The sequence below is a fragment of the Triticum aestivum genome, chromosome 7A (genome assembly GCF_018294505.1).
Source record: "Triticum aestivum cultivar Chinese Spring chromosome 7A, IWGSC CS RefSeq v2.1, whole genome shotgun sequence".
Taxonomy (NCBI): Eukaryota; Viridiplantae; Streptophyta; class Magnoliopsida; order Poales; family Poaceae; genus Triticum; species Triticum aestivum.
In genome coordinates, this window is record NC_057812.1 from 74,017,670 (window position 1) to 74,089,758 (window position 72,089).

At 43.9% G+C, this 72,089-nt stretch overlaps 3 protein-coding genes across 3 annotated transcripts; all 3 read right to left on the minus strand.

Moving 5' to 3' along the window:
• Nucleotides 1–7,471: 7,471 nt before the first annotated feature.
• Nucleotides 7,472–9,268, minus strand: LOC123154183 (uncharacterized). The gene is made up of 3 exons (XM_044572967.1): nt 8,955–9,268; nt 8,510–8,786; nt 7,472–7,860 (listed from the first exon to the last, which is right to left on the minus strand). Exons 1-3 carry the CDS (start codon nt 9,018–9,020, stop codon nt 7,820–7,822), a joined length of 384 nt encoding a protein of 127 aa, XP_044428902.1. The 5' UTR covers nt 9,021–9,268; the 3' UTR covers nt 7,472–7,819.
• A 28,747-nt stretch (nt 9,269–38,015) lies between these two features.
• Nucleotides 38,016–40,413, minus strand: LOC123152190 (uncharacterized). Its single transcript, XM_044571802.1, has 3 exons — nt 39,780–40,413; nt 39,388–39,664; nt 38,016–38,411 (listed from the first exon to the last, which is right to left on the minus strand). The coding sequence occupies exons 1-3, from the start codon at nt 40,275–40,277 to the stop codon at nt 38,374–38,376; spliced, it is 813 nt and encodes a 270-aa protein (XP_044427737.1). The 5' UTR covers nt 40,278–40,413; the 3' UTR covers nt 38,016–38,373.
• Nucleotides 40,414–48,980: 8,567 nt separating this feature from the next.
• On the minus strand, nt 48,981–50,100 carry LOC123153047 (uncharacterized). The gene is made up of 3 exons (XM_044572364.1): nt 49,497–50,100; nt 49,217–49,307; nt 48,981–49,033 (listed from the first exon to the last, which is right to left on the minus strand). Exons 1-3 carry the CDS (start codon nt 49,980–49,982, stop codon nt 48,981–48,983), a joined length of 630 nt encoding a protein of 209 aa, XP_044428299.1. The 5' UTR covers nt 49,983–50,100.
• Nucleotides 50,101–72,089: the final 21,989 nt, after the last annotated feature.

A 72,089-nucleotide genomic window follows, 5' to 3' on the forward strand; every position in this document is an offset into this window, starting at 1 on the left:
GCTCATGTATTGCGTGAAAGTTGAAAAGGTTTGAGAATGTCAAAAGTATGAAACAATTGCTTGGCTTGTCATCGGGGTTGTGCATGATGTGAATATTTTGTGTGGTGAAGATGGAGCATAGCCAGACTATATGATTTTGTAGGGATAACTTTCTTTGGCCATGTTATTTTGAAAAGACATGATTGCTTTATTAGTAGGCTTGAAGTATTATTTTTTTTATGTCAAATGAGAGAATATTTCTTGGAATAACTCGTATCTTAATATTCATACCATGATTAGATATGTGATCAAGATTATGCTAGGTAGCATTCCACATCAAAAGTTATCTTTTTATCATTTACCTACTCGAGGACGAGCAGGAATTAAGCTTGGGGATGTTGATACGTCTCCATCGTATCTATAATTTTTTATTGTTCCATGCCAATATTCTACAACTTTCATATACTTTTGGCAGCTTTTTATACTATTTTTGGGACTAACATATTGATCCAGTGCCCAGTGCCAGTTCCTGTTTGTTGCATGTTTTTTGTTTCGCAGAATATCCATATCAAACGGAGTCCAAACGGGATAAAAACTAACGTAGATTGTTTTTGGAATATATGTGATTTTTGGAAATAAAAATCAACGCGAGATGATGCTCGAGGGGCCCACGAGGCAGGGGGTGCGCCCCTGACCCTCGTGGCCACCCCGTATGGCGGTTGATGCCCTTCTTTCACTGCAAGAAAGCCAATATCCGGATAGAGATCGTGTTAAAATTTCAGCCCAATCGGAGTTACGGATCTCCAGGATATAAGAAACGGTGAAAGGGAAGAATCTGAGAACGCAGAAACAGAGAGAGACAGAGAGACAGATCCAATCTCGGAGGAGCTCTCGCCCCTCCCGTGCCATGGAGGCCATGGACCAGAGGGGAAACCCTTCTCCCATCTAGGGAGAAGGTCAAGGAAGAAGAAGAAGGAGGGGGCTCTCTCTCCCTCGCTTCCGGTGGCGCCGGAGTGCCACCGGGGGCCATCATCATCACCGCAATCTTCACCAACAACTTCACCACCATCATCACCAACTCTTCCCCTCTCTATGCAGCGGTGTAACCTCTCTCTTACCCACTGTAATCTCTACTTAAACATGATGCTCAACGCTATATATTATTTCCCAATGATGTATGGCTATCCTATGATGTTTGAGTAGATCCGTTTTGTCCTATAGGCTATTTGATGATCAAGATTGGTTTGAGTTGCATGTTTTATTATTGGTGTTGTCCTATGGTGCTCTCTGTGTCACGCAAGCGTGAGGGATCCCTGTTGTAGGGTGTTGCAATACGTTCATGATTCGCTTATAGTGGGTTGCGTGAGTGACTGAAACACAAACCCGAGTAAGGAGGTTGTTGCGTATGGGATAAAGAGGACTTGATACTTTAATGCTATGGTTGGGTTTTACCTTAATGATCTTTAGTAGTTGCGGATGCTTGCAAGAGGTCCAATCATAAGTGCATATGATCCAAGTAGAGAAAGTATGTTAGCTTATGCCTCTCCCTCATATAAAATTGCAATAATGATTACCGGTCTAGTTATCTATTGCCTAGGGACAAATAGCTTTCTCGTAACAAAAAGCTCTACTAAAACTAACTTAGTTATGTCTTTATCTAAAAGCCCCTACATTTTATTTGCATGCTCTTTATTACCTTGCAAACCTATCCAACAACACCTACAAAGTACTTCTAGCTTCATACTTGTTCTAGGTAAAGTGAACGTCAAGCGTGCGTAGAGTTGTGTCGGTGGTCGATAGAACTTGAGGGAATATTTGTTCTGCCTTTAGCTCCTCGTTGGGTTCGACACTCTTACTTATCGAAAACTGTTGCGATCCCCTATACTTGTGGGTTATCAGTTCCCGAAGCAATTCACTCAAGATTACCTCGCTAAGTACATGATTGGTGGACATGCAATGAAGGTTAAAGTGTTTCATCCAGACTACAATGAGCATTGAGAAGTCCTAATGAAGACAGTGAAGGATGGACGGGCGGCCATCACAAGGGGTTGGCCTAGAGTCATGCGCGCATTACGCATGGAGGAAGGCACCATATGGGCATTCCGCTTCACCTTCTCCGGCAACCAGAATGTCTTTCGCCTCTCTCTTTACAGTCTTTAGTACAACTGTGGTTCATCATTCTTTACTTGGTGATTCTGTACTTCTTTAGTATATTTACCTGTGCATCGAATTATGCATTCGTGGTTGAACCTATATTTGTAATAAACATGGTTGGATATGAAATAAGTGATTGCCTACTTTCAAATTCAAAACATGTGATTTTTCAATTAGGGATTAATTGGGGATTACACTGCACACGGTTTGCGAAAGCGAAACGCCTGCGATATACGTGGAGGTCAGAAACGTTTCTAAGATCCACTACGTGTGCGATCAATCTCTAGTGCACACATGAATTTCTCTTCAAAACTGTTTGTGCTAGGCCACCTTGCGCAAAGGTTTACCACATAAAAACTTTGTGTGATGGACAGTCTTTGCCACACAGTTTCTTCTACGCACCGTGTGTGATGTATTCAGTAATGCAAACAATAAAATTATTAATATCGTGTGCAATGGCAATGCTATCACAAACGATTTAACGGGAAAAATTGCGTGTGATGTACCTGTGAACGGAAACGTTTTCCTTGGAGCGACTGTGTGGGATGTACATACGAACGGAAACGTTTAGTAGGGACTGACTGTGTGGGATGTACTTGCGACCAGAAACAATTTCGCCTGTATAATTGTATTTTTTTAGCTCTACTGTACGCATTTCTGTATTTAAGCGCTCGCCGGTTGCACATGACCTCATTTTGCCGAGCGTGTGTGCGAGGAGGGCATATCCCTGATGGTTTCTGGGTTGTGTGGGAAGGACCCCCCTATCGCCCACACTCACTTGGCAACGGTTCCAAATGCCGTCGCGGAAAGGAGTTAAGCACCGTCTATATAGCACCGACGTGTACCAGTGAAGGGTCTACACTACTTTAAAATCTAGCATCTTTTGACTCCTGAGATACGAAATATGCTACATTACAAAGGATTTTTCTATGAGAGATACAGAAAACACTTCTAGAAAGGAATCTGATGAGACTCCTGAACCTGTCATTCCGATGGAGTATTATGAACGAACACATGATGAAAATCCTATGGAGGAAGATAATTAATGAAGCTCCTATCATATCAACAGACAAGGACGGTAAAGTCCTTTGGTGGTGATTTCATTGTGTACCTAGTGGATGATACTCCCAATTTCATTTCAGAAACTTATGCATCTCCAGATGTTGATTATTGGAAGGAAGTGGTCCATAGTGAGATGGATTCCATCATAGCTAATGAGACATGGGAGATCATTGATCATCCCTATGGTTGTAAACCTGTGGTATGTAAGTGGGTGTTCAAAAAGAAGATTATGTTAAACAATAAAATGGAGAAGTATAAGTATAAGCTTGTGGCCAAGAGTTATACCCATAAGGAATATGAAGACTTCTTCGATACTTAATCACCTATGGCAAGACTGGCCAACATTTGAATGTTACCCTCTCGACTGCCTTACATGGTCTTATTTTTCATCACATGGACGTCAAGACGTTTTTCCTGGATGGAGAGCTAGATGAGGAAATTTACATGCAACAACCAGATGGCTTTGTAGTAGATGGTCAGGATGGAAATGTGTGCAAGTTATTGAAATATTTGTATGACCTGAAACATGCACCTAAGGAAGGGCATGAGAAGTTTGATAAAAACTTTGACATCTTTTGGCTTTGTTGTTAATGAAGCTGGCAAATATGTATACTATCACGATGGTGGGCGTTAAGGAGTTATTTGTGCTTGTTTGTCGATGAAATACTGACATTGGAACAAACCTGAAGTCATCGAGGAGATTAAGACTTTTCTATCTCATAACTTTGAGATGAAGTTCTTGGCGTGGCTGATGTTTTCTTGAACATCAAATGCCGAGAGATAATGAGAGTGTGATTACACTTCTACAATTTCTCTATGTTGAGAAGATTCTGAGCTTCTTTGGCTATTTAATTGTAAATCTTCTCTCGTGCCATATGATCCTAGTGAGCGGATTGGAAAATTCGAAGGAAGAACTATGGATCAATTGAGATACTCTTAAGTGATTGGCTCACTTATGTACCTAGCTTGTGCTACGAGGTCTGACATCGCGTTTTCTATGAGCAAGAGTGAGCCGGTTTGTTTCCAATTTGGGAGATGTACAACATGCTCTTGAAAGAGCTATCTATCTGAAAGGTACTATGAGTCATGGACTTCACTACACCCGATACCCTATGGTAGTTGAATGGTATAGGGATGCTAATTGGATCTCTGGTGCTAGTGAGATCAAGGCCATAAGTGGATGTGTGTTTACAATTGGAGGAGGCATTGTTTCATGAAAGGCTTGCAAGAAGATTATCTGAACAAAGTCAACAATGGAAGCATAACTCACAACAAAAAAGGGTAGCTTGATGCATGTAGCTCCCACTTGCGCAGGGTTTGGGGAAGGGTCCGACCACTTTGAGTCTATTGTACGCAACATTTTCCCTGCATTTCTACAAGAGGCTATTTCTAGGACTTGAACCCGTGACCTCATGGTCACAAGGTAGCAGCTTTACCAGTGCGCCAAGGCTCCCCTTCCGGAAGCATAACTCACAACAATAGATAAATATTGTACTAAAGTAGAATGACTTTGAGAGATTTTTTATGGACTTGCCAGTTATTGAAAATTTAATTTCATCTATCCACATGAACTGTGACAATCAGACAGTGCTTGTCAAAGCAAGCAGTTCAAAGGACAACATGCAATTCACAAAGAAGATAATGAGAAGATTGAGGTTTGTCAAACATTTAAGAAACTTCAGAGTGATAGCTTGGATTACATCCAATTGTCTAAGAATTTGACATGGTCCTTCACAAAAGTACTATCAAATGTTGTGATAGAAATGCATCGAGGGAGATGGGTATAAGATGTCAGTAGTGACCCCACCTATGTGATCGAAGTCCCATTAAGTAGGACGTGGAAAAATAAGCTATTGGTTACTAGAGGAGAGTAACTTTACTAACCCACTATGGGAGATGCACTACTCTCCAAAATTGCATGTATGCTAGGTTGACTTTTTCCTTAATGTATTTTGAGGCTTTATTAAGCAAGATGCTATCATACATAACAATATTTGAAAGAACACACATATATTAACCCAACTATTGGTCACAGTCTATGAGATAGGGTAATCTCTAGTAAGCTCGTGAATAGGCGAGGAGTGTGGCTAATATGCTCCACCGCGTGGTTAGCCTTCGGAAACCTAGTACCGGCAAGAGAACCGGTGAAATTCCGTTAAAATTCCGTTACGCCAAACTGACAATTTTAGGCATATTCCATTGTTCGGCTTTGAAGAAGTGTATCTTCTTTGCTCTAGGTGGATGTTCAAATTTAATCGGTCTTCACTAAATATTGCATATCAAAACATTGTTTGGAACATAGGACAACAAAATGATCCTCCGAGGTCTGGTGGAGATTGTTGAATTATAGATGAGCCCAGGGTCCATATATGAAATAATTCCTGAAAAATCTCAAAGGCCCATGCTGGGTTCCATGACATGGTGAGAAGTTTAGTACCACCCGGATTTGGAGGAGAGTTACGACCAACATATAAGGTAGGTATTCTCTTTCACATGCTATTAGAGCTTGAGAAGAGAAGTGGTACACACACGCTCCTCCTCTGTCGTGTGTCTCGTCATGCCTCGCCCGCACGTTGTGTTTCATGAATGAGCTGAACCGAACCGATCTCAGACCTATGTCATGTATGCACTTTATTATTGCCTTTTAGGAACAAATAATTAATTGGCAATTATTTACAAGTCAATAACAGGCGCACTATGATCCAAACCATCGGATCGTGAGATGTTACCGAGTCGGTTGTGGGCCTCAACCCACGTCTCCCTGCCTAACCGCCTATATATTGGAGGCGTTGGCAACGGTAGCCACCACCCTGATTAGACCACTTTTGCTCTACCTCCTCACAGACAACCCGTCATTCTTCCTCTCGCTGCTACTGCTTGGCGATCCATCCCGTCTAAGTGCACGACTATACAGGAGAGGAGACGTCTAGAATCCCGTCTTTGTGACTCTAAACAAGGAGAAGGGCGATTAGGTTTTCGCGGAGCGTCTAAAGCGCAGCTGCTCGATGTTGTTCCTCTACTTCAACTGCATCCTCAACCTCACCGACATCGCCATGGGTGACAACTTCGATGCTCCAAAGAAGAAGACCAAGGGAAACGCTACCACCATGGCCGCGGCCTTTTCCTGGTCAACTGGAGGGTATGATCTGTTAGTCCATGTCTTACTGGTTGATGCGTTTGCTGTACTTAGCACGTTGATAGATATGTCAGTTATATGCCTAGTACGCACTAGCTTGTTTACATATCTGTATCAAATTAATATTGATGTTGCTATCAACATGGTTTATTTATGGATTAAATTAATCGAAGAAAAACTTAATTACCCAACAATTTGTTGGCCAACAAACAGAAGCATCGAGTGAAGCATCATTGAACGACTCTTATGAGTATGTTGGGAGATCTCCACCCAGCACAACTCTACTCCACCTCTAGAGCGGTAAAAGGATATTTGGCTAACAAGTTAGTTGTAGATTCGGAACAGAGAGAGGTGGTTGTGAAATATCTGAAGTACTCTTTTATTCATTTCATTTCTTTATTTTTCCTTCTTGATAATGATTTTGTCTTCCTCTGCTTCACACATTCTGAGATAGTGTCCGACCTTCCAATGTATCTCATTCCTTGATCACCGGTAATTGACAAACAGAAGTGAGTACCACTTTGTGGCAGGTTGATGACTTGGAGTAGTTTAATGAGATTGATGGGTGAATTCACATCAACTGCAAAATCGGATGGGTATATGGACAGCATAGAAGATTATGTGAATCTAACAGGTGAAGAGTCGAACCCGCAAAAAAAAAGGGGGTGAAGAGTCTTATTAGTACTCCATAAGATTGCAGAGTCAAGTCTTATTTTACTCAATCTAAAATATGGAGTTGAAGTATTTGGGTCAACTTTACATGCCGCAGACTCATAATAAAGAAAAAGAGAAAAAAAAAGCAAAACATACATTTTTACTGACCTTCAAACGTTTCAGTAGTCACTGAAACAAGAAAGACAGAGACAGAGAGAGAAAGAGACAGAAACAGAGAAGGAAGCATAAAATGTCTGAAGTTGTTGTCATGCTCATGAACAATGTAATGTGCAGAAACTAGCATTCTTACAGTATCGTGGGATACAACCTGAATTTTTGTTCAAAAAAACTACCATAGGCTAACACGCATGCACGCAGCAAAATGCAGCAAGTCGTGTACAGGTGCATTAACCTCACCATGTTCAGAACTCTGGTCTCCATGAAAACACAAATTCATTTAAGAGAATAACAAAACTTTAAGCGGAATAACAAAACTCAAGTGCTCAACTCACTGCAAGAACCACCACATCTGCTCTTCATCTAAGAGAAACGCGGCTAACAACAATTAAGTAGTAGCCATTGTCAACGCATTACAGACCAATGCCACTGCATCATTGTACAAACAGTTTCAGAATTTTAGAACCGTGATGGCAAAGCAAATAGGTTTCCTACTGTCAGGAGAACAAACCAAGTTTAAGTAGCAGGAACACATGAACTGCTGGGTTTTCCTGAACCCATATCTCTATGAAAGGAACTGGGTTCTTATGACGTCGTGTCCGAGGCAGCGACACTTCTGAAGAGGTGGACAGGAAGGCGACTTCTAGGGGCATCTCTCTACTCTGCATCGACATCCGCGTACCGCAGCGCCGCGTGGGCTGAATTAGAAGGAAAATAGTTAAACTGTTAGGCATTTTCTGTCACAGGTATTGCAACAGCTTTAAATAAGAAGATAAAAAAAGAAAGCTGATGTACAAAACCTCAAAACAATGTAAAGTGCTGTGGGCTAAAAAACAATTACAGTAGGCTAAAAACAGAAATCATTATGAACGATTGGCTCCACCTCAGGGTGGTCGTAGGCAGACTGAACTGATTTTGGTTTTCAAGTTCCAAAATCTACTAGCTGAATCATCTGAGTCAAAGAACAGTACCATCAAAACCATTGGTTTACCTATCAAGGTTCAGTGTGGATATTTTTACTTATGAAATGATTCCCAACCCCCAACAAACAACTATCTTCAGACAACCTTCTAGCATCTGTCCATAAACCCAACAAGCACAATGTCATGGCTGTTGACCAATTACTGATTTAATTCAGCAACTTTTACTGATGTCTACAGTATAATCCTACAGCAGTTCAGACTATTTCCATATCTTAACTCCTAACTGAAAGTCTGAAACAGATTATCAAAAGTTTCAGACTACACCGGTTTCAGTAAACTTGTTTTTCAGAATTCAGACTAGTAGTTCAAGACTACTGCGAATACGAGTTTCTTGCCAAAGGAGAAGAGTAGGAAGGTTTCTCACCAGGCGTCCCGACGATGACGACGAAGATGTGGAGGGTCTCGCCGCTGCTGGCCAGGTCGACGACGAGTGGAAACATCCGGCCATCACGTGTGGGGAGGCCCATGACGAGTTCAGAGTCGTCCAAGATTGCCATGGCGCCCAGCCGCCTGGCTAGCCGCTTCCTCAGGCGGAACACGGACCTCCCACTGAACACGAACGAGCCGCGGGTGATGAGTTCCCCGTGGATGTTCCGCCACACGTACATGATCATCCGCGACCGCAACATGGGGTGGGGAAGCTGCAGTTGAGTCGCAAAGAACCATCGTCAAATCAAAGAAGCCAAAGAAACCACAGTCGCAACCAAGAAGCGCAAATTTGGCAAGAACAGAGCATGCGAATGAAAGAAAATCCAAGACCCAATTCATCAATTTGGGGAAGAATCAAGGAACGGGCGTGGCTGGCTCACCCCAATCGGACGTGGAAGGGGAGGCATGACCTCCCTGGCGGGGATTTGCTCCACGACCCAGAGCATCTTCGAGGGTGGACGGCACGAGCGGTCTTTTGGACCGGCTCGTGGCCCGCTCGGTCCGGGCTGGCTCGGTCCTGGCCCGACAAAAAAATCGGCCGGTCCGGTCCCTCAAAACAAGACCGAAAATCGGCCGGTCCGGTCCGGTTAAAGCTCGGGCCGACCGAGCGGACCGAAGAAGCAGCCGGCGGCATGGCGGGGGCATGGCCAGAGCAGGGCGGGGGCATGGCTGGGGGCTTGCCGGGGGCATGGCGGGGGCTTGACGGGGGCATGGCGGGGGCTTGACGGGGGCTTGGCCAGTGCGTGGCGGCCAAGGCGTGACAGGGCCACGCACCTGTGCCGCGGCCGCCGCTGTCCAACGCACAAGCAGAGCACCACCGCATAACACCATGGCCACCAGCCTTCCTGCGACGAACCATCATGTCTAGGAGTTCCTCCGTCGTGAGATCTATCATCTCCGTCAAAAAAATCGACGAGGGAGGTCCTACGTAGCCGCATCAGCCATCGTTCCTTTCATCTCTGTCCACCGGCCGTCGTGTCAGATTCGTCACCGATGAGCTCCCTCCGGTGTTCTTCTTGGTCACGTAGCTTCCTCTGATGCTTCTCAAGCTCCCAGACATCTTCTCGATGATCTGCGCTTCCTCTAGCAAGATATCTCTCCGATGAGCCGTCGCCGGAGCTCCAGAGCGCGCTCTGCCCATGTCTTGGCCGGTCCTCACGGTCCTCACGGTCCTCTCGGTCCGGCCCGAGCTCGGCCATTGCCGGTCCGGTCCCTGAAAACAGGACCGCGACGTTGCTCGGTCCGGTCCGGACCGGACCGCCGGCGGCCGGTCCAAACGCCGGCTCGGACAGGGACCGGACCGGCTCGGTCCTGCTGATGTTGTCGAGGTCGTCGACGAAGTCGACGCTGGCGTCGGTGTTCCAGTACCTCCCGTTGGCGCGGAGGCAGACGCCGCCGATGTTGCGGAGGTAGACCTCTTCCTCGGATTCTGACAGGATGGCCTGCCAGACGACTGGCTGCACCTCAGGATGGCCGTAGTCGCGCTGCTCGACGCGGAGCCCGCGGTGGCCTAGCGGCGCCGGTCCGTCCGTGGCGGCGAGGTAGTGGCCGTAGGCGGCGCTGTGGAGGAGCAGGTACTGTCCGTTCTCGCCCGGGTACCGGTGCACCGCCCAAGCCGCGTTCATAGACGCCCGGCGGACGCGGAGGTTGACGCCATAGCCGTCCTCGTCGGCGTGCAGGTACGTGCCGTGCACGCGGCTGCGCAGCCGCACGTGCTGGCCGTGATGGAACTGCTCCATCTGTCACCGGTGAAGATGGAGAGCAGAGGCGCGCGGGGGAAGGAGAGGTGGGTTCTTCCGTTGGTTTCTTGGCGCTGCGGCGAGGCGGAGAAGAGAAGAATCGGGAGCCGTTGGTTGAGACGGTTGCGTTGGGCGCCAAGACCAGATCATTTCAAGGCTTGGCTTTCGGCACTAGGTGGGCTGTTGGGAATACGTCCCGAGGCCCGCGCAATTTTGATCCAGCACGCCTAATCGTCCACAAGCACAGTAAAAAACCGAATTCTCAAAAAAAAAAAGCACAGTAAAAAGCCGTCCACAAGCACAACACTGCTCTGTTTCTACTAAAAAAAATTCTTTTTGGCTCAAGAAAAACGAAAATACATAGGTGCACACGATACCACGTGAGGATAGTATCATGCCCGTCTGCTTATATAAATCATATGTAATTTCTGTCGCAACTACAAAAACATATTCGTGTGCACTAGCACTCAGAACATATTTTAATAGAAAGGAGTCTATCCAATGAGGCATCAGAAATCCGCTCACAACGGAAGTCGAGCTCTGGGTGCAGAGTGCGCCACAATGACCTTTGGCACTAGGCTACTGCTTAGTTTTCAGTAAGTGCACGGGAAAGATGGTATTGAGAAGCACCACAAGAATAAGTGCATCGGATTCACATGTTTGACGAATCAAGCCGATTTTTACACTTATGTTAGACAGGCTAGCCAAGGGCAAGACCCGGCCGAAACAGCTCTCTCTTTTCTCTCTCTCAGAGTTTAATTATCTCTTTGCACTTTGCTCATGTGCTGTCGTGTTATCATATAGTAACCTGCCCCGAAATCCTCACCTCCTCACAACCCTGCAACTTCTTTCATCTCATCCAAGGTTGTCAAAATCACGATTATAGTGTAGAATTCAACGACTTTATGATCCAAACGTACCCCGGTGATTCTATAATTTTGATTGGTAGAATCTACGTTCTACCATCCTAATAGTTATGATTCTACGACTTTTTATCCTACGAACTCCAATCTAATTTAAAATTATGAATCTAACTACTTTGATCTCATCTACTCATTATCATAAGCCCGACCCCTTTCCCATTTGTTTGTACTATCTTTCTCCTTCACACTCTCTGTAATCTTGGGCCCACTTACCATGTCCACATGCTCCTCAGTGTTATATAGCAGGCCGTCCGCTTGTACCCAAATATCATCGAGTATGGGCATGCAACATGTCCATAATCAGGTGGTGGACATTGCAACATCTTGCTCTGTAATGGATAAGCAGTAACAATAACTGACCTAAGCACATAGAGTAAATTTCCAAAACTCACCACAATTGCGCCCAATAATGCTAAAAACCACCGTTTGTTGGGGAACGTAGTAATTTCAAAAAAATTCCTACGCACACGCAAGATCATGGTGATGCATAGCAACAAGAGGGGAGAGTGTTGTCCACGTACCCTCGTAGACCGAAAGCGGAAGCGTTAGCACAACGTGGTTGATGTAGTCGTACGTCTTCACGGCCCGACTGGTCAAGCACCGAAACTACGGCACCTCCGAGTTCTAGCACACGTTCAGCTCGATGACGATCCCCGGACTCCGATCCAGCAAAGTGTCGGGGAAGAGTTCCGTCAGCACGACGGCGTGGTGACGATCTTGATGTTCTATCGTCGCAGGGCTTCGCCTAAGCACCGCTACAATATTATCGAGGATTATGGTGGAGGGGGGCACCGCACACGGCTAAGAGAACGATCACGAAGATCAACTTGTGTGTCTAGAGGTGCCCCCTGCCCATGTATATAAAGGAGCAAGGGGGGAGGCCGGCCGGCCCTTGAGGCGCGCCAAGGAGGGGGGAGTCCTCCTCCTAGTAGGAGTAGGACTCGCCTTTCCTAGTCCAACTAGGAAGAGGGAAGGGGGAAGGAAAGAGAGGGAGAGGGAAAAGGAAAGACGGGCCGCGCCCCCCTCCCCTAGTCCAATTCGGACTCCCCATGGGAGGGGGCGTGCCACCTCATGGGCTGCTGCCCTCTCTCTCCCCTCAGGCCCACTAAGGCCCAATACTTCCCTGGGGGGTTCCGGTAACCCTTCCGGCACTCCGGTTTTCTTCGAAATCATCCGAAACACTTCCGGTGTCCGAATATAGCCGTCCAATATATCGATCTTTATGTCTCGACCATTTCGAGACTCCTCGTCATGTCCGTGATCATATCCGGGACTCCGAACAACCTTCGGTACATCAAAATATATAAACTCATAATAAAATTGTCATCGTAACGTTAAGCGTGCGGAATCTACGGGTTCGAGAACAATGTAGACATGACCGAGACACGTCTCCGGTCAATAACCAATAGCGGAACCTGGATGCTCATATTGGCTCCCACATATTCTACGAAGATCTTTTATCGGTCAGACCGCATAACAACATATGTTGTTCCCTTTGTCATCGGTATGTTACTTGCCCGAGATTTGATCGTCGGTATCTCAATACCTAGTTCAATCTCGTTACCGGCAAGTCTCTTTACTCGTTCCATAATACATCATCCCGCAACTAACTTATTAGTTGCAATGCTTGCAAGTCTTATGTGATGTGCATTACCGAGAGGGCCCAGAGATACCTCTCCGCCAATCGGAGTGACAAATCCTAATCTCGAAATACGCCAACCCAACAAGTACCTTCGGAGACACCTGTAGAGCACCTTTATAATCACCCAGTTATCTTGTGACGTTTGGTAGCACACAAAGTGTTCCTCCGGTAAACGGGAGTTGCATAATCTCATAGTCATAGGAACATGTATAAGTCATGAAGAAAGCAATAGCAACAAACTAAACGATCAAGTGCTAAGCTAATGAAATGGGTCAAGTCAATCACATCATTCTCCTAATGATGTGATCCCGTTAATCAAATGACAACTCATGTCTATGGTTAGAAAACATAACCATCTTTGATCAACGAGCTAGTCAAGTAGAGGCATACTAGTGACACTCTGCTTGTCTATATATTCAAACATGTATCATGTTTCCGGTTACTAGAATTCTAGCATGAATAATAAACATTTATCATGATATAAGGAGATAAATAATAACTTTATTATTGCCTCTAGGGCATATTTCCTTCAGTCTCCCACTTGCACTAGAGTTAATAATCTAGTTCACATCGCCATGTGATTTAACATCAATAGTTCACATCACCATGTGATTAACACCCATAGTTCACATCATCATGTGACCAACACCCAAAGGGTTTACTAGAGTCAATAATCTAGTTCACATCGCTATGTGATTAATACCCAAAGAGTACCAAGGTGTGATCATGTTTTGCTTGTGAGGGAAGTTTAGTCAACGGGTCTGCCACATTCATATCCATATGTATTTTTGCAAATTTCTATGTCAACAATGCTCTGCACGGAGCTACTCTAGCTAATTGCTCCCACTTTCAATATGTATCCAGATTGAGACTTTGAGTCATCTGGATCAGTGTCAAAACTTGCATCGAAGTAACCCTTTACGATGAACCTTTTGTCACCTCATAATCGAGAAACACATCCTTATTCCACTAAGGATAATTTTGACCAATGTCCAGTGATCTACTCCTAGATCACTATTGTACTCCCTTGCCAAACACAGGGCAGGGTATATAATAGGTCTGGTACACAGCATGGCATACTTTATAGAACCTATGGCTGAGGCATAGGGAATGACTTTCATTCTCTTTCTATTTTCTGCCGTGGTCGGATTTTGAGTCTTACTCAGTTTCAAACCTTGTAACACAAGCAGGAACTCTTTCTTTGACTGTTCCATTTTGAACTACTTCAAAATCTTGTCAAGGTATGTACTCATTGAAAAACTTATCAAGCGTCTTGATCTATCTCTATAGATCTTGATGCTCAATATGTAAGCAGCTTCACCGAGGTCTTTCTTTGAAAAACTCCTTTCAAACATTCCTTTGTGCTTTGCAGAATAATTATACAGTATCTCCGATCAATAATATGTCGTTCACATATACTTATCAAAAATGTTGTAGTGCTCCCACTCACTTTCTTGAAAATACAGCCTTCACCGCAAGTCTGTATAAAACTATATGCTTTGGTCAACTTATCAAAGCATATATTCCAACTCTGAGATGCTTGCACCAGTCCATAGATGGATCGCTGGAGCTTGCATATTTTTGTTAGTACCTTTAGGATTGACAAAACCTTCTGGTTGCATCATATACAACTCTTCTTTAATAAATCCATTAAGGAATGTAGTTTTGTTTATCCATTTGCCAGATTTCATAAAATGTGGCAATTGCTAACATGATTCGGACAGACTTAAGCATAGATACGAGTGAGAAACTCTCATCGTAGTCAACACCTTGAACTTGTCGAAAACCTTTTTGCGACAATTCTAGCTTTGTAGATAGTAACACTACTATCAGCGTCTGTCTTCCTCTTGAAGATCCATTTAATCTCAATGGCTCGCCGATCAATGGGCAAGTCAATCAAAGTCCATATACATGGATCTCATCTCAGATTTCATGGCCTCAAGCCATTTCGCGAAATCTGGGCTCATCGTCGCTTCCTCATAGTTCGTAGGATCGTCATGGTCAAGTAACATGACCTCCAGAACAGGATTACCGTACCACTCTGGTGCGGATCTCACTCTGGTTTACCTACGAGGTTTGGTAGCAACTTGATCTGAAGTTACATGATCATCATCATTAGCTTCCTCACTAATTGGTGTAGTAGTCACAGGAACATATTTCTGTGATGAACTACTTTCCAATAAGGGAGCAGGTATAGTTACCTCATCAAGTTCTACTTTCCTCCCACTCACTTCTTTCGAGAGAAACTCCTTCTCTAGAAAGGATCCATTCTCAGCAACGAATATCTTGCCTTCGGATCTGTGATAGAAGGTGTACCCAACATTTTCTTTTGGGTATCCTATGAAGACGCACTTCTCCGATTTGGGTTTGAGCTTATCAGGTTGAAACTTTTTCACATAAGCATTGCAACCTCAAACTTTAAGAAACGACAGCTTAGGTTTCTTGCCAAACCATAGTTCATACGGTGTCGTCTCAACGGATTTAGATGGTGCCCTATTTAACGTGAATGCAGTTGTCTCTAATGCATAACCCCAAAACGATAGTGGTAGATCGGTAAGAGACGTCATAGATCGCACCATATCTATTAAAGTATGGTTACGATGTTCAGACACACCATTACACTGTGGTGTTCCAGGTGGCGTGAGTAGTGAAACTATTTCACATTGTTTTAACTGAAGGCCAAACTTGTAACTCAAATATTTTACATTTGCGATCATATCGTAGAAACTTTTATTTTTGTTACGATGATTCTTCACTTCACTCTGAAATTCTTTGAACTTTTCAAATGTTTCAGACTTGTGTTTCATCAAGTAGATATACTCATATCTGCTCAAATCATCTGTGAAGATCAGAAAATAATGATACCTGCCACGAGCCTCAATATTCATCGGACCACATACATCAGTATGTATGATTTCCAACAAATCTTTTGCTCGCTCCTTTGTTCCGGAGAACGGAGTCTTAGTCATCTTGCCCATGACTCATGGTCCGCAAGCATCAACTGATTCATAATCAAGTGATTCCAAAAGCCCATCAGCATGGATTTTCTTTATGCGCTTTACACCAATATGACCTAAACGGCATTGCCACAAATAAGTTGCACTATCATTATTAACTTTGCATCTTTTGGATTCAATATTATGAAAATGTGTATCACCATGATCGAGATCCAACAAACCATTTTCATTGGGTGTATGACCATAGAAGGTTTTATTCATGTAAACAGAACAACAATTATCCCCTAACTTACATGAATAACCGTATTGCAATAAACATGATCCAATCATATTCATGCTCAACGCAAACACTAAATAACATTTATTTTAGGTTTAACACTAATCCCGAAAGTTTAGAGAGTGTGCGATGATGATCATATCAATCTTGAAACCATTTCCAATGCACATCGTCACTTCACCCTTAACTAGTCTTTGTTCATTCTGCAACTCCCGTTTTGAGTTACTATTCTTATCAACTGAACTAGTATCAAATACTGAGGGGTTGCTATAAACACTAGTAAAGTACACATCAATAATATGTATATCAAATATACCTATCTTCACTTTGCCATCCTTCTTATCTGCCAATTACTTGGGGTACTTCCGCTTCCAGTGACCAGTCCCTTTGCAGTAGAAGCACTCAGTTTCACGCTTAGGTCCAGACTTGGGTTTTTCACTTGAGCAGCAACTTGCTTGTCGTTCTTCTTGAAGTTCCCCCTTTCTTCTCTTTGTCCCTGTACTTGAAACTAGTGGTTTGTGTTTACCATCAACACTTGATGCTTTTCTTGATTTCTACCTTCGTCGATTTCAGCATCACGAAGAGCTTGGGAATCGTTACCGTTATCCCTTGCATATTATAGTTCATCACGAAGTTCTACTAACTCGATGATGGTGACTAGAGAATTCTGTCAATCACTATATTATCTGGAAGATTAACTCCCACTTGATTCAAGTGATTGTAGTACCCAGACAATCTAAGCAAATGCTCACTACTTGAGCTATTCTCCTCCATCTTTTAGCTATAGAACTTGTTGGAGACTTCATATCTCTCAACTCGGATATTTGCTTAAAATATTAACTTCAACTCCTGGAACATCCATATGATCCATGAGGTTCAAAACGTCTTTGAAGTCCCGATTCTAAGCTGTTAAGCATGGTGCACTAAACTATCAAGTAGTCATCATATTGAGCTAGCCAAACGTTCATGACGTCTGCATCTGCTCCTGCAATAGGTCTGTCACCTAGCGGTGCATTAAGGACATAATTCTTCTGTGCAGCAATGAGGATAAACCTCAGATCACGGATCCAATCCGCATCATTGCTACTAACATCTTTCAACTTAATTTTCTCTAGGAACATATCAAAAATAAAACAGGGGAGCTAAACGCGAGCTATTGATCTACAACATAGATATGCTAATGCTATCAGGACTAAGTTCATGATAAATTTAAGTTTAATTAATCATATTACTTAAGAACTCCCACTTAGAAAGACATCCCTCTAATCTTCTAAGTGATCACGTGATCCAAATCAACTAAACCATAATCGATCATCACGTGAAATAGAGTAGCTTTCAATGGAGAACATCAATATGTTGATCATATCTACTATATGATTCACACTCGACCTTTCGGTCTCAGTGTTCCGAGGCCATATCTGCATATGCTAGGCTCGTCAAGTTTAACCTGAGTATTCTGTGTGTGCAAAACTGGCTTGCACCCGTTGTAGATGGACGTAGAGCTTATCACACCCGATCATCACGTGGTGTCTGGGCACGACGAACTTTGGCAACGGTGCATACTCAGGGAGAATACTTTTATCTTGAAATTTAGTGAGAGATCATCTTATAATGCTACCGTCAATCAAAGCAAGATAAGATGCATAAAAGATAAACATCACATGCAATCAATATAAGTGATATGATATGGCCATCATCATCTTGTGCTTGTGATCTCCATCTCCGAAGCATCGTCATGATCACCATCGTCACCGGCGCGACACCTTGATCACCATCGTAGCATCGTTGTCGTCTCGTCAATCTTATGCTTCCACGACTATCGCTGCCGCTTAGTGATAAAGTAATGCATTACAGCGCAATTGCATTGCATACAATAAAGCGACAACCATATGGCTCCTGCCAGTTGCCGATAACTCGGTTACAAAACATGATCATCTTATACAATAAAATTTAGCATCATGTCTTGACCATATCACATCACAACATGCCCTGCAAAAACAAGTTATATGTCCTCTACTTTGTTGTTGCAAGTTTTACGTGGCTGCTACGGGCTTAGCAAGAACCGTTCTTACCTACGCATCAAAACCACAACGATAGTTTGTCAAGTTGGTGCTATTTTAACCTTCACAAGGACCGGGCGTAGCCACACTCGGTTCAACTAAAGTTGGAGAAACTGACACCCGCCAGCCACCTGTGTGCAAAGCACGTCGGTAGAACCAGTCTCGCGTAAGCGTACGCGTAATGTCGGTCCGGGCCGCTTCATCCAACAATACCGCCGAACCAAAGTATGACATGCTGGTAAGCAGTATGACTTATATCGCCCACAACTCACTTGTGTTCTACTCGTGCATAACATCAACACATAAAACCTAGGCTCGGATGCCACTGTTGGGGAACGTAGTAATTTCAAAAAATTCCCTACGCACACGCAAGATCATGGTGATGCATAGCAACGAGAGGGGAGAGTGTTGTCCACGTACCCTCGTAGACCGAAAGCGGAAGCGTTAGCACAACGTAGTTGATGTAGTCGTACGTCTTCATAGCCCGACTGATCAAGCACCGAAACTACGGCACCTCCGAGTTCTAGCACACGTTCAGCTCGATGACGATCCCCGGACTCCGATCCAGCAAAGTGTCGGGGAAGAGTTCCGTCAGCACGACGGCGTGGTGACGATCTTGATGTTCTACTGTTGCAGGGCTTCGCCTAAGCACCACTACAATATTATCGAGGATTATGGTGGAGGGGGGGCACCGCACACGACTAAGAGAATGATCACGAAGATCAACTTGTGTGTCTAGAGGTGCCCCCTGCCCCTTTATATAAAGGAGCAAGGGGGGAGGTCGGCCGGCCCTTGAGGCGCGCCAAGGAGGGGGGAGTCCTCCTCCTAGTAGGAGTAGGACTCCCCTTTCCTAGTCCAACTAAGAAGAGGGAAGGGGGAACGAAAGAGAGGGAGAGGGAGAGGGAAAGAGGGGCCGCGCCCCCCTCCCCTAGTCCAATTCGGACTCCCCATGGGAGGGGGCGCGCCACCTCATGGGCTTCTCTCTCCCCTCAGGCCCACTAAGGCCCAATACTTCCCCGGGGGGGTTCCGGTAACCCTTCCGGCACTCCGGTTTTCTCCGAAATCATCCGAAACACTTCCAGTGTCCGAATATAGCCGTCCAATATATCGATCTTTATGTCTCGACCATTTTGAGACTCCTCGTCATGTCCGTGATCATATCTGGGACTTCGAACAACCTTCGGTACATCAAAATATATAAACTCATAACAAAACTGTCATCGTAACGTTAAGCATGCGGACCCTATGGGTTCGAGAACAATGTAGACATGACCGAGACACGTCCCCGGTCAATAACCAATAGTGGAACCTGGATGCTCATATTGGCTCTGACATATTCTACGAAGATCTTTTATCGGTCAGACCGCATAACAACATACGTTGTTCCCTTTGTCATCAGTATGTTACTTGCCCGAGATTTGATCGTCGGTATCTCAATACCTAGTTCAATCTCGTTACCAGCAAGTCTCTTTACTCGTTCCGTAATACATCATCCCGCAACTAACTTATTAGTTGCAATGCTTGCAAGGCTTATGTGATGTGCATTATCGAGAGGGCCTAGAGATACCTCTCCGACAATCAAAGTGACAAATCCTAATCTCGAAATACGCCAACCCAACAAGTACCTTCGGAGACACCTGTAGAGCACCTTTATAATCACCCAGTTACGTTGTGACGTTTGGTAGCACACAATGTGTTCCTCCGGTAAACAGGAGTTGCATAATCTCATAGTCATAGGAACATGTATAAGTCATGAAGAAAGCAATAGCAACAAACTAAACGATCAAGTGCTAAGCTAATGAAATGGGTCAAGTCAATCACATCATTCTCCTAATGATGTGATCCCGTTAATCAAATGACAACTCATGTCTATGGTTAGGAAACATAACCATCTTTGATCAACGAGCTAGTCAAGTAGAGGCATACTAGTGACACTCTGTTTGTCTATATATTCACACATGTATCATGTTTCCGGTTAATACAATTCTAGCATGAATAATAAACATTTATCATGATATAAGGAAATAAATAATAACTTTATTATTGCCTCTAGGGCATATTTCCTTCACCGTTTTCATAAAAAAATTGCTAAAAACGCCGATTTTGAGTCATCACGTTGCCGAAAGCACTAATCGTCCGATTGACCTCGTTTTGACTGAAAAACTGACGGGCGGGGCCAGTGTTAGCGATTATATGGCAAAGGGAAAACAGATGCGGGAGACGGAGTTTCTCTCTTCCTCAGCCTTCCCAGGCATTTCGTTGAACACCTTCTGAGCAGCGCGAGGGGCGACGATGCCACGGAGGAGGTATACGATGGAGCAACTGCTTCTCAACGCCGGCATCAGCTGCAAAGCCAACTCGGAGAGGAAGTAGATAGAGAAGGAGGTAAGCTGGTCCGTTGGCGGTTGGGACTCCCTCCCCGTCAGGGCCGCTGCCCACGCGTGCACCGTTGCGCCTCGACTCTCTCGACCACCGACTTACTGCTGCGAATGCTGCTGCGAGCTCCATGCCCATGCCGACGAGAGCTCATGGGACGGACTTGAGCGCTCCTCCATGGGGCCCCTGCCTGCCCGCTGTAGCCCGAGAGCCCCCGCTAGCCAGGGGTTGCCGCCTCGAGCGGTAGCCGAGATGCTCGTGCCACAGACAAAGCTGGCCTCCAGTACACATGTACTAAGCTCATCGACGTCTCCGTGCGTAGGGACATCAAGGATGTGCTCGTGCATCAAAGACCTCCGGGAGTAGGACCCCGCCGGCGACCATCCCCGAGAGCCAGCCACACCACCGCGACGTGCTTGAGGCATGCGCGCACCGCTAACGATGCCGTCGCGCACGCGGGACAAAGAGAGAGGCGTGGCTCCACGCCATGTCGGATATTCTTATTCTCTCTCTTTTTTTTCTTCCTATATGAGATACAGGTCCCACACATCTGCAATAACTGTCGTCATCCCAGTCGTTTGCCTTTGGCATGTGACCCTGACTCGTGGGCCCTGCTTGTCAGTTTTTCTGTCAATATGTGGTCAATCGACTAGTTAGTGCTTTCGGCAACTCAATTACTTAAAATCGGTGTTTCCGGTGAACTTTTATGAAAACGGTGTTTTTTGGCACCGTCGGATACAATTGTGGTGATTATTGGCAATTTAGGTTGTTTTGAACCTCTCCAACTCTTAACTTCACAAACTCGAAAGTGAAAACGTAGCCAAATGCATTTGCTCCGTGAAATTGACTTCAGGAAGCTGTCTTGGACCGTAGTGCATTTTTGAGAAGCAGAGAAAACCGAGCTTCTCGATTGAACAGGATCCGAAGTTTCACTTATTTACAAGAGTTTGCCACCGTTATTTACAAGAGTTTGCCACCGTCCAGGAAAACGATTCGCTTTCCCTCTCGCTTCAGGCTGCAGGTGGGGGTGGGTTGTGGTGGGACTCATCTTCCTTTTTTTTTAGAACTCCGGTGGGACTCATCTTCCGATCCCACTTAAAAGTGTTTAGTGGGCCAGCACCGGTGAAACACAACAAAAAAATGATGGGCTATCCTAGTTAACCCACCGGGAACCCACTAGACCCACTTCTTCTATACTAGTTTCCTAAGATGAAGAAGAATGATTTCTCATGAAACAACATTGAGGACAGCAATACAGGTGCACATGATCCCTTATCAATTGCACTAGTCGCCGGGAAGCGACCGCCCAACCTGGAGGCCCTGCAGAGTGTAGACCCACCGGCCAATCTGGCGAGCATCCCGTGCCCAATCTTTCGTACGTGCGACGACCGGATCGATGGAAACTTGAGTGCTTCCATGTCTTCCGCTGGCGCCTCCGTCCCAGCACCGGCCAATCGACGACTCGCCCAATGGCCCTCATGTTGCGACGCCTCCGACCAGTTCCAATGAGAACTGATGTACGCAAGACCGTCGACGGTTTCGTACGGAGGCAGCCATGTGACCCTGTCCGTTTCGCCAAGACGAGGTTTCTCTTGTCGCTAAGTCCGGGTTGAATTAGCCACTCACGGCGCAGCCCATGGCACCCGTGTTGGGCAGATGCAGAAGGGCGGACTGGCTGACCGACGGCAGTTATGCAATCAGCCACCACACTTCGTCGCAACCAGTTCACGGACCCTGCCGCCGGTGCCATGCAGTCCAACGTCACCGTACTGGGGGCGCCACAACAGAGGCATCAGCGGCCGCAGAACTGAACGTAGGCACCTTGCGGAGGGCTACAAGATCAAGCTCTCCATCTCGAACCCTCACTGTCGCCACTAGTCGCATCGTCACGCCCGCTTCCCTTTTTCGCTGGCCGGATTCTCCCCTCCGACTACAGATCCAGCCATCCCGGACTGGCGGTCTCGTTCCCGCCGAATCCTGTGCTCAGCGGCGCTACTCCCGCCACCAGCCACCAGGAGCAGCGATCCCATGAGAGCTCCTATTTGCCGCTCGCGGGAGGCAAAGGGTCGAGCTTCCGCTGAAGTTCGACGCAGATGGGCTGGCCCATTAAGAGGTTAAGAACTTTAGCGTGTAAAAAAATCGAAAGAAATACCTGCAGTAGCGAGAGCTCCAACTCGTGACCTCAAAGACTTAACCAATCGACCTGTTCAGTTTAATTATCGAACTTCTTCTGATTTTTTTAACAATTCAAGAAAACTGTGAACAAATAATTTAAAATTCCGAACAAATTTTGACAGATACAAAGAATTTAAAATTCTGGGAAAAATTCGAAATTGCAAAAACAAACCAATTTTTTTGAATTCACAATTTTTAAAAAGTGAACAAATTTTGAATTCTTTTTGAATTTTTTATATATTACGAAAAAGCTAAATATATATATTGAACAATTTGGTAATATACACTGAACATTTTTCTGACATACACCAACCAATATTTAAATACACTGAACATTTCTATGATATGCTGAACAATATTTGAATAAAAATCGAGCACTTCTGTGATATACGCCAAACAATTTGGACATGCACAATGAAAATTTTCTAAAAAATGTTGAACAATTTCTTAATAGAGGGGAGCATTTCCTTAGATATATGATGAACATTTTTCTATATAAACATGAAATGAACTTTGTATAATACACGAAGAAAAATAACAAAAAAGGAAGGAATAGAAACAGACACATAAAAATTGTTCATAGAGCACAAATAAAACTGTTCACCGTGTATTAATGGAAAGGAAAAGAAAAAACAAAGAAAGTTAAAAAAACCAAAAACAAGAAAAACATGAAGCAGGCAGAAGAAAAACCAAAGAAAAAATGAACGAACAAAATGAAACAGCAACACACCAAAATCACTAATTAAGGAGTACTCATTACAAAGATCACTCCGACCTACGCATGATGGATTCCTCACGTCTAGATTTTCAAAACTAGATCCCATATTGATAGGTTTTGACGAACTTTTTCACAATAAAAGGACAAAAAAATCATACCGGAAGTACGGGTTTTTTTCCCTTTCCGAAAGAGGCACGCCCATGCCTCTCGCGAAATTACAACCGTGCCTCTCGCAGAAGCAAAACCGTGCCTCTCACGGAAGGAAAAAAAACAGAAAACACTTTTTTTCATTTTTGAGAGGCACGGTCGTGACTCTCGCGAAAGCACAATCGTGCCTTTCGCGGAAGCAAAACCGTGCCTCTCACGGAAGGAAAAAATAGAAAACGCGTTTTTTTGTCTCCGAGAGGCACGGCCGTGCCTCTCGCGAAAGCAAAACCGTGCCTCTCGCGAAAGGAAAAAACAGAAAACGCGTTTTTTTTGTTTCCGAGAGGCACGGTCGTGCCTCTCGCGAAAGCAAAACCGTGCCTCTCGCTAAAGGAAAAAAAACAGAAAACATGTTTTTTTCGTTTTCGATAGGCACGGCCATGACTTTGGCGAAAGCAAAACCGTGCCTCTCGCGAAAGTTAAGGAAGACCGGTGGAAACCCGAAACGTCGAAAAAACCCTGAAAATTTTGTTTAAAAAGCCGAAAACACGCCCGAAAAAATGAAGAAAACAACAAAATCCAGAGAAAGCGCACAGAGCACGACACGTGGCGGACAGCTGAGACAGCTACCGGAGCCAGGAGCAGAAGCCCGAGCCATCACCATGTACAGCCCATCCTCTCTTGTTTTTTTTTCGGGCTCGTTACAGCCAGCTACCGAATTGGGCTGCCTCCAGCTAGTCCAAAGGGGCGCCCAACAGGCTTCTTGCCTCCCAGGTGGACAAGGGGAGGTCCCCATTCGCCTCCTTCTGAGCCGGACAATGTGCGGCCGACACGGCACCTTTTTTTTTCATCTTTTCCATTGCGTTTTTTCTTCTTTTTTCAATAATTCAGGATATCAACAGCTTCTAAATTTCAGTAAAAGTTGCTAATTTTCAAAAAAATATACCATGATTTCAAGAAAAAACATTATTACAAAAAGATGCTCGGAATTCCAAAAATGTTCACAGATTTAGAAAATGGTCACGAATTTAAAAAAATGTTCATGATTTCAAAAAAGTTCATGCATTTGCGAAATTTTCACGAATTTAAAAAATGTTCATGATCTCAAAAAAGTTCATGAATTCGCGAAATGTTCACGAATTTGCAAAAAATGTTCATGATTACCAACAATATTCAAAAATTTAGAGAATGTTCGCGAATTTAAAAAAAACATGATTTCAAAAAAAGTTCATGCATTCGTGAAATGTTCACGAATTCTCAAAATATGTTCATGATTACAAAAAATGGTCTTCGATTTAAGATAATATTCATGAATTTGAAAAATGTTCACGATTTTGTAAAAAATGTTCATTATTCCAAAGGAATGAATATTTTTTTGAATATGATGATCATATTTTCAACATCTATGGACAAATTTGGCATTTGATGAACATTTTTTTTAATTTCAAGAACAAATTTTTTGTTAGTGAAATTTTTTGGAAAAAATTATTAAGAAAATTTGCATTTGATGAACATTTTTTCGAAAAAATGATGAACAAATTTTGAATGTGATGAACAAAAAAATCAACGAAAAAAAAAGAAAACCGATGAACATTTGTTTAGTTTGATGAACAACTTTTGAATGTTTATGAACATTTTTTTAAATCTGATGAACACGTTTGATATTTTTGCATGGTTGAACATTTTTTGAATTTGATAAACAAAAAAGTTGTTAATGAATTCAAAATAAAAAATGCGAAAAATAATCAAAAAGTGAAGAAGAAGAAGAAAAACAGAAAAAACCAGTAAAGAAAATATGAAAAACATAAGAACTGGTTCTGAGAAGGTTCTAGAACCTTCCCAAAACCGGCCCGATAACAAAAGGAAAGACGGGGGGGGGGGGGGGGGGGGGGGGGGGTAGGCGCGCCATATAGGAACTCGTGTGGACAAGCCACCAGCGCTGGAGCTGGAGCTGGCGCAGCTTCTTCTCCCAGTGCCCAGGTTGAAGATATGTGTACGGTGTATTATGCGTTTGGAGAGTCGCCTCAGTACACAGCGTGCCGCAAATGGTCACTTGACCTACCAACATTTTCACCTAACAAATGACGTGACATATGTGACAACTCCACCTCGCTCGCTTCGATCTGTATTCATTTGCTAACCTTTTGCTGTCTCCAGAATTAACTACTCCCTCCGTTCCTAAATATTTGTCTTTCTAGACATTTCAAATGGCTACTACATACGGATGTATGTAGACATATTTTAGAGTGTAGATTCACTCATTTTGCTCCGTATGTAGTCACTTGTTGAAATGCCAAGAAAGACAAGTATTTAGGAACGGAGGGAGTACACTGTAAGCCTGCACTATAGCCATAATCACACCACTCTGATTTAAAATTGAAATCCTTACATGTAGTATCAACATTTATTGGAAAAAATAATTTCACATCGTTTTTCATAGTTAAGTCGAATCACAAAAGATACAATTTAGATTTCGAAACACAAATTTAATATATAAAAAGTACGCCGATTAATAGAAGATCAGGCAATAATTTAGAGAAAAGAAAATGTTTGTACACGGCTTATCCAAAAGGAAGACTGCAAGTAATTTAGGAGAATTTATCGTGAGCAAACTAGGAAGACTGAACTGATTTGGGTTTTCAAGTTGCAACTAAAGAACTGAAGCTGAACTAGGAAGACTGAACTTATTTGGGTCTTCTACCACTAGCGGCATATATCGTACTCCCTCCGCCCGGAAATACTTGTCTTAGAAATGGATAAAATGGATATATCTATAATTAAAATAAATCTAGATACATCCATTTTTAGGACAAGTATTTCCGGACGGAGGGAGTATTAAACTAAAGAACTGAATCATCTGAGTCAAGTTTCAGTGTAGATTTTTTACTTATGAAATGATTCCCCACCCACAATGAACAACTATCTTCAGACAACCTTCTAGCATCTGTCCATAAACCCAACAGGCAGCACAATGTCGTACCTGTTAATTCAGCAACTTACACTGATGTCTATAATCCTACAGCAGTTCAGACTAGTTCCAAGTCTTAACTCCTAGCTGAAAGTCTGAAACAGATTATCAAAAGTTTCAGACCAACCCGGTTTCAGTAATCTGTTTTTCAGAGTTCAGACTACTACACCCAAAATGTTCAAACACAGGCAATCAACTGACATGAAACTCGAAGTTGAGGATATGGAAGGGCTCTCACCAGGCGTCCCGACGATGACGGCGACGATGTGGAGGGTCTGGTGGTTTCTCGGCAGGTTGACGACGAGTGGAAAAAGCCGGCCATCACGTGTGGGGAGGCACATGACGAGGTCGGCGACGTTCAAGTATGCGGTTCCCGGATGGCCTGCCAAAGCATTGCCTCCAGTTAAGGATGGTTGTAGTTGCGCTGCTCGACGCGGAGCCTGCAGTGGTCGCGCCGCGCCGGCATGTCCGTCGCGGCGAGGTAGCGGCCGTAGGCGGCGCTGTGGAGGAGCAGGTACTGTCCGTTCTGCCCGGGTGCCGGTGCACCGCCCAAGCCTCGTTCATAGACACCCCGCAGTGGTGGAGGGAGACGCCATGCCCGTCCACGACGGCATGCAGGTACGAGCCGAAGGTGCCGTGCACGCGGCAGCGCAGCCGCACGTGGTGGCCGTGATGGAACTGCTCCATCGGTCGCCGGTGAAGATGGAGAGCAGAGGCGCGCGGGGAAGGAGAGGTGGGGATGATGATGGGTGGGTTCTTGGTTTCTTGGCGCTGCGGCGAGGCGGAGAAGAGAAGAAGCGAGAGCTGTTGGTTGGTTGAGACGGTTACGTTGGGCGCCAAGGCAGAGTATTTATTCAAGGCTCAGCTTTCGGCACTAGGTGGGCCGTTTACGTCCCGAAGCCCGCGCAATTATGACCCACCCCACCTAAACGTCCACAACCCCTAAACGTCCATAACACAAACACTGCTCTGTTCTGTCCGTCCAAGAAAAGTCTTCCCTCCCGCTAGGGTTTTCTTCCTCTCGGCGGCGACTTAAGCCGTCGTTGAGATCCGTCTGTTTCCTTCCCTCCGATCTGCGCCGGGGGAGCGTCGGGGCATCCTGGTCCTGGCGTCTTCCCTCCTGCAGAGTTGGCTCGGGTTAGGTTGGTCACAAACACCCGGGAGTTCTCAGATCGGGTTAGGGTTGAAGTGATGGCCGCGGAAACTGGGGGCGGGTCGGCGACAGCCGGCGGCTCCTCATCTGCGTCAGAGATCGAGAAGTTGATGGAGGAACTTAGACTCCGGGAAGACGACATGGATGATGTAGTGGTCGACGAGGACGTTGTTCCTGCTGATGCTACCAGGTGGATCGCGATAGCGCATGTGCACATTGACAAACCCTACAGCCAGGTTTGGTTTTTCAGGAACATGAGAGCTGCGTGGGATCTGGCGCAACAAGTAAATTTTAAACCTCTTGAAGCAAACCTGTACACGATGCAATTCAGGTGTCTTGCGGACTGGGAGCGGGTAATGCAAGAGGGGCCATGGAATTTTCGTGGTAATGCAGTCATTATCCAACCCTATGATGGGGTGACACAACCATCGAAGGTGAAGTTTGGATACATTAGATATATGGATTCAAATCCATGACGTTTCGGATCTGTTTGCCCATCTAGTTCCTTCTTTGGCAGCCCAAGTGGGAGAAGTTCTGTATTGTGAGACATCTTCTCATGACTTCACGGGTAATTTCTACCGTGTTTGGGTCAGCATCAACGTGCACAAGCCACTAAAGAATGCAGTGTCTCTCATTAGGGACACGAAAAGACAGATCTACAGGGTCAAGTATGAACGTTTGCCGGATTGGTGTGCGGTGTGTGGGCACTTAGGGCATGTCTTCAAGGAACACGGCAACGAGATTCATCCCATCTCAGCTTTGGTATTCAAGGAACTGCGAGCTACATGGACGATGAGGCAGGGAAGAGGTCCGGGTGAGAACCGGGGCCGTTGAGGTGGCAGAAGGGGAGGCCGGAGCAATGTCAGCCGAAGGGAGGATATGGGCAATAACCATGAAAGAGAGGAATCAGATCCAGCATGGCTCTCGACTGACATGGCAGTAGATGATCCGAGCAGGAAAAGGAGGGTTAGAACTGAGCTAGGTAGTAACCCCAGCGCGCCACTGTTGAACCAGGCGGATGCCCATACAGCTAGTACCCTCGCAATTATCCCAGCGGGGAGCAACATAACTAGCCCGCCGCCCAACAGAGATTCAAAGAGGTCCAAGACGGAGGCAGAGGGCAAGGAGATTCAGGCAACAGCAGTTAAGAATTTGGCGGGCTCCTTCGAGGAGCGCCGCCGAGCCCAATGAGTATTATGTGTTGGAACTGTTGCGGTGTGGGCAATACCGCGACAGTCCGAGAGCTTCGCGAATTTGCGAAGAAGTTTGCCCCTACCCTTTTGTGTATTGTTGAAACTCAGATAGTTGGATCCAGGGTAGAAGCATTAGCAGGTAATTTAGGCTATGATAGAGCATATGCAGTTGATAGCCAAGGTAGAAGTGGTGGTCTTTGTATTTTCTGGAATGATTCAATAAAAGTCAAAATTTTGGGCTACTCTTGTTATCATTTGGATGTTTCTATAGAGGAACCGGGTCAAGAGACCTGGAGGTTGACATGTGTATATGGTGAGGCCCAGACCCACCTTAGACACCAGACATGGGATGTTCTAAAAAACATAAGCACTTCAAGCTCTCTCCCTTGGTTGTGCATTGGGGATTTCAATGAGGTTCTTCGTCCGGACGAGCATGTTGGCATTGGGAATCATAGCAACGCACAAATATAGGCCTTTCGTGAAGCCACGGATGTTTGCATGTTGATTGATATTGGGTACAGAGGAAGGTTTTGGACTTTTGAGAAGAAGGTAGTGGGAGGAACATATACAAGGTGTAGGCTGGACAGAGCACTGGTGAGTGCTAGTTGGCTCGCGCTGAACCCTTCTGCTAGCCAGGAGCACCATACAGCAGCTACTTCTGATCATGGTCCGATTCTTTTGGATCTAGGACAAAATCAGGGAAATAAGGGCAAACACTGTTTTAAATATGAAAAGATGTGGGAGCAACATGAAGATCTGGCCGGTATAGTTTCCTCTGAATGGGCAGCTGGGGGCCCATGCGGGACTGTCCATCAGCTTCATGAAAAGCTGATGCGAGTTTCGAAGGGTTTAACAACCTGGAGCAGGACATCTTTCGGGAGCGTCAGGCGGGAGATTCAAGAGTTGAAGCAGAAGCTGCACGAGCTCCAGAACGACCCGCAAAGAACATCCCCTACGCATGTTGAGCTAAAAATAAATGAGAGGCTTGTTGAGCTCTTCCATCGAGAGGAAATAATGTGGAGACAACGAGCCCGAATCGAATGGTTCTCGCCCGGAGACAAGAACACCAAATTCTTCCACCTCCGTGCGAGCTTGAGAAGGAAGAAGAATATGATTAAAGCCTTGGAGAATGCTTTGGGGATATTGGTAACAGATCCGGTGGAGTTAAAAGTGATGGCAAACAATTTTTATAACCATCTCTATACATCGGAGGGAACCCAGGGTATACAACAGGTTATTGACCATGTACCTCGTAAAGTGACGGCCGCTATGAATAATGATCTATGCGCACCTTACACGAGGGAAGAGGTCAAAACCGTACTCTTTCAGATGTTCCCTACAAAGGCTCCGGGCCCTGATGGCTTTCCTGCTCATTTTTATCAAAAACACTGGGATATTTGTGGAGATGATGTAACAGATATTGTGCTCGGAATTGTTAGGGGAGAAGAGAACCCAAAGTGCATCAACGACACCATATTAGTGCTCATTCCAAAGGTGACCAACCCCTCGCTTCTCTCACAGTTTAGACCTATAAGTATTTGCAATGTGATCTACAAGATAGCTTCTAAAGTGGTGGCAAATAGATTGAAACTTGTGCTTCCGGACATAATATCAGAGGAACAATCAGCCTTTGTACCGGGAAGGTTGATAACAGACAATATTATATGTGCCTATGAATGCATGCACTTTATGAAGTGGAACAGGTCAAAAAACAATAGCTCATGTGCTTTGAAGCTTGATATGATGAAAGCCTATGACAGGTTGGAGTGGTCATATCTGAGGGCCATCATGATTAAGTTGGGATTCGCACACCAATGGGTTGACACAGTTATGCACATGGTATCTTCTGTCTCGTTCTCAGTTTTGTTTAATGGTGAAAAACTAGAGAGTTTTAGCCCATCCAGCGGAATTCGGCAGGGAGATCCTATCTCCCCTTACCTATTTTTGATTGAAGCAGAGGGCCTTTCGTGCCTCCTGAAATCCAGTTCTCAGTCATCTTTGTCAGGTATTAAGGTGGCCCCAATGGCTCCAGCCATAAACCATCTTTTATTTGCTGATGATAGCCTGTTGCTTTTCAAGGCTAGTGTTGAGGGTGCAGAACAAGTATCAAACCTGCTGAATATTTATTGTGGAGCCTCGGGGCAAAGAATTAATAATGACAAGTCATCTATATTCTTTAGCAAGGGGTGCCCCCAAGCTACAAGACAGGAAGTGAAGGACCATCTCCAAGTTCAGAATGAGTCTCTCAGCGAGCGCTATTTGGGAATGCCAACCGATGCGGGTCACTCAAAGAATGGGACGTTTAAATACTTACGAGATCGAGTTTGGGAGAAGGTAAAAGGATGGATGGAAAAACTTTTGTCGGCTGCGGGGAAGGAGGTTCTAATCAAATCAGTGGCTCAAGAGATTCCGGTGTACTCTATGTCATGTTTCAGATTACCCAGAGGGCTTTGCGACAGTGTTACATCAATCATAAGGCAATTTTGGTGGGGAAGTAAGAGGGGAAAGCGGAAAGCAGCATGGGTGGCGTGGGACATTTTGACAACACCTAAATATATGGGGGGGCCTAGGTTTTCGCAACCTGGAACTCTTTAACTTAGCTCTGCTTGCTAGGCAAGCATGGAGGCTGATGGCTAATCCTGGATCTTTGAGTGCAAGAATTTTGAAGTCAGTATACTACCCTGATGTGTCCCTCTTAGATGCAGAGTTGGGACCTCACCCTTCTCAAATTTGGAGGGCTATTATAGATGGAAGAGATGTTTTGGCTCAAGGGATAATTCGAAGAATAGGAGATGGAGAGTCCACTAATATCTGGAAACACAATTGGATTCCAAGGGAGAGTTGCAGACGCCCGATCACTTCATTGATCCAATCACCCCCACAAATGGTAGCGCAACTGATTGAAACAACCTCAGCCTCCTGGAAAGAGGATTTAGTTCGGTCAGTTTTTACACCTTTTGATGCTGAAGCAATACTAAGGATCCCTTTGTATACAAGAAGAGTCGAGGATTTTTGGGCTTGGAGTGAAGAACCTCGGGGTTTTTTCTCGGTCGGATATGCATATCGTATGTTGGTCAGGACGAAAATAAATAGGGAAAGCTGGTTGGAAGGCCGGGAGGGGTCTTCAAGCAATCAAGAGAGCAAGGAGTGGAAGTCACTTTGAAAAGTTCAAGTTCCATCTAAACTGAGGGTTTTCATGTGGAGATTGTCAAGGCACTCAATCCCATCCGGGGAAGTTCTGCACCACCGAAACATGGCCACAACTCCAGCTTGTCTCTTATGTGGGGCTCACGATACTTGGAGACACGCCTTATTAAACTGTCATGTATCCTGCAGCACATGGGCTTTGAGTGCGGAGGAGATTATTATCCAGCAAAGTATACATCGGGAGGAGGATGCTAAGGAATGGATTTTCGCCATGCAAGCTGCGCTCTCCAGTGAAGATTTTGTCGGGTTTGTTGTTACTCTCTGGGCAATCTGGGATGCGCGTCGGAAAGCCATACATGAAGGAATTTTCAGGAGCCCGCAGGTCATTCATGGCTTTATTGCTTCTTACTTGTCGGAGATACAAGCTCTAGTCCCGAACAGAGAGAACCATGGGAGTGCAGCGGCAAGGCCAACTGGCTGGTTGCCACCGCCTGAACATCATGTGAAAATAAATGTTGATGCAGCCGTGGGCAGAAGAGGTGAGTATGGTGCAGTTGGTGCTCTATGCAGAGATGGTATGGGTAAATTCCTGGGAGCTTCAGCTTTTGTATACACCTCCATTGGTGATCCAGCAACATTGGAATCCTTAGCAGTACGAGAAGGTATAGCGCTAGCCAAGGACCTGAACGAGCACCGGGTGCATATTGCTTCTGATTGTAAGGGGGTGGTCAAAGAAGTTCATAAAGGAAGCGCTGCTGCTTATGGAGCAATTGTCCAAGAGATCAAACTTTATCTATCTTCGTTTATTTCTTGTAATTTAGTTCATGAGTTTAGGAGCTCAAATTTTGAGTCTCACAATCTAGCGAAGCATGCTTTGAGGTTGGGGGCGGGCCGCCATGTTTGGTTAGGCCAGCCCAACGGGATTTCTTTCGTCCCTGTAAATGTGGTGATGGGTTGAAATAAAATCTTCGTGGGATTGTATAAAAAACACTGCTCTGTTTCTATATGAAAAAGAAAATTTTCTTTTTTGACAAGGTGGACACGGTGCCATGTGAGGATAATATCATGCCCTTCAGCTGCCACATGATTCATGTAGTATGATTATCATAAGTCATATATAATTTCCGCCGCAACTAAGAAAGGTGGTATCAAGGAGTTTCTCGGCGTTTGGACTCCATTTGGTACTGATTTTCTGGAACACCAAAAACAAATAAAAAAACAACAACTGGCACTAGGCACTGGTTAATAGGCTAGTTCCAAAAATGATATAAAATAATATTAAAATGCATATAAAGTATCCAAGATTGATAATATAATAGCATGGAAAAATTAAAAATTATAGATGCGTTGAAGATGTATCAGTAGTGTTGCAAGAGCTTGTACCACGACGAGGGTAGCTATAGGATCATATCACGGTTCTTTTCTCAATGAAGGGAGCTTTTATTAATTCAGGATGTCATATCAAAGGGGTACAATGCATCATGTGTTGGAGATATGCCCTAGAGGCAATCATGTATGATGATATTTCCTATGTGTTTATGAATAAAGATAATACACTTGGACATTATCAATGATGTGTATCAGCAAGTACGTGACTTGTTTGTGGGATGCATTGTATGATGACTGTCCTAAAAGGTCCCTAGTCGAAAGGGCTGTGTGGACGCGCAGCCAACTAGACTAGCATATGACACGGTCGATGGCTTGGTCTCACTAGCCATGGAGCATTGGATGCTAACCGGATAATATGGACTTGGAAGGATCTGGTCGGATTCGACGTAGTTGGATCCGAGTCGAGATAAGGTCTGAGTCGGACAGACCCAACTATGAGACGCAGCGATATGTCATATCTGAGTCTCTAGTACAACATATGTTCTATGTCCTAAGACCTGAGCTGACGCATGTATTCGAGATGGTGACAGACTTGCTTTGAGCCGACCAAACGCTACTCCGTAACTGGGTAGTTATAAAGATAGGTTTCGGGTTTGTCCAGAACCATGCTGCGAGACGTGGTCGAGCAAGATGTGATTTGCCCCTCCGATCAGGAGAGATATACTCTGGGCCCCTCCTGTGATCCGACCAGGATAAGCATGGCCATGCGACAAGGATTATGAGATAATCCGGTTTGTGGTCGGCATCACTGGAACGAGAAAGAGGTCGGGCTAGCACAAGGATGACAGACTCGCCTTGATCTCGACAACATATATCGTGTGGCAAAAGAAATGGAAGTGTGATGTACAGGTTCGCTAACCAGCTTCATAGTCTGCTTGGTGTTCGACATGCCTTGCTAGAGGCCGCTACCAACCGTGCAGTTCGGAGTTGATCCGAACTGCGACCAAGCCGACTTGAACCTAAGGGGTCGCGCGCTTAAGGGAAGGAACCTACGAGGTCGGATCCGAGGACACTGGTTGGATGTGATCCGAGCTGTATTCGGATTGTGGCCGAGTAGACTTATGGGCTTTAGGGTTCGTGCGAGGCCCAAGTGTTGAGCCCGTGACGGATGCCTATATATATAGTGGAGGTGTAGCACACTCATGGGTTGATCGCTTCGGCGCTGTCACTAGGGCATGCATGTGTTGCGAATAGACACCTCCACTCGCCGCCGGTTGTGTGATCGGACCTAGCAGTCCGCCACACGACGTTCCTCCTGCACGCGCGGATACCGTTAGAGGCGGTGCTCTTGCGCTGCTCCGGCGAACCTGTATGTGGGAACCGACCACCGGTTGTACGAGGGAGATCGGACGAGGAGGAGACGATCCACGCGGACGCACTGCCCCAACTCATCTTCCGCTGCACGGCATTGCGCGTCTAGTGGTAACGAGCTGTGATCCATCTCCCGTAGAATGTTCTTGATTGTTCTGCGCGTAGGAAATTTTAATTTGTAGTCGACGCACCCTACCGTAGATCCCAACATCATGAGCATAAATCTGGCCTCTGAATGACTTGGATGCATAGAACCAACACACACACATACACATGCGCGCACGCGCACACACACACACAAGAAACATAAAAAAACTAGCCACAACAGTCATTGTATACCAGAGGCCTATGCGTAGATTGTGCCATCACCCATGTTGGATAAAAAAATTGTTCTCCTGCTCCAAACGCGTGCACACCGTCACAAATAGAAGACGGATCTGATGCATAGAGTGGTAGATAACCTGCAAGGGAGATGATTTTTTACCTTTAAATACCATGTCATTTTGTCGTTTCTACAAAGGCACATCAACCATAGTATGACAGATCTAGCCATTGACCATACATGTTGGCAACATAGAAGGTGGAGATAAGTTCGACGAACTTGGATGACCGATCATGTAGCACGCGTAAAATTGCAATGAAGGAAAAAATATTGAATTGTCATTTCTTACACCCATGCCAATTATGATGAGCAAGGTTGTCCTTTGTTGGACCGGCTCATGGTTGAGGAGGACTTATGAAAAATCGTCCCATGTATACGCACAAGACCGTTGGACTCTAATGCGGTTAGAGAACAATGTGTATAAGGTGGATTTTCCGAGGAAGGGGGATCTTTCTCGCCTCATGGTGTTCAGTATTTACATGACACTACATCTGTTCTCGTTTGGTCTCCTTCGATTTTGTGCTCAGTTTAGACCATAGATTTAACTAACTACAAAATATAATTTGTATGTCAGAAAACTTATATTGTTTTATTCATATTCAAAAGAGGTTCTCAATGATATTATTTTGGTGGTATATAGCTTATTTTGTAGTAGTAAAAATAAACATGAAATTGACTCAACATACATGTGGGACTAATAAACTTGGACGGGGGTAGTACGGACAACATGCTTTTCTTGGAGTTTGACGAGTTGTCGAACTAGGAGCCCAAAGGGAGACCACTATGGGAGGTTTGGATTACGTTCCATGGGGCTCCCTCGAAGCCTCTTAATGATTTCATGGAGACATGGATCGTCAGATTGTTGGTTGGTAAGACCGAGAAGGCTGACACGTCGTTTACGAGGAGGCATGGGATTTCTGGTTTACTTGTAGGTGTGACCAAGGTTGATGCAATTCCAGAGTATGTGCCTTGGTACTACAAGAGCGTTTGCTATGAACTGAGATTAAAAGTTGAGGGCTCTTCATTCCAGGATTAGTACCACATGCTTGAGGATGATGATAGGACTGATGGGGTTACTAGTAAGGATAACATTGGCAGATAGGATGATTTGGTGGACCACGACAAGCATGGCGCTCCCTCTGATGTGGTTGGTAATGCCAGTATTGTGCGGACCCCTCAGGCAGCTAATGGATCTGCGCCACCATCGTCACCTACTGTGGGGCTTAACTTTGGCTCTTTTGGTGTGGCTTCAGCACCTAGCTGACTCCGGAGTAATCGTGTGGAGGCGAGGGATTCGGCTGAGCAGCAGGATTCACCGCTCTCCCCACCGACTTCACCGGTTGCTATACCAGTTTCTGAGTGAAGGATGGGGGCAAGTTGTAGGCTGTCTCCTCTAGTTCCTGAAAGTGTGCCTCAACGGTCTATAGGCCGTTGGGAGTGCGGCCAAGGATAAGTTCCTGCTTAGTAAATGGCTTAATCGGCTTTCTTCTGAGGAGGGAGTATGAAAGAGTTACTGCGAAACAAGTAACAACATTACAAGACCTTATTTGAAGTAACGACACAACCGAATGATTCATCTTTTTGGAAGGGTTTGATGAGATCTAAGGTAGCCTTCTTTAATAGGGGTAAGTTTATTATTGGAGATGGGTGTACAACTCGGTTTTGGGAGGATTGGTTGGCCTTGGGCGTGATGTTGCTAGCCTTATAATATCCAACACTTTATAATATTGTACAATGTAAGGACACATCAGTAAATACAATATTGGGATTGGTTCCCCTGAATATCCAATTCATGAGAGCTGAGAAAGATGGGGTCAACAGCTACATCAAGTTTGAAGGTTGATGGAGGTCACCTTGTCAAATGATCCAAATTCATTTTGTTGAAGGGTCTCTGCTTCCATCGTGTTTTCCATTAAGTCAACGTACGTTGGCTTGATTAATACGGGTCCAATCCTCTGATCTATTCACATTTGGAAAACAAAAAGTGCCTCTAAAGATCAAGATTTTCATGTGGTTTGTGCATAAGGATGTGATTCTGAGTAAGGACAACCTGACAAAATGTAAGTGGGAAGGTAGTAAACGGTATTGTTTATGTGGCCATGATAAAACAATTCAACATTTATTTCTGAAGTGCCCTCTAGTCAAGCTATTATGGTAAACATATATATGTCCTTTAATGCACCTCCACCTAATAATATATGCAATGTGTTTGGTAACTGATCAGGTGGGTTAGAGCCCAATATAGCGGCACAAATCTATGAGAGTTTGTGCTTTACATTAGCCCATCTGAAACTATCGAAATGCTTGTGTGTTTAACAAAACAGATATTACAAAAAAATAAAAAATTACATGTCATCTACCGAGCTTTCCGGATGAATCCGCACGTGGTCATCATTACATCATGTGGAAGCGAAGGAGCTTATGCCATTGAGTGCAACCGATGGAAGACGGTAGCACGAGCCACATATAACCGATTTGGTGATGGTCAATAATAAGATATGTGTGGAAATGGTGTCCTATCTTTTAGTCAACCTTTTTGTTTTTGTTCGACTACTTGAGATGTTTTCGTACAATAATACTTGGTTTGTTATAATAAAATGGCTTCCTGCATGCTTGATGTAGAGGCGGGGTAATCTTTTTTTTGGAAGAAAAAATAGCAAAAGAGGCCTGCCGGCTAACCGTGGAGAAAAGAGAGCTAGCGGCCCTCTTGTCAGGTCTAGTGTTGGACTGACGAATAACTTGAGACGACCACACCCGAGCTTAACAGAAAATGGTCCAGTGTTGGACAGTGACCATTGGCTGAATCAAATATACCACGGGCGCATCAAAATGCAGCAACTCCTGTCCGGGCACATTAACCTCACCATGTCCAGAACTCTGGTCTCAGTGAAGACATAAAAATTCATCTTCTGCTAATGGGCTGAAACTTTCAGCAGAATAACAAAAGTCAAGTGCTCAACTCACTTCAAGAACCACGAAATCTGTGTTGGCACCTAAGAGAAATGCATCATTGTTCAAACAGTTTCAGAAGTTTGGAATGGTGATGCCAACACAAATAGGCTTCCTACTGTCAGGAGAACAAACCAAGTTTAGCTAGCAGAAACACAACAACTGCTGGGTTTTCCTGAACCCATATCTCAACGAAAGGAACTGAGTTCTGATGTCATCGTGTCCAAGGCGGCGACACTTCCGACGAGGTGGACATGAAGGCGACTTCTAGGGGTCCTGGCTCTGGTATCTCTCTACTATGCATCGACATCCGCGTACCGCAGCGCCGCCTGGGCTGAATTAGCAGAAAAAAGTGTTAAGCAGTTAGTCATCAGGTGTCACAGGTACTGCTAGAAGTTTAAGTAAGAAGACAAAAAAGAAAGCTGGTGTACAAAACCTCAAAATGTAATGTACCTCGAAACAGTTACAGTAGGCTAAAAAACAGAAATCAGTAACTTTTATGTGAAGCTGAACTAGGCAGACCGAACTGATTTGGGCTTTTCAAGTTCAGATGTTTTACACTAGCGGCACATTGTATAAAATTGAGAAGTAAACCATCAAAGCCAATCGTTTCCATATCAAGGTTCAGTGTGGATTTTTGACTTATGAAATGATTTCCACCTCAACAAACAACCTTCTCGTTCAGAGTTCAGAGTAATTGAAACAGATACTGCAACAAGTTCAAGTCAGCAGACAAAAAGGAAAGCTGATGTACAAAACCTCAAAACAATGTAATGTACTGTCCGCACGTTACTCGAAACAATTACAGTAGGCTAAAGAACAGAAATCATTATCTTCTCTGTGAAGCTGAACTGATTTGGGTTTTCAAATTCCGAAGTCTACCCCTAGCGGCATATCGTATTAAATTGAAGAACTGAATCATCTGAGTCAAAGAACACTAGCTCAAAAACATTAGTTTATGCATCAAGGTTCAGAGTGGATTTTTTACTTATGAAATGATCCTCCACCCAAGGGCCGGTCCCCAACAAACAATTATCTTCAGACAACCTTCTAGCATCTGTCCATAAACCTAACAGGCACAATGCCGTGCCTGTTGACCACCTACTGATTTAATCCAGCAGCAGTTCAGACTATTTCCAAGTCTTAACTCCTAACTGAAAGTCTGAAACTGATTATCAAAAGTTTCAGTAAACTGTTTTTCAGAGTTCAGAGTAGCAGTTTAGAACACCCAAAATTTTCAAGCACAGGCAGGTTAGAAATCAACTGACAAGGAGAAGAGTAGGAAGTTGAGGATATGGAGGGGCTCTCACCAGGCGTTCCGGCGACGACGACGACGATGTGGAGGGTCTGGCCGCTGCGGGGCAGGTCGACGACGAGTGGAAAAATCCGGCCATCCTGCGTGGGGAGGCACATGAAGAGGTCGGAGTCCTCCACGTTTACGATGACGCCCAGCTGCCTGGCCAGCTCCTTCCTCAGCCGGTACACGGACCTCCCCCTGAACACGAACGTGCCGCGGGCGAGGAGGGCCCCGTAGACGGTCGGCAAAATGTACATGATCAGCCGCGACCGCAACGTCAGGTGGGGAAGCTGCAACCCGTACATGATCATCAAATCAAAGAAACCAAGGAGCGCAAATTTGGCAAGAACAGAGCTCGATTCACGCAAATTCAGGAAGAATCAAGGAACGGGCTGGCGGGCTCACCCTAGTGGGACGTGGAAGGGGAGGTATGATCTCCCTGGAGGGGATTTGCTCTACGACCCAGAGCATCTTCCTGCTGATGTTGTCGAGGTCGTCGACGTAGTCGACGGTGGCGTCGGTGTTCCAGTACCTCCCGTTGGCGCGGAGGCGGCGGCCGCCGATGTGGCGGAGGTAGACCCCTTCCCCGGATTCCGACAGGATGACCTGCCAAACCATTGCATCCACTTCAGGATGGTTGTAGTTGCGCTGCTCGACGCGGAGCCCGCGGTGGTCGCGCGGCGCCGGCACGTCCGTGGCGGCGAGGTAGCGGCCGTAGGCGGCGCTGTGGAGGAGCAGGTACTGCTCGTTCTGGATCTGGTGCCGGTGAACCGCCCAAGCCGCGTTCATCGACGCCCGGTGTTGGCGGAGGAAGACGCCATGCCCGTCGTCGTCTGCGTGCAGGTACGTGCCGTGCACGCGGCTGCGCAGCCGCACGTGGTGGCCATGATGGAACTGATCCATCTGTCACCGGTGAAGATGGAGAGCAGAGGCGTGCGGGGGGGAGGAGAGGTGGGTTCTTGGTTTCTTGGCGCTGCGGCGAGGCGGAGAAGACAAGAAGCGAGAGCTGTTGGTTGAGACGGTTGCGCTGGGCGCCAAGGCAGAGTATTTCAAGGCTCAGCTTTCGGCACTAGGTGGGCCGTTGGAAATAGGTCCCGAAGCCCGCGCAAGTTCGATCCAGCCCACCTAACCGCCCACAAACCCTCAGAAAAAAACTAATCTAATCGTCCACAATCCCTCAAAAGAAAAAAAATCCCTCAAAAGAAAAACAACAATGCGGAGGAATATACCTACATCAATATCTCAAATTGTGTCGCAGTGTAGTCTCCACCGCCGCCTCTGTCTGAGAAATGTAGGTTCCCTCGGCTCCGGGTGTGGAGACCTCAGATCTTCAAAAGCTCTATGTTCTTCGTCGACATCTAGTGATTATCATAGTTTTGTGAGAATAAATTTACTTTTTTTTCGTGGTGCCATAAGGTTAGAGAGTTTTCTTTTCTCGCAGATCCGATTATTCAGATCTGATGAATTTTATGTTGCTGTGTCAAGCTTTTTTTCTCTGATCTGATTCTTTATGGATGTGAAATCTTTCATTGACACCATGGTGAAAACGTAGTGATTTGATGGTCTGCACTTCTAAGGGATCATCCCCGGCTCAAGTACGTTCATCGATCAAGGCTTCCCATCTTTTTGTATGGGCGACTCAAGGTGCCTTCGTGAAAGAGTGACAACATCGTTGTTCTAATCCAATTGCAACCTCTTTATCGAAGTCTTTGAAGTAATTTTTCGAGCAAAGAGTGATGCCGCGAAAAAGGTGTTTTCAAGATATTTCATTGTAATTCTTAGTCGTCATGGGAGTTACTTTGTATTTTATTTCATCTTAGATCCAAATTAGTGTACCTATAATTGTTATAAGTATGAATGAAGTTAGAAGTATTTCTAAAAAAACACTAACCGTCCACAACACTGTTATGTTTCTATATAGTAATGAAAAGGAAAATTTTCTTTTGTGGCTCAAGAAAAACGAAAATTCATAGGTGAACATGGCGCCATGTGAGGATAATATCATGCCATTCAGCTGGTACATGATTCATACACTATGCTTACTACAATTCATATATAATTTTTGCCGCAACTAAGAAAGATGGTATCAACGAGCATATCCCACACAACGATAAGTGCATCGGACCCACATGTTTAATGAACCAAGTCCACTTATGTCGAGAGGCTAGTCAATGCCAAACTTGCACCCCGGCCGGGCATTATGTCCACAAACTTTTTCTCTATCCCACTATTCACCCCTCCCGTTCATCATATTGCTCTCATTTCTCAGTTCATCTCTATGTGCATGTGCTATCCATGTCGCCATACGGTAACCAGCCCCAAAAATCCTTATCCTTTCACAACCTCGCAGCTCCTTCCATCTGATTTACCCATTATCATCTTCGTTCCCACTCGTTCGTACTTTCTCCTTCACCCTCTCGGTCATCTCCGGCCTACTTGTCATGTCCATGTACTCCTCGATGTCACAGAGCAGTTCGTCCCCTCGTACTGATATATCATCGTGTCTAGGCATGCAACCTATCCTTTTTTTGTGAGAAGGGCATGCAACCTATCCAGAATCAAGTGGTGGACATTGCAAGATCTTGATATGTACTAGGATAAGCAGTAACATATTTTAAGGAATATCAAAGTAACGAACATCAATGACAAACTAACCTTCCGCCATCTCTGGTGTATTATGCGGCTTGAGAGTCGAGAATCGCCTCAGTACACACGGTGTGGCACGGATGCTCAATTAATCCGCAAACATTTCCACCTAATAAATGACGTGACATATGTTACAACTTCACTTGGCCCACCTCGATATGTATTCATTTACTAGAAGAAGGCCTCATTTACTTACCTTCCGCCATCTCTGGAGTTAACTACACAGCAAGCCAGCACCATGGCCATAATCACACCAGGTCTCTCCGTCCAACATTGTTCAATTTGGAAGGTGGGGTATTTTAGTTTCATCACATGTTTTGGACTGATGATTTACAACTGAAATCCTTACATACAGTATGCAACTTTACAGGAAAAAAAAATCTGTTGACTTCATTTTTCATAGTTAACTCGAATCATGGAAGATACAATTTGAATTTTAAAACACAACACTAATAAGAAACTAGTACGCCAATTAATAGAAGACCAGGTAAAAATTTATAGGAAAAAATGTACACGGCTTATCGAGAATACTGAGTTTTTCATGGCTTTGGTTTTGATCTTAGCTTCATAATCATGCTTTGGATGTTAACCAAGAATTATTGTTCCCACTTTTGAATAAATTAGAGACATCAAAATCAACTCCACATATTTCTAACTGAACTTTATGATCTGGAAATATCTACTAGCTACATTTAGTTACCAAAATATATGGGAGCATGTTTGTCAAGGTTGCAAATAAGTCCGTGCGCTTAGCTGATGTTCTATGTATTAGTACTATATAGCTGATAAATTAGGGGGAATCATCACATGAAAGGTGTGTTTAATCAATTTGTCAGTTATTAGCTATTTACTGCACCCTCGTTCACAAATATAAGATGTTCCAACTTTTTCAGAATCAGATGCATATAGACACCTTTTGATGTGTTTGTTTACTCATTTTAGTATGTATGTAGTTTATAGTGAAATATCTAAAACATCTTATATTTTTGAATGGAGGGAGTAATAATTAGGACTAATTAGCGTATGAGTATTACAATACACCGTCTAGTTTCCAATGGAACAGTCATTATACATTAATATTTTTGTGTCAGTATTCCATTTATTCATCCGCCTATGGATGAGCGACACATTAATGGAGCCCTCGCCACCTAATCACAAGTGCCATAAAATTGAGTGGTGTGCACACATTGATAGAGGTCTGCAATACAACGAACACATTGGTAGTATTTGTTAGCTATGGTGAAGTATAGCTTGTATTTGTCAAGACACTCGTATTCACTGAAGTATAGCTTGTATTTGTCACGTATTGAGAAAAATGCTATATTAATAGAGATCTCAAATAAGAACACATGGAGAGGATATGATCATCACATGCGCCATATTCCAAAAGTCCATGTGTCATGCTTTACTAAAAAAACAAATCTCTCATATCATGCTCTATAAAAAAACCTTGTCTCACAAGCATCAGTGTTACAAGCTATACAGATAAAGGAAACTGTACAAATTGTATCACAAGTGGGACCTTACCCACCAAGGGTGACAAAAAAGAGAAATCGATCACAATCTCTTCTTATTTTTTTCGCATTTGTGCCCTTGTCCTTGTAATGCTTCTAACATAGGCAGGATTTCCCACGGATGATCGATTGACGTGTAGATTTTGTGTTTTAATGTCAAGTATGTGCATCCTTTACAATAAAGAGTTTGTGTATATTTTGGGCCGATGTCCCGATGGCATAGGTATTGTTGTATGAGATAAAGGTATGAGAAGTCGTACAAGGGGATAATAACACTCAGTTTTTCCATCTAATTGTGAATGGAAAGCACAAAAAAAAAGAATTATCTAACTTGAATAGGATGAAGGTACAATAGTAGGTCACAAAAATCTTAAATTGTACATTTTCAACTTCTATAAAAAGCTCTTTGATGCTCCGATAGAGAATTTTGTTTCCCTAAATGAGGGCACGGTGAGGATATCCCACAATTATGTGCGGAAGAGAATGAGGTGCTCAATGCTCCTTTTACGAAAAAGGAGGTTTTTGAGGATTTGTGCAGATGAATAATAATAAGGTGCCTGGTTCGGACGGACTCTCGGTGGAATTCTATCTGACATGTTGGGGGGTTATTAAGGGAAACTTGGTGCCCATTTTCCATGATCTTTTAAATGGCCTACCTTAGTTGTTCAAGCTTAACTTTGGGACTATTACTTTAATGATTAAGAACGAAGAGGCGGTTAGAATTGAGCAGTTCAGGCCCATTTGCCCGCTGAATGTTAGTTTTAAGATTTCTACCAAGGTCAGTATGAAACGTCTAACTTGGATTGCGCATTATGTGGTTAAGTTGACCCAGACTGCTTTTTCATGCCAGGACGATACATACTAGAGGGTGTTGTGGTTCTGCATGAACTTTACATGAAAGTCATTTCAAGATACTTGACAAAGTCATCTTCAAAATGGATTTTGATAAGGCTTGCTGCAGCAAGCTTTGCGGATGAATGGTTTCGATACTGCTTGGAGCAACTAGGTTGAAACCTTTGTACAAGGAGGCTATGCTGGTGTCAAGGTAAATGATGATGTTGGTCATTATTTCTAGACAAAGAAGGAATTGTTGCAAGGGAGATCCATTGTCCCCTATCCCGTTCAACATTGTTGCAAACACGCTAGCAATCCTAATCTGTGGATCCCAAGAGGACATTCAGGTAGGTGGGGGGGGGGGGGGGTTGATCCCACATCTTATGGATGGGGGTGTCTCTATCCTACAATATGCCGATGGTACTATAATTTTCATGGAACATGATATGCCTAAGGCAAGAAATATGAAATTAGTCTTGTTTCTTTTTGAACAACTGTCTGATCTTAAAATAAACTTCCACAAAAGTGAATTATTCTTTTGTGGACGGGCCAAAGATGAACAAAATAATTACAAGCAATTATTGGTTGTGATATTGGATCTCTCACGTTCAGGTATCTAGGGGTCCCATTTCACTGTCGAAAATTAACGAACAAAGAATGGAAATGTATTGATGATCGATTCAAAAAAAGCCTACCTATTGGAAGGGAAAGCTTATGTCTTATGGGGTTACGTTGATTCTTATAAACTCGATGCTTATGAGTATGCCTATGCTTATGCTCTCATTGTTTAAAATACCAGTATGGGTACGAAAAAAGTAGACTTCTATAGATCATGGTCCTTTTGGCAAAGTGATGAGAATAAAGCAAAATATAGGCTGCCTAAGTGGGATACTTTGTGTACGCCCAAAGACCAAGGGGGATTCGGTAATGAAAACCTGGAGGTTAAGAATAAGTGCCTGCTTAGTAAGTGGCTTTATCGTTTTTCCCCTGAGGAGGAGGGGTATGGATACGGTTATTGCAAAACAGGTACCTACTTCCAAGACCTTATCTCAACTAACGGCACAACCAAATGATTCACCCTTTTGGAAGAGTTTAGTGAGAACTAAGGTAGCCTTCTTTAATAGGGGTAAGTTTATTATTGGAGATGGGCGTACAACTCGGTTTCGGGAGGAGATACTTTTTTACCCATTTTCCGTTTTTCTTTTCCTTTTTTTATTTTCCTTTTTCTTTTTTTTCCTTCTCCGGTTTTTTCTTTTTTCTTTTCTTTATTAATTTCTTTTTTCTTTGTATCTTTCTTTGTTTTTATCAGTTTTTGTTCTTTTTTGGTTTTTCTTTGTCTCTTTTGGTTTTTATTCTACATTTATTCGTATATGTCAAGAACATTTTTCTAATACATGTTTAACATTCTCCAATACAAACTTTAAATTTTTTTAAATACACATTCAATATTTTTTCTATACATATTTTTATTTTATTTTCAAATCATTGATTAACATTTTTCAAATACAAAATTAGCATATTTTGAATACATAGTCAACATTTTTACACATATTTAACATTTTTCAAATTCTTGATTAACATTTTTCAAATACTTATTAAATATATTTTCCAGTGCTTGATTAAAAAATTTATGTACATGGTCCAAATTTGTTATCATTTTCCTAATATGTGGTTAGCATTTTCTCTATACATATTTAACATTTTCCAAATGCTTGATTAACATTTTTGAAATATTTGTTCAACATTTTTTCAAATGACTGATTAATATTTTTATATACATGATAAAAAAATTCATCATTTTTTAATAAATCTAAAAAATGCTAAACAGATTTAACATTTTTCGAATGTTTGATTAACACATTTCAAATAATTGTTTAACATTTTTTCAGATAAAATATTATCATATTTAATACATGATCAACAATTTTTCTATACACGTTCAACAATATCTGAATGTTTATTCAACATTTTTTCAAATAGTTGTTCAACATTTTTAGTTTTTCAACATTTTTCAAATATTTTTTGTAGAGTGTTTTTTGTGCTATATATATATAATAATATTTTAAAGTATAAACAAAAGCACAAAAAAAAGCAAAAAACAATAAACATGAAACATTAAAAAAAGAAAAAGTGGCTGTGGTCTCCCGTGTGCATGGGCCGGCCCAGCTCACTCGCCTCCTTCAATGGGCGCCCGGGTAATCATCTTTAAAAAAACGCTCAAGAGGCCTACCGGGCTACCATGGAAAAAAGAGAGCTAGCGGCCCAGGGTTAAGGGCATGGCCCTCTTGTCAGGTCCAGTGTTGGACAAATCAAAAGTTCAGACTATCAGACCCGAAGAAAATAGCGAATATAGGCGATTTTTTTTGCGGGTAAAATTTAGGTGAATTTGAGAGGCACCTAAGGGCCAACCAAGAACACTGGCCATAGGCTGAATCAAATAAGCCACGGGCGCATCAAAATGCAGCAAGTCCTGTCCGGACACACTAACCTCACCATGTTCAGAACTCTGACAAACTTTCAGCAGAATAACTCAAGTGCTCACTGCAGCTAGCAACGTTGTCAAACAGTTTCGGAAGTACAGAATGGTGATGCCAACGCATACAAGTTTCCTGAACCTATATTACAACGAACCAAGCTGGGTTTTCCTGAACCCATATTTCAACGAAAGGAACTGAGTTCTAATGCCGTGGCGTCCAAGGCGGCGACACTTCCGACGAGGTGGACATGAAGGAGACTTCTAGGTGTCCTGGCTCTGGTATCTCTCTGCTATAGGCTGAGTTGGCAGAAAAAGTGTTAAGCAGTTAGGCATCAGGTGTCACAGGTACCGCAAGAAGTTTAAATAAGAAGATACTAGAAAAGAAAGCTGATGTACAAAACCTCAAAACAATGTAATGTGTTGTGGGATAGAACCTGAATTTGGTACACACGTTACTCGAAACAGTTACAGTAGGCTTAAAAACAGAAATCATTGTCTTTTCTGTGAAGCTGAACTAGGCAGACCGAACTGATTCGGGTTTTCAAGTTCAGAAGTTTTCCACTAGCGGCATATAAAACTACAGTGGATCAAATTGAAGAACTAAACTATCTGAATCAAAGTACGGTGACATCAAAGCCAATAATTTCCATATCAAAGTTCAGTGTGAATTTTTGACCTCAACAAACAACTAGCTTCAGACAATCTTCTAGCATAATATCATGCTTGTTGAACGCCTACTGATCGGATTGAGCAACTTACAACAGTTCAGAGTTCAGACTAACTGCTTTCCAGCAAACTGCTTTTTCAGACTACTAGTTTCGAACACTGTTTTCAGATTAGCACTCAACTGACATGAAACCCATAATATCCGGACAAGTTCAAGACTACTGCAAATATGAGTTTCTTGATGACAAAGGAGAAGAGTAGGAAGGTTTCTCACCAGGCGACCCGACGATGACGACGACGATGTGGAGGGTCTCGCCGCTGCGGGGCAGATCGACGACCAGTGGAATAAGCTGGCCATCATGCGTGGGCAAGCACATGACGAGGTCGGCGACCTCCAAGTCCATGATTGCGAGCTCGCCCAGCCGCCTAGCCAGCTCGCTCCTCAGGCGGAGCACGGACCTCCCACCCAGGGGCGGAGCCAGAATTTGGACATGAGGGGGGCGAAAAGTCAACTTTCACAAAAGTCATGAAACATTTTTGTTAATCAAAGGGGCCACATGGCCCCATTTTCATTATGAAAATGGAGTAAGATACATGTGTCTCCATTGTTAACTCTCACGATAATGTTGATGATCATCAAAATGTATATTTGAAGCTACAAAAGAATGTTATGTTTCTGTTAACTTAAATTGAGCCTGACAACGACCAGTGTTGAACAAGTAGATAATGTGAACTTTACAACTATTTTTCCATACCAATATAGACAATTATGTAATGTCGAAAAAATCGTCTTCATTCTGTTTTGTAAACATGCATAGCCGAAAAGGCTTGTTTGATTGTTGTTGTTCACATCGAAAGAGTTATGACCAACCGTAGTATTTTTACTTGTTTAAAATAATCCAACGATTCAATTGGCAAGTGAAGATAAGATTTTTAGGTTTAGATGATTGCAAACATCCAGCTAGAAATGGGTAAGTTTAGACTCAAATTGGGCCTGTTCCTCACTATGAAAGACTACAGGATATCAAAATTCACCACGGTGCATATATTAGACACGCAAAATAGCTCATGCCGTGGATCAGAAAATGCACAGATTGTCAAAAGCACTATTTTGTAGGCAATGCTAATTGACCAGACTAAGATCATAATTCATGAAAAAACTACTGGTGTGTAGTGGTACCTGCTGCCAATATCTTCGATCCAGGTCACCTGGCTAGCAACCTCTAGCCGTATTCTGAATTTCTGATCTAATCCGCCTGCGTCTAGTCGTAATCGGACAGGAGACTCTAGATCAGTGGATGGTGTCGTCGTTGTGACGAGCTGCCGCCGCGGCAATGGCAGACGCCCTAGCAGAACACGCACGATAGCGGAGGGCGCCCGCGGCAAACGCCCTAAGATCCAACAGTACACACACATAGATCAATCAGTCGATCGGATCGATCACATTGTCAACATTATCGTTGGCCACAACTACGCCAAGATGTATGGGCTATTGGGCTTTGGTCGTTTATATTCGGTGTTTCCTGGTTCAAAGAATAATAGTACCTTATATGGGCTAATGATACCATTAGCTGCGGCCATTAGCAAAATACAGTACACACAGCCCGCTGAAAAAGGTTGAGGGGGGCGAGCGATCGGCAGGGGTCTAGCCCCTGCTCGCCCCCCCCCCCCCCCCCCCCCCCCCTTGTCTCCGCCCCTGCTCCCACCGAACACGAACGTGCCGTGGGTGATGAGGACCCCGTGGATGTTCGGCCACACGTACATGATCATCCGCGGCCGCATCACGAGGTTGGGAAGCTGCAGTTGAGTCGCAAAGAACCATCATCAAATCAAAGAAGCCAAAGAAAGCGCAAATTTGGCAAGAACAGAGCCAAATTAACACGATTTGCTATCTTTGTGGTCATATTCCGATGAATGTTAACGATATTCAAGAACCCAATTCGCGCAAATTCGGGAAGAACCAAGAAGCAGACATGGCGGACTCACCGGAGACGGACGTGGAAGGCGAGGCATGATCTCCCTGGCGGGGATGACCTCCACGACCCAATGCATCATGGTGCTGATGTTGTTGATGTCGTCGATGTGGTCGACGCTGACGCCGTTGTTCCAGCGGCGGTACCTCCCGTTGGCGCGGAGGTTGCCGCCGTTCATGTGGTTGAGGAAGAGGTTCTCCATGTGGACGGCCTGCCAAAGCATTAGATCCACCTCCGAGTGAAAGTAGTTGCGCTGCTCGACGCGGCGCCCGCGGTGGCCGCGCCGCGCCGGCGCGGACGTGGCGGTGAGGTAGCCACCGTAGACGGCGCTCTGGAAGAGCAGGTACCGGCCCTGATAGAAGTGCACCGTCCAAGCCACGTTCATCGACGCGCGGAGCCGGCGGAGGGAGACGCCAAGCCCGTCATCGTCGGCGTGCAGGTACGTCCCGCGCGCGCGGCTCCGCAGCCGCACGCGCTGGCCGTCCTGGAACAGCTCCATCGGTCGCCGGTGACGCTGGAGAGCAGAGGCGCGCGGTGGAGAGGTGGGGATGGTGGGTTCTTGGTTTTTTGGTTTCTTGGCGCTCCGTCGACGAAGAGAAGATGCGAAGCCAAGAAGCGGGAGCTGTTGGTTGAGTATTTCAAAGCTGGCCTCACGCCGTCGCCGTGCTCAGCTTTTGGCACTATGTGGGCTTGTGGGCCGTGCCTAGGAAACGTACTACTTCTCTGTTTCTCAGTCAAGCTTAAAAAAGCCCCCGTTGTCTCAAAAAAAAAAAAAACTTAAAAAGTGCCCTTTCTAGTAAAAAAAAAAAGCTAAAAAGGCCCCCCTCAAAAAAAATTTAAGCTAAAAACATGCATTAGCGCTAGGAGCCGGCCGCCATGTTTGGCTTGGACAAAACTTCATCCATATAACTGTGACGGCTGAGTAATAAAGAATGTTTGCCTAAAAAAGGTTAAGCTAAGAAAAGCAAAATAGTTTCCCTCTAGTTTTCTAGGGTTTACCCATCCTTCGGCGATCATGTTGAAGTCTACCAATTTCCTCATGTTCCACCAGCGATCTATTGGGGGATTGAGTCTAGTCAGGTAGGGGCCTTAAGGCGCAAGGTTGCATGACGGATCCACCCCGCGGTTGTTGGGAAAGACTTGGAGGGAAGATAGATGGAGAACTTGCGCAGAGGGTAGAGGAGTTAGAGAAGGAAGTATCTGTCAGGGTGCAACCAGTCAGTAGTGTGGACCGGGGAGGGAGATGGATCTAAGACGATGGGGGTCAGCCGAAAGTAGATAAGGATGAACGCAATTTGAGATTGGAACCATCTATGGAAGAACGTTTTGAAGGACTCAATCTACATGGTGAAGAAGAAATGGACCTTGATTTCTCCGCAAAGTTGGAGACTCTAATCAGTGAGGTTAGGTGGCTGGCAATCTCCAGAGTTCATACCACTAGAATGTTTAGCCACGCTGCTATGTTTAACGTGATGCGCACTGCATGGGCGTCGACACAACAAATTACCTTCAAGACCATGGGAGCAAATTTATTCATTTTTTAGCTTAGATGTCGGAGGGATTGGAAACGGTTGATAGGTGGAGGCCCGTGGTTGTTTCGACATGCAGTTGTAGTGATGCAAGAGTATGGTGGTTCTAGCAATGTGGAAGATTATAAACTGGATACGATTTCTGTCTCGTCAAGAATTCATGGTGTGCCAGATGGTCTCATGAGAAAGAAGGAACTGGCAGAGAAGGTTTTGAGAAAGGTAGGGGAGCCCCCCGTAACGGCAATTGTCAACGAGGGAATAATCAATTCTTCGAAAAATTTGAGAGCTCGGGTCTACTTTGATGTTAATGTTCCTTTGATGAGGTTTGTTCCTATAAGGAGAAAAGCATTAAGCTACACCCTGGAAAGAAAATGCAAAAAAATATGGTCTATATTTGAATGCAGAAAGGATTGGATTATTATTGTTGTAAAAAATAAATATTAGAAAAGTGTACTTTAGAAAAGTGTATTTCCTATTGATTGGTGACAAAAGTTAGAAAAACAAAGGAAAATAACCAGTTTTCTTCTCTCTCATTCTCTTTCTAGAACCATCTACAAGCCACCCAACACATCTTCTGCTTGCCTAGGAGGGATGCACCTTTACCTTTTTCTGGTAAAGATGACGTGATGGTTCTAGAACACATCGGAGACAGTTAACTGATGGGTACTGTTCATGTGAATCCTGCTGCTCTCAACAATTAGATTGAGGACAACGATCAAGATTAATGATTTAGGTCCATTCAAAACTGATAGATTATGCAGTGGTATAGATTACTCCTATAAGGGGTGTTGGAATACTCGTCTCCTGGGGCTGCCGATGACTGAGAGGGCCTCTGTGCTGTCCGTTTGCAGGTGACGTGCCGCGGGAGCCTCTCGGGGGCTCTCCGTGCCGTCTGATCTACCCGGACGGGCAATGCCCGGGCGACCCACCTCGGCGGTCCATGACAGGTGGATCGCGGGTGCACGTTTGAGGCCACCGTCATTGGGTAGTATTGGGCACGACCGCAAGTGATGTCCCTCGCGCTGCCCCCCGTGCGATGGCGTGGCCGGACTCGCCTGCGAGCATCCTCACCCCGCGCACCGGGCTGGTCCAGTCGCGCTAGCCAGGGCGCGTGGTGGTCGCAATGCCAGCTGGCGTGCCGGGCTCCCTTTGCCGTGAGCGAACCAGCCAGATTCGTGTGTTGCCTCTTAAGTGCCGGTTGTCTTGTGGGTCCGGCTGTCAGCACCGTTGGTCCTCATGCCATGCCGGTTCGCTCTCACCGATTAGGCCCTATGTCACGGCAGCAATGTTTGTGGTGCGTGGGGCCAACCTATCAGGGTTGTCGGGCTGTGGCGTGCCCGCGTTGTTTTTTTGGCCATCGGTCCTGTCCGGACACATGGGGGGCTTGTCTGGCCGGATGCGCAGGGGCTTGGTCTGGCAAGACGTGGAGGGACTGGCCTGCCTGACTCTTGGCGTCATGGGCTTTACCGGCTAGTGCCTGTGGGTCGCCGCCTTCACCCACTCAACTCCATTGGACTTGGAGGGTCTTCGCCAACCCGGCTTCTTGTCATCGTGGGCGTGTTTGGCCAGTGTTTTTTGGTCGTGGGGGCCTGCCCGATGTGGTGCGCACGTCCGGTCTTTCGACATAGCCTTATTTTTTAGGGTTGTCCCTCCTATTTCATTTATAGAAATCATCGCATGAGTACCATAAGTCTCGACATAACCTTATGGTGGGCCCCAACTAAATTAGACGCTTTTTTGCGCTGTGATGCCATTGCCTGGCGATGGGCGGTTTTGTGGCATGTGGGAGGGTTCATGCCTGTGGGTGGTGATATTCCCATTTCCTCCTTCTCTAGATGGTCTTTGTGTATTCAAGGACCATATTGAAGCAATTTTCAAGTTTCGATATGGTTGTGTTAGGTGCCAGCAAATTTGAGGACCAAATGTGTAATTTTCTCCGTTTGGACTGGAAGATGAGGTACTGAATAAGCAAAAGAAGGGCTGGAAATCGCTGTCCTTTGTGTGCTCTTTTCTTAGCTGTGCTATGCGTGTAAAGTGTTTGTTGATTTGTCTAGCCGTGGTGTCCACCTGAGAATCCAATCCTATTGCTGTGTGCAACGTACAGGGAGGGTAGCCAGAGACTCTAAAGGGCCTGAGAACAATGTAATTTGCAGAAACTAGTATTCGTACGGTGTCGTGGGATACAATTTTGTTCTCAATTTTTTTACAACAGCCTAAACCAAATGTTCAATGCATGTTCAGAACTCTGTTAAAATTCAAACCTGAAAACACACAGCTAAAGTCGAGTGCTCAATTAACTGGAAGAACCACCACATCCGTCATTGCTGACACCTAAAAGAAGTGCACCCGGCAGCGCTGAAGTAGCAGTCAGAATAAGAAAGCAAACATTACGAACCAATGTTCACATAGGTTCTAAAGTTCAGAACCACATGGGTGAAACAGACAGGTTCCTCCTGTTTGGAAAATGAATCAATTTCAGCTAGCAGAATCACCAGAGCTTCTGGGGTTTTCCTAAACCTATATCTCAATGCAAAATGCAGTTCTGAGTTCTCATGTCATCGTGTTCGAGGCGGCGACACTTCTGAAGAGGTGGACTGACAGTGACAGGGCGACGGTAGGGAGTCCCGCTCTTATCCAGTTATCCTTTTCTACTCTGCACCGACATCCGGGTACCGCAGCTCGACGTTGGCTGAATTAGAACAGAAAGTGAGGAAGTCAGGCACCATGTCACAGGTAACACAACCACTGTAAAAGATTAATAACTTAAATATCACTATTTTGCAGAGCTAACGAAGAAGACTGCTTATGCACAAAACCTGTAAAATAACAATATAATGTGCAGAAACTAGCTTTTATGGAATACTACTATACTAGTATACAACCTGAATTTGGTTCAAAAAAAGTTACTCAGAACATTTACATATGCTAAATCAAACAGAAATCAGTATCTTCTCTATAACGCTTAAACGCATGACTTGACTGATTAGGGTTTCTAAATTCCAAAGTTTCTACTCGTGGCAAATAGTACCAAATGGGAAACTAAATTATCTGCATCAAGGACAGTAGTATGAAACCAATAATTTCTGTATCAAGGTTTAGTGTGAATATGTGCCTTATGTAATGATTTTCTCCCAACAAGCTTCAGACCTACTGTTAACTGTTTTATTCAGTGCTTCTCTGAAGAAATGTGAACATTATTTCCATTTAACTTGTACTTACTGTTGGGTTTCGTAGTAATTTCAAAAAATTTCCTACGCACACGCAAGATCATGGTGATGCATAGCAACGAGAGGGGAGAGTGTGATCTACGTACCCTTGTAGATCGACAACGGAAGCATTTGGTTGATGTAGTCGTACGTCTCCACGGCCCGACCGATCAAGCACCGAAACTACGGCACCTCCGAGTTCTAGCACGCGTTCAGCTCGATGACGATCCCTGGGCTCCGATCCAGCAAAGCGTCGGGGAGGAGTTCCATCAGCACGACGGCGTGGTGACGATCTTGATGTTCTTTTGTCGCAGGGCTTCGCCTAAGCACCGCTACAATATGACCGAGGTGAAATATGGTGGAAGGGGCACCGCACACGGCTAAGGAACGATCACGAAGATCAACTTGTGTGTCTATGGGGTGCCCCTTGCCTCAGTATATAAAGGATGGAGGAGGAGGAGGCCGGCCAAGGCTTGGTGCGGCCAGGATGTGGAGTCCTACTAGGACTCCAAGTCCTAGTAGGAGTCCACCAAGAGGGGAGGAAGGGAGAAGGAAGTGGAGGAGAAGGAAAGGTGGCCGGCCCCCTTTTCCCTAGTCCAATTCGGACCAGAGGGGAGGGGGGCGCAGCAGCCCCTTGGCCCTTTCTCCTCTTCCCACTAAAGCCCATCAAGGCCCATTGCTTCTCCCGTAACTACCCGGTACTCCGAAAAATACCCGAATCACTCGGAACCTTTCCGATGTCCGAATATAGTCGTCCAATATATCGATCTTTACGTCTCGACCATTTCGAGACTCCTCGTCATGTCCCCGATCTCATCCGGGACTCCGAACTCCTTCGGTACATCAAAACTCATAAACTCATAATATAACTGTCATCGAAACCTTAAGCGTGCGGACCCTACGGGTTCGAGAACAATGTAGACATGACCGAGACACGTCTCCGGTCAATAACCAATAGCGGGACCTGGATGCCCATATTGGCTCCTACATATTCTACGAAGATCTTTATCGGTCAGACCGCATAACAACATACGTTGTTCCCTTTGTCATCGGTATGTTACTTGCCCGAGATTCGATCGTCGGTATCCAATACCTAGTTCAATCTCGTTACCGGCAAGTCTCTTTACTCGTTCTGTAATACATCATCCCGCAACTAACTCATTAGTTGCAATGCTTGCAAGGCTTAAGTGATGTGCATTACCGAGAGGGCCCAGAGATACCTCTCCGACAATCGGAGTGACAAATCCTAATCTCGAAATACGCCAACCCAACATGTACCTTTGGAGACACCTGTAGAGCTCCTTTATAATCACCCAGTTACGTTGTGACGTTTGGTAGCACACAAAGTGTTCCTCCGGCAAACGGGAGTTGCATAATCTCATAGTCATAGGAACATGTATAAGTCATGAAGAAAGCAATAGCAACATACTAAACGATCGGGTGCTAAGCTAATGGAATGGGTCATGTCAATCAGATCATTCACCTAATGATGTGATCCCGTTAATCAAATAACAACTCTTTGTCCATGGTTAGGAAACATAACCATCTTTGATTAACGAGCTAGTCAAGTAGAGGCATACTAGTGACACTCTGTTTGTCTATGTATTCACACATGTATTATGTTTCCGGTTAATACAATTCTAGCATGAATAATAAACATTTATCATGATATAAGGAAATAAATAATACCTTTATTATTGCCTTTAGGGCATATTTCCTTCAGTCTCCACTTGCACTAGAGTCAATAATTTAGATCACATCACCATGTGATTAACATCGATAGTTCACATCATCATGTGATTAACACCCATAGTTCATATCGCCATGTGACCAACACCCAAAGGGTTTACTAGATTCAGTAATCTGGTTCACATCGCTATGTGATTAACACCCAAAGAGTACTAAGGTGTGATCATGTTTTGCTTGTGAGAGAATCTTAGTCAACGGGTCTGCCACATTGAGATCCACATGTATTTTGCAAATTTCTATGTCAACAATGCTCTGCATGGAGCTACTCTAGCTAATTGCTCCCACTTTCAATATGTATCTAGACCGAGACTTAGAGTCATCTAGATTAGTGTCAAAACTTGCATCGGCGTAACCCTTTACGGCGAACCTTTTTTGTCACGTCCATAATCGAAAAACATATCCTTATTTCACTAAGGATAATTCTGACCGCTGTCCAGTGATCTACTCCTAGATCACTATTGTACTCCCTTGCCAAATCAGTGCAGGGTATACAATAGATCTGGTATACAGCATGGCATACTTTATAGAACCTATGAGTGAGGCATAGGGAATGACTTTCATTCTCTTTCTATCTTCTGCCGTGGTCGGGCTTTGAGTCTTACTCAATTTCACACCTTGTAACACAGGCAAGAACTCTTTCTTTGACTGTTCCATTTTGAACTACGTCAAAATCTTGTCAAGGTATGTACTTATTGAAAAAAACTTATCAAGCGTCTTGATCTATCTCTATAGATCTTGATGCTCAATATGTAAGCAGCTTCACCGAAGTCTTTCTTTGAAAAACTCATTTCAAACACTCCTTTATGCTTTACAGAATAATTCTACATTATTTCCGGTCAACAATATGTCATTCACATATACTTATCAGAAATGCCGTAGTGCTCCCACTCACTTTCTTGTAAATACAGGCTTCACCGCAAGTCTGTATAAAACTATATGCTTTGATCAACTCATCAAAGCGTATATTCCGACTTCGAGATGCTTGCACCAGTCCACAGATGGATCGCTGGAGCTTGCACATTTTGTTAGCACCTTTCGGATTGAAAAAACCTTCTAGTTGGATCGTATACAACTCTTCTTTAATAAATCCATTAAAGAATTCAGTTTTGTTTATCCATTCGCCAGATTTCATAAAATGCGGCAATTGCTAACATGATTCAGACAGACTTAAGCATAGATACGAGTGAGAATCTCTTATCGCAGTCAACACCTTGAACTTGTCAAAAACCTTTTGCGACAATTCTAGCTTTGTAGATAATAACACTACTATCAGCGTCCGTCTTCCTCTTGAAGATCCATTTATTTTTATGGCTTGCCGATCATCGGGCAAATCCATGAGAGTCCATACTTTGTTCTCATACATGGATCATATCTCAGATTTCATGGCCTCAAACCATTTCGCGGAATCTGGGCTCATCATCGCTTCCTCATAGTTCGCAAATTCGTCAAGGTCTAGTAACATGACTTCCAGAACAGGATTACCGTACCACTCTGGTGCGGATCTTACTCTGGTTTACCTACGAGATTCGGTAGTAACTTGATCTGAAGTTACATGATCATCATCATCAGCTTCCTCACTAATTGCTGTAGTAGTCACAAGAACAGATTTCTGTGATGAACTACTTCCCAATAAGGGAGAAGGTACAATTACCTTATCAAGTTTTCTACTTTCCTCCCACTCACTTCTTTCGAGAGAAACTCCTTCTCTAGAAAGTTTCCGAATTTAGCAACAAAGTCTTGCCTTCGGATCTGTGATAGAAGGTGTATCCAATAGTTTCCTTTGGATATCCTATGAAGACACATTTCTCCGATTTGGGTTTGAGCTTATCAGGTTGAAACTTTTTCACATAAGCATTGCAACCTCAAACTTTAAGAAACGACAACTTTGGTTTCTTGCCAAACCACAGTTCATACGGTGTCGTCTCAACGGATTTAGATGGTGCCCTATTTAACGTGAATGCAGCTGTCTCTAATGCATAACCCCAAAACGATAGTGGTAGATCGGTAAGAGACATCATAGATCGCACCATATCTAATAAAGTACGGTTATGACGTTCGGACACACCATTACATTGTGGTGTTCCAGGTGGCGTGAGTAGTGAAACTATTTCACATTGTTTTTAACTGAAGGCCAAACTCGTAACTCAAATACTCTTCTCTACGATCAGATCGTAGAAACTTTATTTTCTTGTTACGATGATTTTCCACTTCACTCTGAAATTCTTTGAACTTTTCAAATGTTTCAGACTTATGTTTCATCAAGTAGATATACTCATATCTGCTCAAATCATCTGTGAAGATCAGAAAATAATGATACCTGTCGCGAACCTCAATATTCATCGGACCACATACATCAGTATGTATGATTTCCAACAAATCGGTTGCTCGCTCCATTGTTCCGAAGAACGGAGTCTTAGTCATCTTGCCCATGAGGCATGGTTCACAAGCATCAACTGATTCATAATCAAATGATTCCAAAAGCCCATCAGCATGGAGTTTCTTCATGCGCTTTACATCAATATGACCTAAATGGCAGTGTCACAAATAAGTTGCACTATCATTATTAACTTTGCATCTTTTGGTTTCAATATTATGATTATGTGTATCACTATGATCGAGATCCGATGAACTATTTTCATTGGGTGTGTAACCATATAAGGTTTTATTCATGTAAACAGAACAACTATTTATTCTCTTACTTAAATGAATAACCGTATTACAATAAACATGATCAAATCATATTCATGCTCAACGCAAACACCAAATAACACTTATTTAGGTTCAACACTAATCCCGAAATTATAGGGAGTGTGCGATGATGATCATATCAATCTTGCAACCACTTCCAACACACATCGTCACTTCATCCTTAACTAGTCTCTGTTTATTCTGCAACTCCCATTTCGAGTTACTAAACTTAGCAACTGAACTAGTATCAAATACTGAGGGGTTGCTATAAACACTTGTAAAGTACACATCAATAACATGTATATCAAATATACTTATGTTCACTTTGCCATCCTTCTTATCCGCCAATCACTTGGGGTAGTTCCGCTTCTAGTGACCAGTCCCTTTGCAGTAGAAGCACTTAGTCTCAGGCTTAGGACCAGACTTGGGCTTCTTCACTTGAGCAGCAACTTGCTTGCCGTTCTTCTTGAAGTTCCCCTTCTTTCCTTTGCCCTTTTCTTGAAACTAGTGGTCTTGTTAACCATCAACACTTGATGTTTTTCTTGATTTCTACCTTCATCGATTTCAGCATCACGAAGAGCTTGGGAATTACTTTTGTCATCCCTTGCATATTATAGTTCATCACGAAGTTCTACTAACTTGGTGATGGTGACTAGAGAATTCTGTCAATCACTATTTTATCTGGAAGATTAACTCCCACTTGCTCCAAGCGATTGTAGTACCCAGACAATCTGAGCACATGCTCACTAGTTGAGCGATTCTCCTCCATCTTTTAGCTATAGAACTTGTTGGAGACTTCATATCTCTCAACTCGGGTATTTGCTTGAAATATTAACTTCAACTCCTGGAACATCTCATATGGTCCATGACGTTCAAAACGTCTTTGAAGTCCCGATTCTAAGCCGTTAAGCATGGTGCACTAAACTATCAAGTAGTCATCATATTGAGCTAGCCAAACGTTCATAACGTCTGCATCTGCTCCTGCAATAGGTCCGTCACCTAGCGGTGCATCAAGGACATAATTCTTCTGTGCAGCAATGAGGATAAACCTCAGATCACGGATCCAATCCGCATCATTGCTACTAACATCTTTCAACACAATTTTCTCTAGGAACATATCAAAATAAACACAGGGAAGCAACAACGCGAGCTATTGATCTACAACATAATTTGCAAAATACTACCAGGACTAAGTTCATGATAAATTTAAGTTCAATTAATCATATTACTTAAGAACTCCCACTTAGATAGACATCCCTCTAATCCTCTAAGTGATTACGTGATCCAAATCAACTAAACCATGTCCGATCATCACGTGAGATGGAGTAGTTTCATTGGTGAACATCACTATGTTGATCATATCTACTATATGATTCACGCTCGACCTTTCGGTCTCCGTGTTCCGAGGCCATATCTATATATGCTTGGCTCGTCAATTATAACCTGAGTATTCCGTGTGTGCAACTGTTTTGCACCCGTTGTATTTGAACGTAGAGCCTATCACACCCGATCATCATGTGGTGTCTCAGCACGAAGAACTTTCGCAACGGTGCATACTCAGGGAGAACACTTCTTGATAATTAGTGAGAGATCATCTTATAATGCTACCGTCAATCAAAGCAAGATAAGATGCATAAAAGATAAACATCACATGCAATCAATATAAGTTATATGATATGGACATCATCATCTTGTGCTTGTGATCTCCATCTTCGAAGCACCGTCGTGATCACCATCGTCACCGACGCGACACCTTGATCTCCATCGTAGCATCGTTGTCGTCTTGCCAATCTTATGCTTCTACGTCTATCGCTACCGCTTAGTGATAAATTAAAGCATTACAGCGTGATTGCATTGCATATAATAAAGCGACAACCATATGGCTCCTGCCAGTTGCCGATAACTCGGTTACAAAACATGATCATCTCATACAATAAAATTTAGCATCATGTCTTGACCATATCACATCACAACATGCCCTGCAAAAACAAGTTAGACGTCCTCTACTTTGTTGTTGCAAGTTTTACGTGGCTGCTACGGGCTTAAGCAAGAACCAATCTTACCTACGCATCAAAACCACAACGATAGTTTGTCAAGTTGGTGCTGTTTTAACCTTCGCAAGGACCGGGCGTAGCCACACTCGGTTCAACTAAAATTGGAGAAACTGTCACCCGCAAGCCACCTCTGTGCAAAGCACGTCGGGAGAACCGGCCTTGCGTAAGCGTACGCGTAATGTTGGTCCGGGTCGCTTCGTCCAACAATACCGCCGAACCAAAGTATGACATGCTGGTAAGCAGTATGACTTATATCGCCCACAACTCACTTGTGTTCTACTCGTGCATATAACATCAACATATAAAACCTAGGCTCGGATGCCACTGTTGGGATTCGTAGTAATTTCAAAAAATTTACTACGCACACGCAAGATCATGGTGATGCATAGCAACGAGAGGGGTGAGTGTGATCTACGTACCCTTGTAGATCGACAACGGAAGCATTTGGTTGATGTAGTCGTACGTCTCCACGGCCCAACCAATCAAGCACCGAAACTACGGCACCTCCGAGTTCTAGCACACGTTCAGCTCGATGACGATCCCCGGGCTCTGATCCAGCAAAGCGTCGGGGAGGAGTTCCATCAGCACGACGGCGTGGTGACGATCTTGATGTTCTCTTGTCGCAGGGCTTCGCCTAAGCACCGCTACAATATGACCGAGGTGGAATATGGTGGAAGGGAGCACCGCACACGGCTAAGGAACGATCACAAAGATCAACTTGTGTGTCTATGGGGTGCCCCCTGCCCCTGTATATAAAGGATGGAGGAGGAGGAGGCCGGCCAAGGCTTGGTGCGGCCAGGATGTGGAGTCCTACTAGGACTCCAAGTCCTCGTAGGAGTCCACCAAGAGGGGAGGAAGGGAGAAGGAAGTGGAGGAGAAGGAAAGGTGGCCGGCCCCCTTTTCCCTAGTCCAATTCGGACCAGAGGGGAGGGGGGCGCAGCAGCCCCTTGGGCCTTTCTCCTCTTCCCACTAAACCCCATCAAGGCCCATTGCTTCTCCCGTAACTACCCGGTACTCCGAAAAATAGCCGAATCACTCGGAACCTTTCCGATGTCCGAATATAGTCGTCCAATATATCGATCTTTACGTCTCGACCATTTCGAGACTCCTCGTCATGTCCCCGATCTCATCCGGGACTCCGAACTCCTTCGGTACATCAAAACTCATAAACTCATAATATAACTGTCATCGAAACCTTAAGCGTGCGGACCCTACGGGTTCGAGAACAATGTAGACATGACCGAGACACGTCTCCGGTCAATAACCAATAGCGGGACCTGGATGCCCATATTGGCTCCTACATATTCTACGAAGATCTTTATCGGTCAGACCGCATAACAACATACGTTGTTCCCTTTGTCATCGGTATGTTACTTGCCCGAGATTCGATCGTCGGTATCCAATACCTAGTTCAATCTCGTTACCGGCAAGTCTCTTTACTCGTTCCGTAATACATCATCCCGCAACTAACTCATTAGTTGCAATGCTTGCAAGGCTTAAGTGATGTGCATTACCGAGAGGGCCCAGAGATACCTCTCCGACAATCGGAGTGACAAATCCTAATCTCGAAATACGCCAACCCAACATGTACCTTTGGAGACACCTGTAGAGCTCCTTTATAATCACCCAGTTACGTTGTGACGTTTGGTAGCACACAAAGTGTTCCTCCGGCAAACGGGAGTTGCATAATCTCATAGTCATAGGAACATGTATAAGTCATGAAGAAAGCAATAGCAACATACTAAACGATCGGGTGCTAAGCTAATGGAATGGGTCATGTCAATCAGATCATTCACCTAATGATGTGATCCCGTTAATCAAATAACAACTCTTTGTCCATGGTTAGGAAACATAACCATCTTTGATTAACGAGCTAGTCAAGTAGAGGCATACTAGTGACACTCTGTTTGTCTATGTATTCACACATGTATTATGTTTCCGGTTAATACAATTCTAGCATGAATAATAAACATTTATCATGATATAAGGAAATAAATAATAACTTTATTATTGCCTCTAGGGCATATTTCCTTCAGTCTCCCACTTGCACTAGAGTCAATAATCTAGATCACATCACCATGTGATTAACATCGATAGTTCACATCATCATGTGATTAACACCCATAGTTCACATCGCCATGTGACCAACACCCAAAGGGTTTACTAGATTCAGTAATCTAGTTCACATCGCTATGTGATTAACACCCAAAGAGTACTAAGGTGTGATCATGTTTTGCTTGTGAGAGAATCTTAGTCAACGGGTCTGCCACATTCAGATCCGCATGTATTTTGCAAATTTCTATGTCAACAATGCTCTGCATGGAGCTACTCTAGCTAATTGCTCCCACTTTCAATATGTATCTAGATCGAGACTTAGAGTCATCTAGATTAGTGTCAAAACTTGCATCGGCGTAACCCTTTACGACGAACCTTTTTGTCACGTCCATAATCGAGAAACATATCCTTATTTCACTAAGGATAATTCTGACCGCTGTCCAGTGATCTACTCCTAGATCACTATTGTACTCCCTTGCCAAATCAGTGCAGGGTATACAATAGATCTGGTATACAGCATGGCATACTTTATAGAACCTATGACTGAGGCATAGGGAATGACTTTCATTCTCTTTCTATCTTCTGCCGTGGTCGGGCTTTGAGTCTTACTCAACTTCACACCTTGTAACACAGGCAAGAACTCTTTCTTTGACTGTTCCATTTTGAACTACTTCAAAATCTTGTCAAGGTATGTACTCATTGAAAAAACTTATCAAGCGTCTTGATCTATCTCTATAGATCTTGATGCTCAATATGTAAGCAGCTTCACCGAAGTCTTTCTTTGAAAAACTCCTTTCAAACACTCCTTTATGCTTTACAGAATAATTCTACATTATTTCCGATCAACAATATGTCATTCACATATACTTATCAGAAATGCTGTAGTGCTCCCACTCACTTTCTTGTAAATACAGGCTTCACCGCAAGTCTGTATAAAACTATATGCTTTGATCAACTCATCAAAGCGTATATTCCAACTCCGAGATGCTTGCACCAGTCCACAGATGGATCGCTGGAGCTTGCACATTTTGTTAGCACCTTTCGGATTGACAAAACCTTCTAGTTGCATCGTATACAACTCTTCTTTAATAAATCCATTAAGGAATTCAGTTTTGTTTATCCATTTGCCAGATTTCATAAAATGCGGCAATTGCTAACATGATTCGGACAGACTTAAGCATAGATACGAGTGAGAATCTCTCATCGTAGTCAACACCTTGAACTTGTCGAAAACCTTTTGCGACAATTCTAGCTTTGTAGATAATAACACTACTATCAGCGTCCGTTTTCCTCTTGAAGATCCATTTTTTTATGGCTTGCCGATCATCGGGCAAATCCATCAAAGTCCATACTTTGTTCTCATACATGGATCATATCTCAGATTTCATGGCCTCAAACCATTTCGCGGAATCTGGGCTCATCATCGCTTCCTCATAGTTCGCAAGTTCGTCATGGTCTAGTAACATGACTTCCAGAACAGGATTACCGTACCACTCTGGTGCGGATCTTACTCTGGTTTACCTACGAGATTCGGTAGTAACTTGATCTGAAGTTACATGATCATCATCATTAGCTTCCTCACTAATTGGCGTAGTAGTCACAAGAACAGATTTCTGTGATGAACTACTTTCCAATAAGGGAGAAGGTACAATTACCTTATCAAGTTTTCTACTTTCCTCCCACTCACTTCTTTCGAGAGAAACTCCTTCTCTAGAAAGTTTCCGAATTTAGCAACAAAAGTCTTGCCTTCGGATCTGTGATAGAAGGTGTATCCAATAGTTTCCTTTGGATATCCTATGAAGACACATTTCTCCGATTTGGGTTTGAGCTTATCAGGTTGAAACTTTTTCACATAAGCATTGCAACCTCAAACTTTAAGAAACGACAGCTTAGGTTTCTTGCCAAACCATAGTTCATACGGTGTCGTCTCAACGGATTTAGATGGTGCCCTATTTAACGTGAATGCAGCTGTCTCTAATGCATAACCCCAAAACGATAGTGGTAGATCGGTAAGAGACATCATAGATCGCACCATATCTAATAAAGTACGGTTATGACGTTCGGACACACCATTACATTGTGGTGTTCCAGGTGGCGTGAGTAGTGAAACTATTTCACATTGTTTTTAACTGAAGGCCAAACTCGTAACTCAAATACTCTTCTCTACGATCAGATCGTAGAAACTTTATTTTCTTGTTACGATGATTTTTCACTTCACTCTGAAATTCTTTGAACTTTTCAAATGTTTCAGACTTATGTTTCATCAAGTAGATATACTCATATCTGCTCAAATCATCTGTGAAGATCAGAAAATAATGATACCTGTCGCGAGCCTCAATATTCATCGGACCACATACATCAGTATGTATGATTTCCAACAAATCTGTTGCTCGCTCCATTGTTCCGAAGAACGGAGTCTTAGTCATCTTGCCCATGAGGCATGGTTCGCAAGCATCAACTGATTCATAATCAAGTGATTCCAAAAGCCCATCAGCATGGAGTTTCTTCATGCGCTTTACACCAATATGACCTAAACGGCAGTGCCACAAATAAGTTGCACTATCATTATTAACTTTGCATCTTTTGGTTTCAATATTATGATTATGTGTATCACTACGATCGAGATCCAACGAACTATTTTCATTGGGTGTGTAACCATATAAGGTTTTATTCATGTAAACAGAACAACAATTTATTCTCTTACTTAAATGAATAACCGTATTACAATAAACATGATCAAATCATATTCATGCTCAACGCAAACACCAAATAACACTTATTTAGGTTCAACACTAATCCCGAAATTATAGGGAGTGTGCGATGATGATCATATCAATCTTGGAACCACTTCCAACACACATCGTCACTTCACCCTTAACTAGTCTCTGTTTATTCTGCAACTCCCGTTTCGAGTTACTAATCTTAGCAACTGAACTAGTATCAAATACTGAGGGGTTGCTATAAACACTAGTAAAGTACACATCAATAACATGTATATCAAATATACTTATGTTCACTTTGCCATCCTTCTTATCCGCCAATCACTTGGGGTAGTTCCGCTTCCAGTGACCAGTCCCTTTGCAGTAGAAGCACTTAGTCTCAGGCTTAGGACCAGACTTGGGCTTCTTCACTTGAGCAGCAACTTGCTTGCCATTCTTCTTGAAGTTCCCCTTCTTCCCTTTGCCCTTTTCTTGAAACTAGTGGTCTTGTCTAACCATCAACACTTGATGTTTTCTTGATTTCTACCTTCGTCGATTTCAGCATCACGAAGAGCTTGGGAATTCGTTTCGTTATCCCTTGCATATTATAGTTCATCACGAAGTTCTACTAACTTGGTGATGGTGACTAGAGAATTCTGTCAATCACTATCTTATCTGGAAGATTAACTCCCACTTGATTCAAGCGATTGTAGTACCCAGACAATCTGAGCACATGCTCACTAGTTGAGCGATTCTCCTCCATCTTTTAGCTATAGAACTTGTTGGAGACTTCATATCTCTCAACTCGGGTATTTGCTTGAAATATTAACTTCAACTCCTGGAACATCTCATATGGTCCATGACGTTCAAAACGTCTTTGAAGTCCCGATTCTAAGCCGTTAAGCATGGTGCACTAAACTATCAAGTAGTCATCATATTGAGCTAGCCAAACGTTCATAACGTCTGCATCTGCTCCTGCAATAGGTCTGTCACCTAGCGGTGCATCAAGGACATAATTCTTCTGTGCAGCAATGAGGATAAACCTCAGATCACGGATCCAATCCGCATCATTGCTACTAACATCTTTCAACACAATTTTCTCTAGGAACATATCAAAATAAACACAGGGAAGCAACAACGCGAGCTATTGATCTACAACATAATTTGCAAAATACTACCAGGACTAAGTTCATGATAAATTTAAGTTCAATTAATCATATTACTTAAGAACTCCCACTTAGATAGACATCCCTCTAATCCTCTAAGTGATTACGTGATCCAAATCAACTAAACCATGTCCGATCATCACGTGAGATGGAGTAGTTTCATTGGTGAACATCACTATGTTGATCATATCTACTATATGATTCACGCTCGACCTTTCGGTCTCCGTGTTCCGAGGCCATATCTGTATATGCTTGGCTCGTCAAGTATAACCTGAGTATTCCGCGTGTGCAACTGTTTTGCACCTGTTGTATTTGAACATAGAGCCTATCACACCCGATCATCACGTGGTGTCTCAGCACGAAGAACTTTCGCAACGGTGCATACTCAGGGAGAACACTTCTTGATAATTAGTGAGAGATCATCTTATAATGCTACCGTCAATGAAAGCAAGATAAGATGCATAAAAGATAAACATCACATGCAATCAATATAAGTGATATGATATGGCCATCATCATCTTGTGCTTGTGATCTCCATCTTCGAAGCACCGTCGTGATCACCATCGTCACCGACGCGACACCTTGATCTCCATCGTAGCATCGTTGTCGTCTTGCCAATCTTATGCTTCTACGACTATCGCTACCGCTTAGTGATAAATTAAAGCATTACAGCGCGATTGTATTGCATACAATAAAGCGACAACCATATGGCTCCTGCCAGTTGCCGATAACTCGGTTACAAAACATGATCATCTCATACAATAAAATTTAGCATCATGTCTTGACCATATCACATCACAACATGCCCTGCAAAAACAAGTTAGACGTCCTCTACTTTTCTGTTGCAAGTTTTACGTGGCTGCTACGGGCTTAAGCAAGAACCAATCTTACCTACGCATCAAAACCACAACGATAGTTTGTCAAGTTGGTGCTGTTTTAACCTTCGCAAGGACCGGGCGTAGCCACACTCGGTTCAACTAAAGTTGGAGAAACTGTCACCCGCAAGCCACCTCTGTGCAAAGCACGTCGGGAGAACCGGCCTCGCGTAAGCGTACGCGTAATGTTGGTCCGGGTCGATTCGTCCAACAATACCGCCGAACCAAAGTATGACATGCTGGTAAGCAGTATGACTTATATCGCCCACAACTCACTTGTGTTCTACTCGTGCATATAACATCAACATATAAAACCTAGGCTCGGATGCCACTGTTGGGTTTCGTAGTAATTTCAAAAAATTTACTACGCACACGCAAGATCATGGTGATGCATAGCAACGAGAGGGGAGAGTGTGATCTATGTACCCTTGTAGATCGACAACGGAAGCATTTGGTTGATGTAGTCGTACGTCTCCACGACCCGACCGATCAAGCATCGAAACTACGGCACCTCCGAGTTCTAGCACACGTTCAGCTCGATGACGATCCCCGGGCTCCAATCTAGCAAAGCGTCGGGCGGCGTGGTGACGATCTTGATGTTCTCTTGTCGCAGGGCTTCGCCTAAGCACCGCTACAATATGACCGAGGTGGAATATGGTGGAAGGGGGCACCGCACACGGCTAAGGAACGATCACGAAGATCAACTTGTGTGTCTATGGGGTGCCCCCTGCCCCTGTATATAAAGGATGGAGGGGGAGGAGGCCGGCCAAGGCTTGGTGCGGCCAGGATGTGGAGTCCTACTAGGACTCCAAGTCCTAGTAGGAGTCCACCAAGAGGGGACGAAGGGAGAAGGAAGTGGAGGAGAAGGAAAGGTGGCCGGCCCCCTTTTCCCTAGTCCAATTCGGACCAGAGGGGAGGGGGGCGCAGCAGCCCCTTGGCCCTTTCTCCTCTTCCCACTAAAGCCCATCAAGGCCCATTGCTTCTCCCGTAACTACCCGGTACTCCAAAAAATACCCGAATCACTCGGAACCTTTCCGATGTCCGAATATAGTCGTCCAATATATCGATCTTTACGTCTCGACCATTTTGAGACTCCTCGTCATGTCTCCAATCTCATCCGGGACTCCGAACTCCTTCGGTACATCAAAACTCATAAACTCATAATATAACTGTCATCGAAACCTTAAGCGTGCGGACCCTACGGGTTCGAGAACAATGTAGACATGACCGAGACACGTCTCCGGTCAATAACCAATAGCGGGACCTGGATGCCCATATTGGCTCCTACATATTCTACGAAGATCTTTATCGGTCAGACCGCATAACAACATACGTTGTTCCCTTTGTCATCAGTATGTTACTTGCCCGAGATTCGATCGTCGGTATCCAATACCTAGTTCAATCTCGTTACCGGCAAGTCTCTTTACTCGTTCCGTAATACATCATCCCGCAACTAACTCATTAGTTGCAATGCTTGCAAGGCTTAAGTGATGTGCATTACCGAGAGGGCCCAGAGATACCTCTCCGACAATCGGAGTGACAAATCCTAATCTCGAAATACGCCAACCCAACATGTACCTTTGGAGACACCTGTAGAGCTCCTTTATAATCACCCAGTTACGTTGTGACGTTTGGTAGCACACAAAGTGTTCCTCCGGCAAACGGGAGTTGCATAATCTCATAGTCATAGGAACATGTATAAGTCATGAAGAAAGCAATAGCAACATACTAAACGATCGGGTGCTAAGCTAATGGAATGGGTCATGTCAATCAGATCATTCACCTAATGATGTGATCCCGTTAATCAAATAACAACTCTTTGTCCATGGTTAGGAAACATAACCATCTTTGATTAATGAGCTAGTCAAGTAGAGGCATACTAGTGACACTCTGTTTGTCTAGGTATTCACACATGTATTATGTTTCCGGTTAATACAATTCTAGCATGAATAATAAACATTTATCATGATATAAGGAAATAAATAATAACTTTATTATTGCCTCTAGGGCATATTTCCTTCAGTCTCCCACTTGCACTAGAGTCAATAATCTAGATCACATCACCATGTGATTAACATCGATAGTTCACATCATCATGTGATTAACACCCATAGTTCACATCGCCATGTGACCAACACCCAAAGGGTTTACTAGATTCAGTAATCTGGTTCACATTGCTATGTGATTAACACCCAAAGAGTACTAAGGTGTGATCATGTTTTGCTTGTGAGAGAATCTTAGTCAACGGGTCTGCCACATTCAGATCCACATGTATTTTGCAAATTTCTATGTCAACAATGCTCTGCATGGAGCTACTCTAGCTAATTGCTCCCACTTTCAATATGTATCTAGACCGAGACTTAGAGTCATCTAGATTAGTGTCAAAACTTGCATCGGCGTAACCCTTTACGACGAACCTTTTTTTTCACGTCCATAATCAAGAAACATATCCTTATTTCACTAAGGATAATTCTGACCGCTGTCCAGTGATCTACTCCTAGATCACTATTGTACTCCCTTGCCAAATCAGTGCAGGGTATACAATAGATCTGGTATACAGCATGGCATACTTTATAGAACCTATGAGTGAGGCATAGGAATGACTTTCATTCTCTTTCTATCTTCTGCCGTGGTCGGGCTTTGAGTCTTACTCAATTTCACACCTTGTAACACAGGCAAGAACTCTTTCTTTGACTGTTCCATTTTGAACTACGTCAAAATCTTGTCAAGGTATGTACTTATTGAAAAAAACTTATCAAGCGTCTTGATCTATCTCTATAGATCTTGATGCTCAATATGTAAGCAGCTTCACCGAAGTCTTTCTTTGAAAAACTCCTTTCAAACACTCCTTTATGCTTTACAGAATAATTCTACATTATTTCCGGTCAACAATATGTCATTCACATATACTTATCAGAAATGCCGTAGTGCTCCCACTCACTTTCTTGTAAATACAGGCTTCACCGCAAGTCTGTATAAAACTATATGCTTTGATCAACTCATCAAAGCGTATATTCCGACTTCGAGATGCTTGCACCAGTCCACAGATGGATCGCTGGAGCTTGCACATTTTGTTAGCACCTTTCGGATTGAAAAAACCTTCTAGTTGCATCGTATACAACTCTTCTTCAATAAATCCATTAAGGAATTCAGTTTTGTTTATCCATTTGCCAGATTTCATAAAATGCGGCAATTGCTAACATGATTCGGACAGACTTAAGCATAGATACGAGTGAGAATCTCTCATCGCAGTCAACACCTTGAACTTGTCGAAAACCTTTTGCGACAATTCTAGCTTTGTAGATAATAACACTACTATCAGCGTCCGTCTTCCTCTTGAAGATCCATTTATTTTTATGGCTTGCCGATCATCGGGAAAATCCATCAAAGTACATACTTTGTTCTCATACATGGATCATATCTCAGATTTCATGGCCTCAAAACATTTCGCGGAATCTGGGCTCATCATCGCTTCCTCATAGTTCGCAAGTTCGTCATGGTCTAGTAACATGACTTCCAGAACAGGATTACCGTACCACTCTGGTGCGGATCTTACTCTGGTTTACCTACGAGATTCGGTAGTAACTTGATCTGAAGTTACATGATCATCATCATCAGCTTCCTCACTAATTGGTGTAGTAGTCACAAGAACAGATTTCTGTGATGAACTACTTCCCAATAAGGGAGTAGGTACAATTACCTTATCAAGTTTTCTACTTTCCTCCCACTCACTTCTTTCGAGAGAAACTCCTTCTCTAGAAAGTTTCCGAATTTAGCAACAAAAGTCTTGCCTTCGGATCTGTGATAGAAGGTGTATCCAATAGTTTCCTTTGGATATCCTATGAAGACACATTTCTCCAATTTGGGTTTGAGCTTATCAGGTTGAAACTTTTTCACATAAGCATTGGAACCTCAAACTTTAAGAAACGACAGCTTAGGTTTCTTGCCAAACCATAGTTCATACGGTGTCGTCTCAACGGATTTAGATGGTGCCCTATTTAACGTGAATGCAACTGTCTCTAATGCATAACCCCAAAACGATAGTGGTAGATCAGTAAGAGACATCATAGATCGCACCATATCTAATAAAGTACGGTTATGACGTTCGGACACACCATTACATTGTGGTGTTCCAGGTGGCGTGAGTAGTGAAACTATTTCACATTGTTTTTTAACTGAAGGCCAAACTCGTAACTCAAATACTCTTCTCTACGATCAGATCGTAGAAACTTTATTTTCTTGTTAAGATGATTTTTCACTTCACTCTGAAATTCTTTGAACTTTTCAAATGTTTCAGACTTATGTTTCATCAAGTAGATATACTCATATCTGCTCAAATCATCTGTGAAGATTAGAAAATAATAATACCTGTCGCGAACCTCAATATTCATCGGACCACATACATCAGTATGTATGATTTCCAACAAATCTGTTGCTCGCTCCATTGTTCCGAAGAACGGAGTCTTAGTCATCTTGCCCATGAGGCATGGTTCGCAAGCATCAACTGATTCATAATCAAATGATTCCAAAAGCCCATCAGCATGGAGTTTCTTCTTGTGCTTTACATCAATATGACCTAAATGGC

Coding starts and splice junctions, on each gene's coding strand:
- LOC123153047 (XM_044572364.1), bottom strand. CDS start 49,982: ATGGAGCTGTTCCAGGACGGCCAGCGCGTGCGGCTGCGGAGCCGCGCG. Junction 49,308..49,496: donor GCCTTCCACGTCCGTCTCCG/GTGAGTCCGCCA, acceptor ACTCAACTGCAG/CTTCCCAACCTCGTGATGCG. Junction 49,034..49,216: donor CCACGGCACGTTCGTGTTCG/GTGGGAGCAGGG, acceptor TCTTTGAACCAG/GAAACACCGAATATAAACGA.
- LOC123154183 (XM_044572967.1), bottom strand. CDS start 9,020: ATGCTCTGGGTCGTGGAGCAAATCCCCGCCAGGGAGGTCATGCCTCCC. Junction 8,787..8,954: donor CCCTTCCACGTCCGATTGGG/GTGAGCCAGCCA, acceptor ACTCAACTGCAG/CTTCCCCACCCCATGTTGCG. Junction 7,861..8,509: donor CGTCATCGTCGGGACGCCTG/GTGAGAAACCTT, acceptor CTTCTAATTCAG/CCCACGCGGCGCTGCGGTAC.
- LOC123152190 (XM_044571802.1), bottom strand. CDS start 40,277: ATGGATCAGTTCCATCATGGCCACCACGTGCGGCTGCGCAGCCGCGTG. Junction 39,665..39,779: donor CCCTTCCACGTCCCACTAGG/GTGAGCCCGCCA, acceptor TACGGGTTGCAG/CTTCCCCACCTGACGTTGCG. Junction 38,412..39,387: donor CGTCGTCGCCGGAACGCCTG/GTGAGAGCCCCT, acceptor CTGCTAATTCAG/CCCAGGCGGCGCTGCGGTAC.